Source organism: Chiloscyllium punctatum, chromosome 51 (assembly GCF_047496795.1).
Source record: "Chiloscyllium punctatum isolate Juve2018m chromosome 51, sChiPun1.3, whole genome shotgun sequence".
Classification (NCBI taxonomy): domain Eukaryota; kingdom Metazoa; phylum Chordata; class Chondrichthyes; order Orectolobiformes; family Hemiscylliidae; genus Chiloscyllium; species Chiloscyllium punctatum.
This window is the reverse complement of record NC_092789.1, coordinates 41209642-41281730: the sequence shown is the minus strand read 5'-3', so window position 1 is coordinate 41281730 and position 72089 is coordinate 41209642.

Below are 72089 nucleotides of genomic sequence, written 5' to 3'. Positions count from 1 at the left end.
AAATTTATTTCTCTGGAGATGGTGGAGTATCTGTGTCTTTCAAGTTCTGCAAGGCTGGCCGGGATACTGTTCTGTTAAACAGAGGTGTCAGCAATTACAAGGCAGTTGAGTGGAGCTGAACACGTCAGTCAATATGCTCTTGACTTATGCTGGTGTCTCAACCGTCCAAACAGTTCAATACTGCTCTTCTGCTCAATCCTCTTTCGGAATACAATTGAATCAAGACAATTAATCTTAATTAACATTATATTTTTCTCCAAACCTCTCCAATGCAAATGAATTCGTATTGCTTCACGGAAAACTGGCTCGTTACAATGATGAATTTTATGCATCCAAGCCATAGCACATAGTGGAGCCCAGATGACAAATGACATCTCAGAACACATTAAAAAAAACCTCAAGAAGGAAACTTGGTCAGCATTATGAAGCAAATGCTGTCAGTGTTGAGAGATACAAGAATACCACAGGTCCAAGGTGTTGACACAGTTAAGGAGAAGGCATTTCATCATCTCATTGTGGTTTCGTACCTTATTCATTCACAGGATGAGGGCGTCGCTGGTCAGGTAGCATTTAACGCCCAATACGAATTGCCCAGAGGGCAGGTAAGAGCCAACCGCATCGCTGTGGCCTGGAGTTACATGTAGGCCAGACCTGGTGAGGATGGTCGTTTCCTTCCCTGAAGGGCATTAGTGAACCAGTTCGGTTTTTGCGACAATCGATCACATTCATCATGGGACTCTGTGTTCCAGATATTTTATTCAACTCAATTTTCACCATCGATTTAGGTCAGGATTAGAACTCCGCAGTAAATTATGTGGGTCTGATGGTTAATATTCCAGTGATAATAACAATAGACCATCGCCTCCCTGCTAAACACAACGTCCATCCTGTATACTATGTATCATTGTAGACAGTAGAAAGTTTCCACAGTACTGACTATCTAAATCTCAGTTAACCCACACTATGGATTTAGCAGACTGCAGACAGTTTACACATTGAGTACTGCAGAGTTACCATATTTTAGTTTTCTGAAACTTAGACATGTTGTTTTACTATAGACAACACAAATGCTTTACAACAATGAGTGTTCAAGTATGAGCCTTCCCATACAATCACAATTGCAATACGAGAGACAATCCAGCAGCTGAATCTTGTGACAAAATACGAATTACCTCGCACTGGGTCTCAGTTGTATTTTTATAGATTATGTGTCTTTGTGTTCAAGTGCATTTGTGCAAGTGAGTGTGATAGTGCGTTTTACTCTTGTGTGTCAATTTGATTGTTTGTAAGTATGTGTGTATTTCCGTGTTGGCATTAATATGCGATTATTTACAGACATTATCATGAACTTGTTGTCTGGAACTGCGAATGTAGAGATCGTTCCACGAGTCAAGCATTCAGTCATTATTAATTTGATGAAATATTGCAGGAATTCTCCATGTGTGCGCAATCCACATCAGTTCTGAAATGATTTGTGTTGTTTTCCTTTGCATTGAATAAAAAATTCCAAATGTTCTCTTTTAAAACTATCCCATGGCAATGATGTCAAACAATGACCTCCTCGTGATCAAACAATAATCACAAGTAACTGATCGATCTCCGCCACCTTCTGCCTCCCCACCCTGGTGTTGCCCTGTGTTCTATATTTGCAGTTTTCTCATCAATCAAAGAGGCAAAAGTTGTCTTTACAATTATTGTAATGCTAGGTTGAAGCTTCCCAATGTGACCTATAACGGAATCACCCAAAGGGGAGCATTTCACCCTGTAACTTGTAAGAAGCAGTGTAAATCTTTTGTTGCAGTAAATTTGTGTACTTAAGTAAAATAACTGACTCTCACTTCAAAGTTCGCGAGTGATGCTTTATCTAAATAACTCTAACAATGAACAAATTAACCGAATTTTAACACAGTGACTAATATCCCTCCAGGTTGTATCTATTAATGAATAATACAAACATCTAATGTTATGCTGCTTCAACAAATACAAGTTCAATTTGTGTAGTAAAACAGTGGAATTTAGATTGTCGAAATTACAGCTGATTTTGAGTCTTCTGGATTTTTCGGCGTCTTCTCCGGTGATCCTTCTGTCAGGAAGGCTTTCTCTCTAGATTCTTCGCTCAGGGATCATTTCTCTGTGAATTATTTTGTCGGAACGTCAGATAGTGTCTCACGTTTCGATTATAAATCGCTGGTGGTTTCTAATAGAGCTGAGAGCTAACATCTCTTTGCAGAGGGCAACTGGTTCTCTCACGATTTTCCAAGTATCCTCATCTTCTGTAAGACATTTTGTGATCAGATTGGTCCTTGCTTATCAAATCTATCAGATTTAATTTTAATGAATTTTTGTTCTCTAAGGGCCTGATTAAAATTGTTTGGCTTAATATTATAAAAATATGCATTTATTTTAATAAAAACTGCTGATGGTCCTGTTGTTGCAAAATGTATAAATTAGATCTCTGTCTGCGATGCACACTTGAAAGCAGCTGACAAACTTCCATTCTAACAGTAATTTGGGCCCTTCTTGATTGTGTTCCTTTGCATGGAAGTGACAGAATATGTGTTTAAACACATTAGTAAGCGAATGTTTAGCCCCACCTCTGTCTCAGATCTACAGTCAAATCACCCAAAGGAGAGCACCTCGATTTTCGAAACGTGAAGAAAGCCACTCACTGCATGATTCACATCCTGTGTCATGTGTCGAATTTCAGATTTGAACGGCATGCACCATATTATTATGTGGTGGGGCGAGGCGTGGGCGTGTGTCTGGAATCAGGAGGGCAATGATCAGAAATGGCAGACAGACCGTTACCGTCCAAGGACAGTTAACTTCATAGAATCACAGTTTCTTGTCAATACTAACGGCACTTGCAACACTTCGCTGAAGCACGACCGGAGGGATAATAGACAGCACCTTTCAGCCGCACAGTCACTTAAATGTGGAAGGAGAAGAGGGTCAGATATATGGAGGCACCACTCTCCAGCAAATTCCGTTCCAAGGCACTCACTCCTGACTTGGAACTATATTCGTCATTCCTTCAGTGACACAGGCTCAAAATTTTGTTTTACTCCTCCCTGGTGTGTAATTGTGGGTCTGACTGCAGCAATTCAAGAAGTAGCTCAACTGTATATATTCCCTCCAGCCAACCTTCTCGACCAGGGCACGTGGCGACAAGAGATAAATGCTGAATCAGCTAATGACGCCCACATCCAGTGAATGAACAGGAATGCACGGTTAGTGAACGAAGTGATTCTGAGGTTTCAGCGGCAGCTACCCTGTAGGATATCTTTCTCCTCCTGCCCCGCTTTCTTATCCGCTTACCGTATTCTTGTTGCCTCACACTGAAGCATTTTTCATCGCTCTGCTTTCACCCACTGTCGAGATCCGAATGTGAAATTTCAGTTGTTGTAAGCATTCAGCCAAGAATGTAATTGACAAGGATCCTTATGAAGGAAGAGGACAGGACAATTTTCAACCTCCCTTTCATTGAAAAACATCCAAGTATATTAGTAACAAAACAATCCATTCTAAATCTCGCTCACACCCAGTTTGCTGACCCAAGGAATGATCGTTCTCCAGCGTTCCATCGTTTATATCTTTTTTGGCACATTTCTCTCTCGCGCTCTTTCTTTCTTTCTCTTTCTCACTCTGACTCTCTCTCTATTAGATTTGCAATGCCCGCAATGAACGAGCGAATTTATAAAAATCTAAGATTGTCTGCTCATTGATAATGAAGGCGAATGTGATTGGCTCTTCAGGTCTAATGTATCCACTATTCATGCATAAGGTATTTTAATTAATGCAATTATCCATATTATTTAAACATTATGAATCCAGAAAATGAGTGAACTAATCTGGTGTTTTTGAATCCCGCCCGGCCGGATGGTTGACTTTGATTTCAATAAAACAAATCTCGAATTCAAAGGTCACTGCTAATGGTTTCCTGCTTCTGGTGTCGCAGCTTATTTCAATTTGGCCACTGCCGATTCGGACACACACAAAAACAATCCCCTGCTGCGTTCTGTCAACTGCTCGGCTCTTTCAAATTATTCCAGATAAAAGTCCTGGCATCAGATATGGAAACAGAACATGTCACTTTACTGTGAATAAAGTTGCACAAAGGTCAAAGCAACACAAAACTATCCTCCCTCGCCCCATCATTTGGGGACGGCATGGTATCTCAGTGGTCAGCCTTGCTTCAGCACAGTTGCCAGGGATCCAGGTTCAAATCCAGCCTCCGGCAACTATCTGTGTGGAGTTTCCACATTTTCCCTGTGTCTGCGTGGATTTCCTCCCACAGATCAATAATGAACAGGTTCGGTCAATTGGCCATGCGTAAGGGGCCATAGGAATGTACAAGTGTGGTGGATGAGTCAGGAGCAAATATAGGGCAGGGGGATGTATCTGGGGGGACGACTCTTCGGAGGGTCAGTGTGGACTTGTTGGTTCAAAGAGCATGTTTCCACTCTGTCGGGTTCTATTTCGGAAACCATTTCACCAGCAAAAAAAAGGAAGAATTTCCCCGTCCCTCCAATCACCACCAAGACAGAATCCCACTGGTCCTCACCTACCACACCACCAACCTCCAGATACATTGTATTATCCTTCGTCATTTCTGCCACCTCCAAAGAGACACCACCACCAAGGGTAAATTTCCCTCCACTCCCCGATCAGCGTCCCGGAAAGACCACTCCCTCCGCGAATCCCTTGTCAGGTCCACACCCTCCACAAACCCAACCTTCACTCCCGGCACCTTCCCCTGCAACCGCAAGTGATACAAAACTTGCGCCCACACCTCCCCCCTCACTTCCCTCCAAGGCCCCAAGGGATCCTTCCATATAGGTCACAAATTCACCTGCACCTCCACACACATCATTTACTGCATCCACTGCACACGATTTGGCCTCCTCTATATTGGGGAGACCGGCTCCCTACTTGCGGAACGTTTCAGGGGACACACGCACCAACCAACCCACCGCCCCGTCGCTGAACACATTAACTCCCCCTCCCACTCGGCCAAGGACATGCAGGTCCTTTGCCTCCTCCATCACCAGACCATGAAACACGACGCCTGGAGGAAGAGCGCCTCATCTTCTGCTTAGGAGCCCTCCAACCTCAAGGGATGAATGCAGATTTCTCCAGTTTCCTCATTTCTCCTCCCCCACCTTATCTCAGTCCCAACCCTCGGATTCAGCCCCGCAGAATCGACCTGCAATCTTCTTCCCGACCTCTCCGCCCGCAACCCATCTCCGGCCTATCACTCTTACCTTAACCTCCCTCCACCTATCGCATTCACAAAGCCCCTCCCTACCTTTTATCTTAGCCTGCTTGGCACTCCCTTCTCATTCCTGAAGAAGGGTTTATGCCCGAAACGTCGATTCTCCTGCTCCTTGGATGCTGCCTGGCCTGCTGCGCTTTTCCAGCAACACATATTTCAGTGGGAGATCTGCTTGAATCGCTGCTTTTCACATGCTGTGGGATGACGCACAATGTCAGGAGAGAGGGAATACCAACCCTTTGCCACAATGACTTTGAAGGAATAGCGGTATATTTCCAAGCCAGGATGATAAGTGGCCTGGTGGGGAACTTGTCGGTCGTGTTCTTCCCAATTACCTGCTCCTCTGGACCTTCTAGATGGAAGTGGTTTTGGATTTGTAAGGCGAAGTCTGAGGGACATTCCTGAATTTCCGCAGTGTATCTTACAGTTTGTACACACTGCCACTAATGAGACCCGGTGTTGGAGGGATTTGTTGTTCGTTGATGTGTTGCCAACAAACCAAGCTGTTGGTTTCTTCTTGAGAGGGTCAAGCTTCTTGAGTGATTATAAACTTGTATCCATATAGGCAATTGGGGAGTACTCCACCGCAATTCATCCTCAATTGTGCCTCCTAAATGGTAGATTGACAGTGGTATGTCAGAAAGTGACTTACTCCCCGCAGTATCGCTCCCTCTGACCTGTTGTTACAGTCAATATTTTCGTGTCCTGAATCCAGTTGAGTTTCCGGTCAATAGTAACTCCAATGTTGTTGACTGCTGTGGACTCAGTGATGGTAATACCGCTTAATGTTATGGGACGATGGTAAGAGTCTCTTTTATTAGTAATTTTCATTGTCTAGAATTTGTGTGACACGAAAGGTATTAGCCACTTGTTGACGCAAGTCTAGATATTGTGCATATCTTGTTACGTTTGAGCACGAACTGCTTCAGTGTCTGAGCAGTCGCGAATGTTGCAGAACGTTACACTTTCAGAGGTGAACAGAGGAATGGTCTTTGATAATGTAGCTAATTATAGGATACGACCCTGAGGGACTCTGGCAGAGGTATCTTTGAGCTTGGAAGACTGAGTGTCCACAAACGCAGCCATCTTCCTTTGCACCAGGTATGACTCTAACTAGGGAAGCGTTTACCCCCTGATTCTCATTGATCCCAATTTTGCCAGTGGTCCTTGATATCTAACTCTGTCAAAAGTGATCTTGATATCAAGGGCTGCTACTCTCATTTGTAACTATGTTCATATGTCCATGTTTAAACTAAGGCTGTAAGGAGATCTGGAGCTGAGTGACCCTGACATAACACAAACTGGGCGTCACTGAGCAGGTTGTTTCCGAGCAATTGCTGCTGATATCACTGTTAATGATCCCTTCCATCACTTTTCTCATGATGGACAATAGACTAATTGGGCGGTAAATGGCCGGGTTGGATTTGTCCTGCTTTTTGTGTAAGGACAGAGTTGAGCAATCTTGCACATTGTAGGTAGATGCTGCTGTTGCAGCCAAACTAGAAGAGCTTGGCGAGGGCAGCGGCAAGTTGTGGAGCAGATGTCTTCAGTAAAATTGCCACAACGTTATCAAGGCCTATTGAGTGTGCAGTATTCTGTGACTCCAGCCTTTTCTTGATGTCACGAGGAGTGCAGCGAACTGCATGGAGACTGTTACTTTTGAATCAGTGGACCGCTGAAGTATCCTGTGATGGATTACCCTCTCGGCAGTTCTGATTGAAGGTTGTTACAAATACATCAGCATTAACGTTTGTACTATTGTGTTGGCTGATGAGTAGATGAAGAAGTTAAACCAATGAAAAGTGTAACAAAACAAATAGAAACATTTCTTTGAAACGTACTGCCTATAGAAGGTTACTTACTCCTGTGTGTCCTCATTAACATCTTTGTTAATTACCCAACAAATAGTACAAACTACTGAACGCAGTATGTGTTGCCTAATCACGGTCGTCATGACCCGAATTTCAAGCACCTGGAACTCGAGTAGCACGAGTGTGAAGCCGACACAAGCAGAAATAATCTGACTTGCAATACAATAAAAAAAATCTTACAAAACTGAGAAAATAAAACAGCACTAGTATGACAACATCTGTGGGATGATATTCATGTGCAATGACCCTCCCTCAGCGCAATTGTGATTGGGAACTAATTCGCTCTAAATGCATTAAAGACATTATAAATCTGCCAAAACCTATGTTCGTTATACTTTGGCTCAAATCATTTTTAATTCACTCTGAGAAATACTGTGTTACATAGTATTAATAATCTAGTAGCTCAAATGTGTCAAAGTTTTATCTGAACTCGCTGATCGGCGTATTTCGTCGAGAATTGTCTTTTGTGAATCTGTACAACCATTTAGCATTTACTCAATTAGCCGAGTGAAGACATTATCCCTTTGAACGCTTCCAGAACATTTCACATATTTTTAAAACTTCTTTAACTTGAACCCAGATTTACCCTTTTCTTTGAAGACAGACCCAATCTAAAAAAAATAATACACGGAATGGATGGATTAATCTATGACTACTCAGTGGAATTCGGAATTAATGTGGTTTCCACAGTGCACATTAGTGCTCTGATGAATCCTGAATGAAACTTCGCACTGACAGAATGTGCAAATATCTAATGCATAAACAGAGGCAGGATGTCAGGTTTTATAGGAGAATGTACTCTCTGGAAACGTGATAATTACCTGCCTAGTGTTTACTCCTCATATCCGCTATCCAGTTCATTTCAATTGAGAAACCCAGTGTCAATATTTCAGCAAATGAGCAGAAAAGGTCGTGTTGCATGCTTGCCTTCACTGAAAGGCATGATGTGAACGAACTGGTTTTGGAATACAGTGGACCAAGCTAAAATCATGCAAATTCAGATGATAGTTCAACAGGTCATTTGGAACCACGAGCTTTTGGAGCACTGCTCCTTTGTCAGGCCGTTGTGGAATATAAAGTCAGAAGACACAGGATTTATTCAAAATTTGCTCAAAAGAAGACAGTGCCACGCAACTGAAATGATATCTTGAGCACAGCTGGACTCTTGTTTGGTCTTTCATATGTTAGAATGGGTTGCAGGTTTGAGTTCATAAATATGTAAACTCAAAACTCCTTGTAAGCCACCATCTCGATAACTTAAGGTTATAGAACAAATACCGACATCCCAGTTCAGTCAATGCATTAAAGGTACCGAGGTCGGAGTCTGCCCGTATCCCGATATTCAGTCGGACTGGCTCTATTTCCAAAGTGGAATTTACAAATGATCACATGTATTGACTGCCCACATTGCCTGCAGATTGTGCATTTTTCGAACAAGACAGAATGTATCTGCAAATATAATATGAAATAATTCTGCAAATGAAATGTTACCCAAGGAAATTTGTCTTGCACATGCAGGAAGTGGATGGAGGAACAGAGAGAGAAGACATCTGAATGAATATGTGTGTGCCAGAGTGCTCATCTGAGTTAGTACGTGTGTGTGAGAGTGTCGAGAGAGCATGTGTGTTTTCGTCTGTGAAAGCATGTTAATGTCCGTAGATGGATGCGATGGGGTATTAGCCTGGGAAAGGGTGTGTGCATGGGGGTGAATATGGGGATACATGTGTCTGTGCGTGAAACACAGCGTGTCTATGAGAAAGTGTCTGCCTGACTGTGTGAGTATGGACTTTGGAATGGTTACAGAAAAGGTTTTCGGTATGTTGCCTGATATGATGGAATTGTAGCCATGTAGAAAGCTCACTGAAAAAAAGCGAAAAAAAAATAAAACACCTGGGGTCACTGCCTGATATTTGTGCAACACCTTATGTCAAAGATGAGATTCCAGAAGTCTGTTGTGCCCTTATTCAAAAGAAAGGCAGCAAAAAAATCAATTCTGTGAAATATAGACCCGCAAGCTTAACAGTTATGGCAGACAAGCCACTAGAAAAGAATCTGAGCAATAATATGCACATGCATTTGTATAGAAAATTATTAATTAGAAGTACTCAGTCGGGCTTTTTGCGTGTGTGGTCATGCCTAACAAAGTTTTTAGCGTTCTTTGATCATGTGACAATATGTGTTGATAAGGGCAGCTCAGTAGAGTTGTTCATATGGATTTCAGTCAGGTCTTTAATCACGTTCCACATGGTTTACTGCTCTGGATGGTTAGATGCTATGGAAGTTAGGCGGAGTAGCCAAATTGGATACAGAACTGACTTCATGGCGTGAAGCAGAGTGTAATACTGGGAGAATGCCAGTTGGATTGGGAACCTGTGACTGTTAGAATGCCTGAGGTGTTAGGGTAAGCCCATTGCTGTTTGTTATCTATATCAACGATTAGCTGAGAATGTTCGAGGCATGATTAGAAGGTTTGCAGTTGACATCAAAATAGAATGCACTTTGTACAGTGAGGAATGTTAGCAGATGTTGCAGCAGTACAGGAACGAAAAGGAGACTTGGGCTGAGAAATGGCAATTGGAGTTTAATACAAATAAGTGTGAGTTCTAGCATTTTGGAAAGTTAAATGATGCTCAGAGTTTCATGGTGAATAGTATGGGCCTTAAAGAGTTTCACGGTATATCGTGGCCACAGAGTTTAGGTGCATGGTTCTCAAAGTGGAACTACATGTAGACAGAGAGTGAATGAACTTTTGGCACAATGGCCCTCTTCAGTCAGGGTAATGAGTATCGAAGCTGGAAAGTTATGTCGCTTTTGGTCTGGAGGTTGGTAAGGCTGCACTTGGAAAGTTGTCGTTTTAGTTAGAATGTTATTAAACTGGAACAAGTACAAAAGAAATGCACAAGGATTTTGCCAAACTTAAGGGTCGGACTTAGAGCGAGAGGTTGGATAAGCAAGGACATTTTTCATTACACTGTCAGATGCTGAGGCGGGATCTTATACACATTTATCACGTCATGAAGGAGTAAGTTGCTAGAAGAATAGTTGAACGCTGGTGTGATTGCAAGCATTTAAAAGGCAACTGGATTGGTATATGATCAGGAGGAGTTTAGAGGGATATCGGCCAACTCCTAGCAAATTGGACTAGATTAGGTTAGGATATCTGGTCGGCATGACAAGTTGGTCGAATGATCTGTTCCTGTGCTATACATCTCGGTGCCTCCATGATTCTGTCAGAGGCATGGGTAGATTAATGAACTCAGTCTTCATTGCCGGGATTAGGGAAGAGGGAAGAAAACAGTATTAAGGGCAGGAAGACCAGAAGAAAAGGAAATGTTTGCAGTAACTTTTTATGCAGGTAGTGGGACGCATATGGTCTGAGCAGTACGTGGAAGTCTTTGAGGTACCTTCATTAAGAAGGTTTAAAAGACATTTCGATAAATACGTCAGTCGGAGCGGTTTAGAAACATATGAGCCATGTGAGGGAAATGGGGTCACTGAGAAGGGACACTTTTGTCAGCTTGGAGCAGTTTGAACAGAAGGCCCTGTCTTCATGTGGTAAAATTGTGTTACGCCCTGACGCTGTGGCTCAACAACGCTACAAAATTTTGAATAATCTGCTTGCTTTCACGTTTGTTTTACTTTTCAATAATCTCTCCGCGTATTTAGAAGAGGTGGAATGGAGGTTAAGGCATTTGAATATTTTTTCCTGCAGAATGTGGAAGGGAAGATTCAGCACTGGTGTCTCGGCTGACTTCGTCTGCGGGAAGTGCATTCAATTCCAGCTCTTTAAAATCAGCATTAGAGAAATGGAACTGGGTCTGGATGTACTTGGGATCAATCGAGAGGCTCAGAAAGTAATTGAGAGAATTTAAAGAGAGGTAGTCACAAGTCAAGTAAAAGAAAAAGATAGTTGGGTAATATTCAGGGGATAGAAAGGTAACACGCAGACAGTACAGGACACTCATGTGGCTGTTGCTCTCAATAATAAATATACAGTTTTGGATACTGTTTGGGATGACGTCTTTACAGGTGTAAGCCATGTGATCCAGATGTCTGGCACAGACTCTGTCCTTGTCGCTCAGAAGGGAAAGGGTTGAGGAGAAGAGCTTTAATCAATGGTGATTCCATATTTACGGGACAGATACGAGGTTCTGTGAGAACGAGAGAGACTACTGGTTGGTGCGTTGCCTCCCAGGGGCCAGGGTTCGTGACGTCTCGGATTTGTTTTTGGGATCCTTAAGCGGGAGGGAAAGCAGACCCATGACGTTTTCCACATAGGCACCAACGACATGGGTAGGAAAACTGATGAATGTTTAAAACAGATATTCAGAGAGCTAGTGTAGAAGCTTAGAGCAAGAAAAAACAGAGTTGTTACTTCTGCTTTGTTATCCGGTCCATTTGCTAACGGTTCATGGAAAGGTGAGAGAGGCGATAAACAAATGGCAAAGAGATAGTGCAGGAGTTGGTGGGGGGGGGGGGGGGTGGGCGGGGGAGGGGATAATTGCGGCTCATTCTGGGCTGGTTGCGACTTTTACAAACAGGATGATCTAAAAATCAACTTTAAAAATTTACTAATATCCAGAGAATTGGGGGGAACGAGGTAATCCTTCTGGATCATTCAAACTAATTTAGCCAACAGATGGGAACCCAAATTGAAGCTCCATGCTCAAGAGTGTCAGAGTAGTGAGGTATATTTTCAAAGTCACAAGAGTGCACAGGGAAGCAGAAAGATAGTTTGAAGAGTGCCTACTCCAAAGGCAGGAGCAAACGGAAGAAGGTGGGTGAATTTGCAGCACGGGTTGGCACGTGGGATTTCGATGTTGTGGTCATTTTGGAGACATGGGTAGAGCAGGGACAGGGCATCGTTGCTGGAAGTTTTGGGGTGTCGATGTTTCAATAAGAACGAGAAATATGGTTAAAGATGGTGAGGTATGACATTTTTAGTCAAGGTCAGAAGTACGGAGGCGAAAAGGACATTGAGGACTCGACAACTGAGGTATTATGGGCTGAGGTTATAAACAAGAAAGGGGAGGTCACACTTTTGCGGGTTTCCTCAGGCCTCGAAATGGTTCCAGCAAAGTAGAGGAAAGGTGAGCAAAGGTGGTTCGGAATGGGAGCTAGAGTAACTGGGTAGTTGTTATGGGGGCTTTAACTTTCCCAATATTGACTGGAAATACTCTATTTCCAATACTTTCGACGGGTCTATTTTGTCCAATGCGTGTAGTAGGGCTTCCTGACAGAGTATGCGGACACGCCAAAAATGGGGGAGGCCACTTTGGATTTGGTACTGGCTAATGAACATGGCCAGCTATTTGTTTTGAATGTAGGTGTGGACTTTGTTGGTAATGATCACAAGTCGGTGATGTTTAGTTTAGCAATGAAAAGGCATAGCTGGGTAAAGGCAATTATGATGCGATTCGGCAAAATTTTGAATGCATCTGATGGGGAAGGACACTGCAGACGGTGCCCAAAATTAACCTGGTGATCTTATTTTAGAGCAGCTATACCGTGTCCTTGATAAGTATTCAACTGTCAGGCAAGAATGTATTGTCTTTCGAAGGAGCCGTGGTACTCTAAAGAAATGAATCACTTGTCAAAGCATGGACAAGGAAAATGGAAGAACCAGACATGTAGGCTCAGTTCAGGCGCTTAAGAGTAAGGCATTAGCCAGGAAACACCTAAAGAGTGACCTAAGAAGAACCTGCACAGTCCGTTAGAAATCGTTGGCAGGTTTGATCAAGGACAGCCTTTTGTCAGTCTGTCAGGAAAAAAAAAATGACTGGGTTAAGATTAGGGCCAATCAAGGATACGAGTGGGAAGAGTTGCATGAAGTCCAGAAGAGGGGAGAAGTGATAATTGAATGTCTTTCTTGTGTATTCACACTGGAAAATGACAATGTCATTGTGGACAACACTGAGATATGGGCAACTAGATTAGCCATGTTTGAACTGAACAAAGAGGAGCTCTTATAAATTCTGCCAAGTCTGAAATGGAAAGGTCCACTGGGCTGAATGGACTCTATCCAAGGATTCCCTGCAGAGGAGATTGCACAGCACTTGGCTTTGATCTTTCGGTCGTTATTGTCTTTTGGAAAAGTGCAACAAGATTCGAGGATAGCATATGTTGCCCCGTTGATATAGAAGGGAATTAGAGACCCACTTCGTAATTGGAGGGCAGTGAGCTTTTCTCTGGTTGTAGGTAATGTGTTGGAAAGGCTGAGAATATATAAAGTTTAGAATCACCCAGTAAGGGATACGTTGATTATGGATAGAAGATACGATTTTGTGAAGGGTAGGTGCTGCCTCAAATATCTTTTTCAATTCTTTGAGAAGATGACCAAACAGGTCTATGAGAGTGAAGATGTGTATGTGCTAATAAAGTAAGGCGTTTGATAAGTTTCTCCATGGTAGACTGTTGATTGAGATTCATTTCGCTGTTTGGATCAGAAGTTAGATAGCTGAAAGAAGACAGAGGTTGGTGACTGATGCGAAATTTTCACCCTGGTGTTCAGTGACTAGTGGTGTATCACAAGGATCTGTTCTGGGGACACTGTTGTGCATCATTTGTTAAAATGTCTGTATTATGGCGTAGAAGCATGTATCCGTTAATTTGTAAATGACACTAATATTTCTGCAGTTGTGGATAGGTTACAGAGGGCAGAGATCAGCTGCAGAGCTGGGATGAGAGGTGGCACTGGAAATAATGCTGAAATGTATGAGAAGCTTCACGTTTGAAAAAGCAACACAAATGCAGATGACTGGGTGAATGGTGAAATCCTTGAGCGTGTAGATGAGCAGAAGGATCTCGATGTCCATATATAGACATAGATGTGTCTGTGTATCCCTGTAACTTGTCACCCAGTTTAAAAGGGTTGATATGAAGCCATACAGTACGTGAGCTTTCATTCGCAGAGAGATTGAGTTTCAGAGCTATGAGGTGACCTTGCAATTGCACAAAATCCTGGTGCAGCCGCAGTGGAGAATTGAATAATGTTCTGTTCATTGCATTCTCGAAAGGATGTGATATCTTTGGAAAGCGTTGCCTCACCAGGAAGTAAGGTCTTAAGAGGAAAGGCTGAGGGATTTAAAACTGTTTTCGTTCTAGAGAAGAAAGTTCAGAGGTGACTAAATTGAGAAATATTCAATAATCAGAGGATTAGGTCGGGAGGACAGTGAGAGCCTTCTTTATGATGGCAAGCACGAGGTGAAATAGATTTAAATTGAACAATGGTAGATGTCGGACAGATGTCTGAGGGAGTTTCGTCAATCAGTGTAGTAGGGGCGTGGAAAGCCCTGCAACAGTAGTACACCAGCCAATATTTGATGCATTTAAATGGTCCTTTCAAAAGCATAACAATGAAAATGGACTAATGTAAGTAAGATGGGCTTTAGATTGGATTCACAGGCTATTAATATTGTTGGCAGGCCAAATAATATTGTCATTTCAAGCTCTGTCACCTAACATCCACTATGTTTCTTTCAAGCGATTCAGTTTTTTGAGAGAAGTAAGTAGTTCTCGAGGAAGGTTTTATCATCAATTAGAGATTGACACCTCTCCCTCTGTCAAATAACGCAAAAACACTCAAAAAGAATCTGTAAAAGGTTTTGTAAAAATTGAATATTTTAATTGCAAGTGATTACATAAAATAAATCCGTTACTCTCAATTGATAATAAAGGAGCAACAATTTAGTTATCTAACTGCATCAGTGACAGAATTAACTCAAATATAAACAAAGCATTGAGCTGCTAAGTAGTCCTGAAAAAATAATTTTGGAATGGTATGCTGCTCCAGTAAAAAAAACAGATCCCACTCATATACCAAAAAAGATCAACATTTATTGTCTCAAAATTACCACCAGGTTACGTGTCCTCTGGAACGTTCTTTGTCACCTCTGTCAATCTGTCAGCAATCCAGTTTTCCCCGTCGATTCTTATGTCTTTGTCATTGATGACTGTGAGAGCCAACTTTTCTTTCGTGAGCTGAGGGCTGTTTGTTCTGTCGAATGGCAATTAGTTTTGTGGTATTTGCCCAACTGCTCCTTTTTTCGATACTCGTGATGACATATAAATATTTCTTATAATAGGATTGATCCTATGTAGTCACCCGACCAACATCCATACTTCAGCGCATCATCCTCCGCCATTTCAGCCACCTACGAATGGACCGCTCCACCAGAGACACATTTAACTCCCTACCCCATCCACTTTCTGGAAAGACGATTCCCTAACGACTACGATATCAGGACTATGCCACGCTCCCCGCCCAGCACTTTCCTCGCCACTGCAGGAATCGCACAGCCTGCGCCCACACAGCCCCACTCAGCCCTTCCAAGGCCCTGAAGTTGCCTTTCATATCCATCAAAGCTTCACCTGCAATTGCACACATATCATATACTGTGTCAGTTGCTTCCCATGCGGTCTGCAAAACATTGCGAGATAGGATGCCTACTCGCAGAATGGTTCCGAGAGCATCTTGTGGAAATCTACATCTACCAACCGACTGCCCCCTTGCCGAACACTTCAACTCCCCTCTCCACTCCACCAAAGGCATCGCCACTCCCTTACCACGCGAAGTCCGGTGGAAGTAAGCCTCATCTTCCATCGCGGGAACTTCCAACCCGTTGGTATCCACGTGGATTTCAACAGTTTCCACATTCTCCCTCCCCCACCTTATCTCAGTTACAACCTTCCAGCTCAGCACCGTCCTCATGAGCTCTCCCATCTTTGCATCTTCCTTCGTAACTATCCACTCCACCATTACCTCCGACCGATCACCTGTACTCCCACCTCCGTCCACCTATTGCACTCTCAGCTAACTTGCACCCTCTCATTTATCTCTACATTCCCGAGTTTCTCAGTCGCATGAGGGTCTGAAGGCCGTTTGCCCGAAACGTCAATTTTTCTGCTCCTGGGATGCTACCTGACCTGCTATGTTTTTCCATCACCACACACTTGACTTTAATCTGCAGTCCTCACGTTTTCCTATGTACATTAATTGGATGAGCAATTCATGTATAAAATATACTGCATAGGAATATTAGACACATTATCGAGAAAATAGGAAGAACGTCTATTGCTGTAGATTTTGACATGTCACGAAATCTTGCAATATCTAATTGAACAATTAACACGTTTTCGAAGCAAGAAAATGTCTGCCAGGTCACTTTTTAGTTTTCACTTAGTGGGGCAAATTAGCTGCCGTTTCCACTCTTCGATGATATCTGTTTTTTATCACCTGTCGTGTCGTCAGTTGCAAAGAAATGTTGATAACTTCAGAATCCACCTTGGAAAGAGTGAGTACATTGAAAATTTGAACAACACGTCAACACCTGCAAAGAAGCCAAACCTCTAGTAATAGATTAGATTTTCCTGAAGAAACAGTGAGCCTATAATTTCCAGAAATGCCCATTATGGACTTACTGTCAATGCATAAGGTGTAATTGCAGTTCTACCTGGGAAACATTGCACATGTCAATATCGGATTTGCAAAATTGTTTTTGCTGAGAGAACTTCACTGAAATGCAAACGACAAACTACCTCATTGATGTTCTACTAGATTGAGAATTGAAATCTCATCTACCTGACATGAATGCTACACTAAGAGAACGAATGAATACTCGATTACTCAATGACGCTTAAATGCAACATGTTCCGATGAAAAGCTGTAATGTCCATTTACCGTTATAGTGCGGCTGACTCTTTGACTTCTGCAGACCACAGACATCTGTCACAATGACCAGTTTTCAAGGCGAACTAGACGTACCTACACAGAGATACTGCACATACAGCATGACATTTCACTCTCCAATTTCTCAAAATCACTGAGATCTTCTCATAACTATAACTTTCAATCCTTCAATCATGCAAACGCCGATGTACAATACACAATTACTTACTTCCATAACTCATCCATATCACCAGCACAAGCAGCTAATTGACGTGACCAGATCAAATAGCTTGCACCTGGAAATCACAGGCTACTCATCCACTTTTCAAGATTTCAAGTATAGTATTAAACTTTTTTGACATGAGAATAGCAAGATTTAAAAACGACGCGATGAACAGCATGGTTTACAAAGGGAGAGTTTCCTGTGTGGAATGAAGGTCTGGAGGAAGTGATAGATGCCAATTAACTTGCCAAGTTTAAAATAACATTTGGATTAATACATGAGTTCGAAAGGTTTGAAGGGATATGGGCCAAGCGGAGACAGGTGGGACTAGTTTAGTTTCAGAACGTGCTTGGTTAGATCGAATGAGTTTTTTTCTGTGCTGGATGACTCAATGACTCAAAACGTTCGGACCACTTATTTGTTCACTGACCCATTAATGTTTCAGAAACCAGAGTCTTGACCAAGTAAACCTGTATACCAGATGCTGCCTGATCTGCTGCGCTTTTCCAGCAAAATATTTGTCAACACTAGATACCATGCACAACACAGTGTCTATTACATCTTCGTCTACACTTCATGTTTCAAATGTTCAGGTTGCACTCACTCTAAGATCCTGGAGTGAGAGTTTGAAGGTTTTTCTTTTGAAGAATCGCAAGTCAGTCTCGTCAATTAAATGTTGGTGAGCAGAAAATTATCTGTCATCAGTGACTGAGATTTTTGGGTTAGTTTCAGGGTTCCAGCTCACGTGGGTTAGGGTAACCTGCCAGCTGCGGCGCAGAAAAATTCTGATGTAGAAATACATAGAGGAACACGGTAACAGTGCGCAATTCTGAAGGATCAGTAAAATACCTGATGACGTTTCAAACGATTTTCATCGGAGAAAGTATACCACTCGCAAAAAAAAAATGTGCACCAGTCTTATCCAAGAGGTTAATGAAAGGGTGATATTTGGTGGTGTCGTCGAAATTAAATTGACTCGACTCACCTGCCAGCAAGAGCAGAGGAAAACCTTTATTTTTAATCGCTGTATGCAGGGGACTAATACACTTGACAAAAACGCCTTGTGTAAGGGCCCTGAACAAATTTCACATATCCTTTTTGTACTATTGTTATTACACGGTCAAGGCCAAGAGCTGGGAAACATTCGAGCTCTTAGTTTCCCATCCTCTTGCTGTGTGTATAATTGCTTACTGTCTTTCTGATTTCCTGAGCCTTTTTGCCGAATTCCACTGTTCGCCGAATCAGGTTGAATATTTGCAAAGTTCAGTAAAGCCAAGCTGTATCCTTGACTGCAAGATTCAGCAAAACATTTAATTTATAAAAGCATTCTCTTTCAGGTTTCAGAGTAAATGTTAATTTTGTTAATTTTCCATTACAGTGGGGATTCACAAACCAATGAGAGTCGGAGAGTTAAATTTGAAGAATGCTGTCACAGAATGAACCAATTGAAAACAATTTGGAGAGGAATACAACATAACCATGACATAAATTTCCCTTTCCAAAAGTGTGCACACTGATGTAGTGTCGTAAAACTACCCGGATTAGAAGAAGTGTTTAGGCCCATCGATTCTGCATCGGCATAACAACTCTAAATTGACATTAATTACATTTCCCTTTTGGCACATTGCTTTGAACTTTCCGAAATTTTAAGAAAAGACCAAAATATATTTTATAAATTGCGAATATCGCGCATCACCTAACTCCTCAAATCCCATTTAAACCTCTGACTTTCTCCTTATATGCATGCCCCCGTGTTATTGACCAGACGACTACAGGCAACAGCTGTTTTCGATGTATTCTATCCAGGCTGTTCATCATGTTATACCGCACAAATGTTTTCCCCCTTAAATTTTGTCTATTCACGCAAAAAAAAACAACCCGAGCTTATCCAAACTCCTTTCAAAGCTGAAATTCTCCATCTTCCCCAACATGGAGTGGCAGGCTGACTCCGTCGATAGCATCACTACCTCACAGTGCCAGCTGCATGGTTTCGATTCCAGCATTGATCGACTTTTTGTGTGCAGTTTGTGCATTCGCCCCGTGTTTGCGCCAGTTTCTTCTCACAATCCAAAACAAAGTCTAGATTCAGTGAAATGGCAATGCTAAATTGCCCACAGTGTTAAGGGATATGAAGGCTCCATGCATTAGTCATTGGTAAATATCAGATAATAAAATATGGGAATGGGTGTGTTTCTGTATTTACTCTACAGAGAATAGGTGTGAACTTGTTGGGCTGAAGAGCACTTTTCCATACTGCAGAGATCCCAGAACACCCTGATCAATCTGCACTACATGCCCTGAGTGCAATCACTTCCACCCAGCTGCAAACAGTGCGCCAGCTGTGGCCGAACTAAAGTCCAATTCATTTTCAACGTATGCTGCCTGCTTTTATAATGAATGTCGCAGCTGATAAAAGCAATTGGCTCATGAACCTTCTTAAAGACCTTTTCTATCTGTCGCCTCTAGGGATTTTTGGATATGCACAGTGGACACTTCAGAACAAAATATGAAAGTATTGTTTTTTCTGGAAGACAGTAAGAACTCCAATTTCAGATCAAATCACTTTGTTTATTTACATAGTGTAGCAAGTACATCAATAGAATATTTCAGTCCCTTCTTTGACTCCTCCCTGAATTTTCTCTGGGTCAGTGCATAAATACATGTGTTTGTACAAGAACTCAGAAGTCGCAGCATGAATCCAATTTCTTGAAAGATAAATATTGGATGATTACATGTCTTGTCTTCATAGTTATAATAACATTTTGCCAGCCAAAGAATGTGCTATATTTGTCATCCACAACAACATGAAATTAGCAGATAAAATGAAGAGCAAAATTAAGGATTTTCTCCGGATCACAATTTCAGTATCGATTCTACCGTCTATTTTTGTACGGTCCTGAAGACGCAGGCCGACTCTATTGGTGACTATTACATTCCTGACAGTGAGAACGTTGAACACAAGAATCAATATAATCGTAAGTAAAGGGGCAATAATACTATGTATCTACTCATAGATTGTCCAGACTAATGCAGTATAATATTCTGGTGCTAACATACAAAACCATGGTACATTATTAGTAACAAAAGCAGACAAAATAAAAAGTACCAGGGAATTGAGCTGAAACAGTTGACAACTCTCATCGCTCCAAAAACCGATGTCTGCATTCTCATGTTGCAGTATCTTGACTTCAGTTTCTGAAAACAAATGACTATAAACCGATCAAATGTGGAAAAAACCGTGAACCAAACAGACCAGTCCATGTTTATAAGAAAAAGAACAATTCTAACTGCACACAGAGGAGTGCAGAGGAGTGATGTACAGAAATGTAACTGGAAAATGAATATTTCAGTGGGACATTAAAAATTTCCAGTGATAGATCTGCTGCTGACATTGCCAACAAGTAGAACGTGATGCATTTACAGAGGCCACAATTCCCGCGATACAGAATTACGATCGTCACTATTGTAACTGAAAGAAATATCGTAGAACGTTGCCATTGATTTTGACTGCTGCCACAAAGAAAGCATCATTGAATATGATTACAAAAAACCAACAATCGCTACAGAATAATCAGAACTATGTTTTCACGATATACTCCACAACTGAATTGAATGAGATCAGTCATTAACATCTATCATTACTTGATGTTTTGGATGGAAATTTGTCAGCACTTATTGTTTCACAAATTTGTTTCCCAGATTTTGAGTCATTTCTGAAGTAAAAATAATCTTATGAATAAGGGTTCTCATGTAGGAATGGACGCTGGGAACCAATGGGGGATAAATGGACAGAAAAATGTGAAATACAGGCTTTGAACATAAGCTACATTGCCAAATGCACATAATTTCACAGGACGTGATACAACGAGGAATAATATTGAAGAGGTACAGGTAAAAAGAAACACAATATTTAGGTTCTGTACCGGTTATGACACTGACCAGAATCTGTCAGTCCACTGGTCAACATTGATGCTCATCACATATTTTAAACAATTTCAGAAGTGACAGCCAAAAAATTGGGATAGAAGCATATAAAAAGCATTATGGAACTGGGTATATCTGATAATCCATTTGAAGTGCAGAAGTGTAAAACGCTTTAGTCAACAAAACTAAAAATATTCAACTGGAAGAAACAGGATAGTGCATAAATGAAAATTACTGCAGTAGACTGAATATCACTTGGTTTCCATAATTTATTGAAATAATCATTCTCTGATCTTATTTATGGGAATTGTACTTTCTGAGAAGTTTGATTTGGCAGGAATGGAAAGACCCAAAACTAAATAGCGATGTACCAATGTTCTTGCTGAAGAAATCAACTTTGCTGCACATTTCGTTTTATTCTCTTTTACACGCAGAGGAAAATGAAAATTGTTGAATGCAATTTAACACAAGGAAGAAAACAGAGATGGTGGTGAATAGAAATATGATTGCATTTAATACATTGTTTTAAATCTGAAAGGGTCTAAAGTCAGAGACTTTCTCCAAGGCTCCTGTTCGGTGTCACGTAGCTACGATTACAAAATAATTCTCTGAAGAGAATTAACTTTCATTACTTCTTACTGTCCATTACACAGACGACATATTTACTCTGCTTGCCTACTCAATACTCTTCAGGAATGTCATCTGCACCTTATTTACAGCAGAAGCACTCAGGGAGAGAAAGTCATAGTGAATGAAAATAAAAACAAACTGCATCTTTATGGTTAGCCAATGTTATATGCACAGCCTGCTATTAAACGTGGATAAAGATTAAGGTAAATGCCAGATGCTGTGCACAAACAACCGTAGATATAACATAACACATCTTGCCTAAATCATCGGAAGATTATTCTCCCCTTCATATTGTGCAGCTACATTCTATGTAGAAACAGATATATTACAGAACGAATGCTTGCATCAGTGGAAACGAAATATCAAATCGCTTGCACGATGCATCTGAACTCAACTTGCTCTGTTTCACACGTTCGTATGACAGAATAAAATATTTTTTCAAAGGATATCGATCAGTGTACTAAGATTGCAGACAGCAAAAATTGCGCCAACTACGAACAGGTTCAATGGGCCACCAAAAATCTAAAGTACATTTGTGCATCGTAATCACTCGACATATAAAATAACAGTATCAAAAAAAAAGATAATCCACGATTGGCATTTATTTGTAACCAAAAAAAGGGCAGCCTAAAAGTCATTTATCGTCGAATTTAATTGTTTTCACCAATAGATGCCACTGTATTCGACACAGAGAGGAATTCACAAGAATTTTTTTTATTTTGGATTGCAGACCATTTCCAATGTCTATGAAGCTACTTGATTCATTAAGCAAGAAACCGACTTTCTTTCCAGACTTTGGCAGAAAGGATTAACTTGGAATTAATGCAGTTTGGTAAGTATGTTAAATATTAAACATAAGCATGACCTAACATGTTAAATATTATCTTATGTAATGAACACTGGAGTGAAGTCTGTACCAAGCTCCGGTGCGACTATTATTTAATGTGAGTAACCGAAAAATCAGGCAATAAAATAAACTCACTCCAAATTCTAATAAGCGCTTAGCATTTTTTTTTTATTTTAAGTAGGCAAAAAAACCCAACAAATTACTGATACTTGAGTGACAGACACTGTAAAAGACATAAAAATAAATGTGCTGTATCTTGGAAGCTTAGAAAGCAGGGATATAGGAGCAGGAGTGGGCCATGTAGCCTCCTGGGCGTGCTCTAACAATACAAATTTCCATAGCTGACCAGCCAAATCTGTACTGTGATCCTGCATTATCTGAATATGGTTTGCTATTTTTTGCCGTTAAAGTAGTTACATATATCTTGAATGTATTCAATGTTTCGATCGCAAAAGTTTTCAGTTGTGGATAATTCCATAAGCTCTTCATTCTCTGACTGACATAATTTATTCTCATCTCAGTCCTAAATGACCTACCCCTTATTATTAGAACATAGCATTCGAGCCCTACATTCCCAGGCATATGGAGCATCATATCTGCTGCATTCCAAAGATGCACAAAGCCAAAAAACCATGACAGCCCATCGTATTAGGCAATGGGACCCTGTGTGAGAATCTCTCTGGCAAGGTCGAAGCATCTTGAAACCCACTGTACAGGGGATTCCCTAGCTTCTGTCGTGACACGACAGATTTCTTTCCAAAACTCAGCACCCATGGACCAGTCAAACCGGGAGCATTCCTCTTCATAATTAACGTTTCAGCATTCTACATCAGCGTACCCACAATGGCAACATCATCAGTACTCAATAGCAACAACTGTCACTCTACAAACACCGTCCTACACTCTAGCCTTGATCACAACACTTTAACCCTCGACAACCAGTTCCTCATCCAGACGCACAGAACAGCAATGCGGACCAAATGTGCATCCCAATTTGCCAACATTTTCATGCACAAGTTTGAACAAGACTTCTTCTCTGCGCAGGACCTCCAACCAACATCATGCACCAGGTACATAGATGACATTTTCTTCGTCTGCACACAAAAAGAGAAGTAACTGATAAAGCTACACAGTGATATCAACAAGTCTCATTTCACCATGGACTGTTCACGACATTCATCTCATCTCATTGAAGGATGGGTCTCATTCTTCCGCAAACCCACAGATAAGCTCATAATGCTACACTTCTCCTGCTCCCACCTGAACAGATCAAAACAGCCATCCCCTACGAGCAAGCCCTGTGCAGACACCGGACCTGATCAGAACGCGACAGGCACCTGTATGTTCTCAGGTGGCCCTCATAAGAAAGGGGTATGATGCTCAACTCATCGATTGTCGGTTCTAATATTCGACAACAAGGTATCGCAATTACCTCCACAGGAGACAGACACGTGCGGCAACCGACAGGGCACCCTTCGTTGTAAAGTACATCCCAGGAGCCGTAAAACTCCGCCATGTTTTTCGCGACCTGCAACATATCAGCGGTGAGGATGAGACCTCGCCAATACCTTCCCTTTCCCTGCACTACCCACTTTTAAACAACCCACCAAACCCCAAACACAGCAATGTTCACAGCAAAATGCCTGGATTTTAGCACAACTCCACACAACCCTGGAACAGTGGACATTACATGACGTGTCAGAGTGTGGATATTTTTACCACCATTACACGTGAGGACACCTCCCACTATATACGTGGCAGCTACTCATGCGACTCAGCCATTATTCTCTATCTCATGCACTGCAGGCAAGGATGCGCTGAGGCATGGCACATTGGTGAAACTGAGCGGAGGGTAGAGCAATGGAAGAATGTGCACCAAACAACAATCAACAGACAGGAGTGTTCACTCCCAATTGGAAAACAATTTAGCCGTCCGGGACATTCGACCTCGGACTTTTTGGTGAGCATCCTCCAAGGCGGACTTCAAGACAGGCAGCAGCAAAAGGTGGCCGAGCAGAGGCTGATAGCCAAGTTCACTACTCATAGTGATGTCCTCATTCCGAATCTTGGTTCATGTTATACTACAGGTGACCCCCATTGCACTATATACACACACTGACATTATTACACACACATCGACACACACACACACACACAGAGGGTGAACAACGAACACACTTTCACTCACACATGTACACTCTCACAGACGTGGGGCCCTGTACACTCACACACACACACACACGCATACTCTCTCTCTCACAGATACACAATAACCCCCCCCCCCCCACACCCACACACGCACACCGACACACACACCCGCACACACATGCAAGCATACGTTTGTGGGATGAATTTGTACTTGCAGACCTGTATTGAACTTTGCTCAAAAACTGCATGAATCCTTGTACGATCCTGTGAATTATTTTTTAAGATTAGCAACAGCCTAAACATTATGGCACAGACAGCAGCGCACAGAGCGGCTAACACCTTTAATACATTATCTGGGCTGTCACCAATTGTCAAATTTTACTGGAGAATTTAACTTTAAAAAAAGGTATTGCCATTTTGATATGACACAAATGAAACTAATATGGTCATTGTAACACATGAGAGACTAAACAAACAATCAAGGTATTTTTCAGTGTATAATTTCAGTTACACCACGCTGTCAGCTTTTGCTATAAATTCTGTTTCTTAGAGTCATATACTCCACAGTCACCTGATGAAGGAGCAGCGCTCCGAAACCAAGTGCTTCCAATGAAACATGTTGGACGATAACCTACTGCTGTGTGATTTCTAACTTTGTCACACACCAGTTAAAATCCAGCATCACCAAACCATCGGTAGATTGGATAACCAGACTTTTTCCCAGTGTAGAAATGGTTATTACAAGGAGTCACAGTTCCAAGATAATTGGAGGTTCAGGGAAGACATCACTTTAGTCGGGGGAGGGGAGCATACGTGGAATGTTTGCCAGTACATGAATGGTATTTAAGGTAGTCTGATCTGACAGTGTGACAAAAGGGCGGCACGTTGTCTCCGTAGTTAGCATTAATGCCTCACAGCTCCAGGGATAAGCTGTCTGCCTGGAGATGACACATTCCCCCCGTAGCTGCATGTTTTTTTTCCGGTTTCCTCCCTCAGTCCAAAGATGTGCAGTTTAGTTGAATTGGCAATGCTAAGTTGCCCAGAGTATTCAAGAATGTGCAAGTTAAGTACATTAGTCGGGGTGGGGGGGGGGGGGGGAGGTAATGAAATCGCTCTGGGTTGGCTGATCTTCAGAGGGTCGGTGTGTTCTTGGTCGGTTAAATGGCCTGTTTGAACACTGTAGGGGCTTCAACCAAAAGGCCGACCAAACATCGAGGACAAAATGGCCTTTGCTGGACTGTTCTATAATTCAGAATCCATGTTCAGGAAATTTAACACAATAGACAAGAGATCACGTTGCAACTTGATAAGGCATTGGTCAGGCAACGCGTTCATTTCTGGGCAATACGTTCACAGGAGAAAATTGGAAGCTATAGAAAGAGTGTACAAGAGTTTTACCAGGATGCTACCTGGAGAAGAGGGCACGAGCTATAAAGTGACTCCCGAAAAAAAAACTCTGCAGTGGCGGAGAATAGAATTTGCAAAAATAGATCATGACATGCATAGAAAAGGTTGACGGTCAGAATCATTTTCGCTGAGTTGAAATGTCTAAAACTAGGGAGCATGCATCTAAGATAAAAGCGGGAAATTTCAAAGGAATGTGAGGAGCAAGTTTTTGTTTCCACAGGCGGTGCTATGAGTCTGTAATGCACTATCAGTGGTGATCGTGGATCCAGATATGATCGAGGACTTTCAGGAACATTTCGATAAGCATATGAATATGGAAGGAATGGAGGAAAATGTTCAATAAAGGAGAAGCGTTGAATTTACTTTAATGTCATATTCAGCACAAACTCGTCTTTTGAAGGACCCGTTCCTGTGTCGTATGTTTGTACCTGCTAACAGTGAAACCTAACAGATTCATACGCTTTGATGCCTTCTCAAAAAAGAAACGTGGTTCATGAGCTGTGACGTGGGGTGGCGAGCAGATTGTGGCATTGCATCTCCTTTAAGACGAACGCGAGAGAGAGAGAGAGAGAAAGAGCAAGAGAGAGGCTTTGATCCATACACTCATGGATTTATTTTCAAAAGAGCTAAAATCCCTTGGACCAAAGATGAAGAAAAGAGATGCACACAAACGTGATACACACTAGAATGCACATGAATACATACAAGTGTGCACACACTCAAATATATGCAAATAGAAGCGGACAAAAATGCCCAGAGAACCGCGGAGATAAATGAATACACGACAGTAAACACGTACATCAACAGCCCCAGATGCACGCACACGCACAGGCACAAACACTGACAAGGACACACACAGAAACACTGAGAGACATATAAGTCGCGACAAACACTCAAAAGCAGACACACATGCTAATCTAAAGCGAGAGACATAGACAGGTAAATAACGAGGCACACAGAGATGCACACACGTAGTCTGAGTGGGAAAATGAACAGCAGATTTGGTGTAATTTCGAGAACTATGAGGCCAACGACTTTGGTTGCAATATTAGGAAGGCTAATTACAATTTGAGTGACTTCAGAGTTGGAGATTGGTTTGTGAGAGGGTGGGTCTGTGTGTTCAATTTGGGGTCACTGTGGGGCCTATATGTTTTGATTGGTGTCTGTGCCTTCAGTGTGGAGGCAGCGTATTCAGAGTTGGTTCAGTATGTTAGACGTAGGATCAGCTTGCAATAAATGTGGGTCTGCATGGTCTGTATTGGGTCTGTGTGTTCAGAATAATGTATTTGTGTTCAGTGTGGGTTCTGTGTGCTCAGAGTGGGGTCTGTGTTTTCATTCTGCGGTCCCTGTCTTCTCTTTGGGATCTGTGTTTCCATCGGGGCCAGTGTGCATTGAGAGTCTGGTCTGCATATTCAGTGTGGGAGTGTCTGTGTTCACTGTGGGGCCGTGTGGTCAGTTTGGGCACCGCTGTGTTCAGTCTGGCGTCTGTGTGATCTGTGTGGGATCAGTGTGTGTTCAGTGTGAGATCAGTCTGTGCCCAGTGTGGTATCTGTATTTTCAATGTGACACCTGTGTCAGTATTAGAGAGAGCGAGATAGAGAGACAGAGAGACAGGGAGAGAGAGAGAAAGAAAGCCTTCTGACTTCCGCATAGGCCCAAAAATCCCCTTCCCCTCTAATCCCCTTCTGCCACCAGTGACGGAATACATGTAATCGACCTACATCACTATGGCTGCACCAAAACATGCGCATGAATTTCTACCCAGGCGAGTGATTGACGATGTTTTTCTTAATCAGGGTTCCTGGTGTTGGTATTAGGGATTGGCGTACCTGAGAAGATGTTGTCACAGAAAAGGCTGAAATGAATTCGCCAGCTGTCTGAAGTTGGGACGCCATTGCCTTGGCTAACGTCAACCCATCACGCAATTCGTCTCATCTGGCAACACGTAGAGTGTGGATGTAGCCGTGAGTCGCCGGGATTATCCTGATTAGCACAGAGATCTGGCACAGTTACATCCCAGGATTTGACTCCCCAGTATCATTTCTGAAAAAAAGCAAAAACAAATCTCACTTCTGGCAACTGCCATCTTCCTCTCACCCCCACATTTCACCACTTTGAACAAGGGTTTTATTACTCAAAACCTCTCACAGATTCACATTTAACACCTTTGTCACTTAATCCCCTCCGACAGCCTCCCAAGTTAGCCCCCTGCTCACTCCTTCAGTGACCTTGACCTCTGATGGCATTACCATTACTGAATCATCTCACTGTCAAAATCCGAGATCTCCCACTGAGAGAGAATCTAACAGACGCCCTTGATGTTGAATGGCATCATCATCATAGTGCGACCCCTCAGCCATCATCTATTTTGCTTGTTCAAAATCCTGGACTTCTTACCCTAACAGTTTACCGTGAGTCAGTCTCCTGCATGTGGACTGCGGTGTTTCACGAAAGAGCCCACTCCCAACATCTTCTCAAAGAAGGAAGTCAATCGATGAATGACAAATAATGGGCCTGCCAGGTCCAATCACGTCTGGATAGTGAAAAGAATGAAAGTGCCACTGCGTTTTTAGCGGGCACGAAACCTTTTGATGTTTTTCTACGCTCCCCCTCCTCTTTCAGCACATTCCCCCAACTCATTACCACCTGCTGGCCAATGTAGCGTTATCCATCCTTCGGCTTTGCTCCCCGATCCAGACCTGACTGCAAAACTTCTCAATTATTACAAGCTTACACAACTGAACATTAAAAGCAATGATCCTGTCGAGTATTGCACAATATTTCAGCTGCCGATTACACAGACACGTCACAGCCACAACTGGTACAAACCCAAGCTTTTAGCTGTGAGACATCCCAGCACATACGATATTACCAAAAAAGTCTAACGCGAATCTATGCTGCGTGCACTTGATCTTACTATGTACTTCTGCATGTTTTGAGACTAATTCCTTTGTAAAATACTCCAAAGTGTGGCAATATGTACTTTTCTCTTTCTAAATCACCCTGCAAACAATATGTCTGTGTTTGCAATGATCTGTCTCTACTGCTCACAAAACAAATTTGTTTCCACTGTTCGTAGTCACATTTGACAACAATAAATCAAATCAAATCACATTATTCAAACTATAGCATAAATTTTGTCTCTCTTTATTTTTGAAAAACCTTGATTATTGTTCTTCAATACTCTGGGAGGAAGGATGGTATATTCCTTCAGAATGTACAAAAGAGATGTAAGTGATCATTACAGAAGGATTTTAGATATTAGGAAAGGTAATGGAAATTGTGCTATTCTCCTCCGAACAGAGAGGATTCACAGGTGATCTTATCGACGTGCTCAAAATTATGAACTATTTTCACAGGGTGAAGACGGATTCTGCTTCCACTTATTGATTTGCTAGTAACAAGTGGGTTACCCTCCAAGATTGTGAGCAAGACAGTAAGGGGTGAGGCGAGGAGAAATGTCGTTCCTCAGAAAGTTGTTAGAATTTTGAATACGCTCCTTTGGAGAATGATGGAGGCGGATTCTAGTAGCGGTTTCAAAAGAAAGCGGAATATATATTTGAAATGGACACATTTGAGAGGGTTGTGGAGAGAGAGCTGGAGCTTGGAACTATTTATGAAATTGTTTCCGGATTATATGCAGATTCAATGGGTCTCAATATGTTCTGCAAGTTCGCATGATTCTCTGAAAATCTCGAGTTATGAAATGACAGCAGATCCAATCGTAAGCATTGCCTTTTGCTGCAAACACCCGTCCAACTCACTCATGTTCTTTATGGAAGAAATTCTGTTGCCTTACCCCAGTATGGCATCATATCACTGCAGACCCACAGCGATATGTTTGATTATATTGAAAACTAGAGAACAGCACTAAGTGATGCACCCAGTCAGCGAGTTTCATGGGCCATGAAGAAAAATTGCTTTTTATAGTTCTGAACTTTTCACCTGATTCGCAGCAGGTTATTTTGAACTGTGCTTTCTGCTGGATAAATATTTACCTAGTTCACGGAACAGATTACCATTCTGCTTGTCCGCTTGGAACAAAGTTATCAAGCAATTCACGAATGAGTCACTTTATTGTCCGTTTCAAAGAGAAGCATGTAAACTATGAGGAGGAGCAGGCCATTCTGTTCTTAGACTTTGCTGCAAAATTCAATATGATCACAGCTGGTAATCCAACTCAGTCCCCTGTTCATGCTTTCTCCCCATACATTTTCATTCATTGAACTGCAAGAACCATGTCTAACTCCGTCTTAAAGAATACCGACATTTTGGCCTCGGGTCCTTCTCGTGTCAATTGTTTGCCAAGGTTTCCCAAACTCTTCCTAAAGAAACTTTCCCTGCCTTATGCCAAAATAGCTATCCTTTACCTCTTACCCTATGAGCCTCTCGGTTCTGGATTCATCTGTTCGTGGGGAACATATTTTTGTTTTTTCTGACCAGTCTTGCTGCATCATATAGATTCAGGCCATTGAGCCGCTGACATCCAGTCCACAATTCAATGAGATTCTGGCTGAATTGTGGCCTAATTTTATGAGAATGTTCCACACCAAACTCTTTCCTTTCAACTCCAATGTTTAATATACAAACCGAACACATCAGCGTACATTACTATATTATACTATATCATACTACATTACGCTATGTTAGATTACATTATATTATACTATACTATATTATATTATAGTATATTATATTATATTATATTGTATTATATTATATTATATTATATTATATTATATTATATTATATTATATTATATTATATTATATTATATTATATTATATTATATTATATCATGTCATATCATATCAGCCTCAGGAAGCTTTATCTCATCTCAAAGTCTTTCACGGAGCTGCATGGTGGCTCAAAGTTTAACACACTACCATCGCATTACATAAGGAAATCAGGTTTGACTGCACTCTCGGGACATTGTCGATGTGGACTTTGAAAATTCTCCTGATATCTGTGAACATCTCCATCTGTACCGATTGAGTTCCAACCCCTATCCACATTAGGTTTTCGCTTGCAGTTTGCATTAAACATTTTGAAATGTCTTGATTGAACTCACCACCACATCGCCAATGTTTAAAAATTGCACCAGGAATTGACACTCGTTTACTCACCAGGGGTAATGGAACAGTACACAGATTGTAGAGGGAAAGGAATTCACCTCTGAATACTCTGCTGTTCCGTATACAGTCCAAAGATGTGCAGGTTTGGTGGATTGGTCAAGATACACTGTGCATAGTAACCGGAAAGTTCAGATTGGGTGGATAAATCATGGGAAATACAGAGCTATTGAGGCAGGGTAGTAGTTTAATTTGGCCGGGATGATCTTTGGAGGGTCAGCGTGGACTTATTATATTTGGCATTAAGAGTTTAATAATGACCATAAATCCATTGTGGACACAAATGTCGTTTAGTGAAGGGAACTGCCATCGTTAACTGCTCTGATTTGCATGCGACTTCGGAGAATGGCAATATGGTTGGCTCTCAATTATGGATGGGCAATAAATTCTGGCCCAGCCAGGTGTTGAAATGAATGAGTTGGGTGTGGAGTATTCTCATAAAAGTAGGCCACATTTCATAAAAAATTCATTGAATCGTGGAATGAATACAAATAGAAAATGCCAAATGGCCTGCTCCCACACTGCAGTTTTTGCAGTATTATATTGTGTTTGGTCGCACTCTCCATTCCTATTTGTATCCTGAAGTTTACTATCAGGTCACCTATAAATGTTGAAAATATTAGAGAAAACAGGGCTGATAACTTCAATCTCTCCTCACAACGTAACCACTAAAATCCAGGCATTCATCTTACAAATATACCTTGGAGTTGCTTCAAGGTCAGCATCTCCTTCGAAACATCTGCTGCTCAGATATGCACACAGTATTCTAGGTGAGGTTTAACCAGAGTGATTCAAAATCACAGTGTAACTTCTGCGTCCTCACGTCCCAATCCTCCAGATATGAAAGTGAGCTATCCTTGAGCAGCCTTGATTATTTTCTGCAAATGTCCACCCCTGTTTTATTTCATCTCTTTCCCTCCAAAATTTAGTGTTCTGCTATCCCTGGTGAGCAAGGGATTAAGAATTGTGTGCTGTTTTGGTATTCCTTTCTGTGCAACGATGCTTCTGCTCTCGAGGGAGTACAGCGAAGCTTGAGAAGGCTGATCCGAGGATGGCTCCCAGACGTATGATGGGATATTAGTAAGTTTAGGAGTTCAGACAAAATGAGGGGGCATCTCATAAAGACTTATAAAAAAGCTAACAGGACTACACAGGATAGATTCCGATAGGAAATTCCTGGTAATGGGTATATCGAGAACCATGGATCAGAGTCGGAGGATTCGGATTGACTATTTAGTACAGAGATGAGGAGCTATTTCTTCATACAAAGATTGTTGACCCTGTGGAACTCATCTCCACAGGAAAAGACTGATAGGAAAACATTGAATGTACGCAAGAGGCGATTGGATGAAGTAATTCAGACAAACGGGAACATGTGCAGAAAGCAGGATTAGACTATTGATTTGGACATCCACTCAAGTACGTGATGAACGGTGGACCAGTCTTGACGGGCAGAACGGCCTCCTCCTGTGCCAAACTTCTGTGTTTCTATGTTTAAATTTTGATATCTTCTGTCTCTACATGTGGCTCCATACCGCAGCAATGCAGTTACCACTGACCTTCTCTGTCTCGACATTGAGTCAAGATTCACAGCTTTGTAGTCATGACTCAACTGCTGCCTTCTCCAACTGTGACTTTGGCTAACAGCTTTTTGTTATCATTTTACTCTGGGTCTCTGCATGTGATGCAAGAACAATAGCACAGTGGTTCGCACTAACTGTCTTTGCCTGGTTCCGTGACTCCAGACCCACAGCACTGCATTTGCCGAAGATGTGTTCTGTATCTACATGTAGCTCCTGGACAACAACATTCTGATTATCAGTGCCCTGCTCTGTCTCTGCACGTGACAACAGAACGGCAGCACTGCACCCTTTCAGGTCTAAGTGGGACATCTGACGTAGTGTCCTGAGTGGACTATGACCAGGAGTTCCTATACACTGACTCCAGATCCAAAGTGTTGCGCTCTTCAATGACCTATTCTGTTTCTTCATGTGATTCCACACCCACAGCAGTGTAGTACAAATTTACGTACTCGCACTCTATGTGAGTAACGGATGCACTGTACTGTGTTGATTAGAAATCTGTACTGTCTCTACAGATTACTCCAGACAAACAGGAAGTTGCGTATCATTAACCTGCTCTGACCTCTCATGTCACTCCACCCGCTGCATTGTGATAACCACTAACATGTTACAGACCTACACGTAACGCCAGAATTGAAACACTGCTTTCATTACTGACATAATCTGCCTCTAAATGTGACTCCTGGTCCAATGATTTGTGTTTACCATTAATTGCACTGTCTCTATGTGTGAATCCATATCCACAGCGCTGTTGTCATCATTGACTCGGACTACATATGATCCCAGGCCAACCTCACCGTGGGTTCCATTGACTTGCACAATCTCAATAACTTCCCCCAGACACATGATTTCAGATGAAGGGCTGATGCCCAAAACGTCTATTCTGCTCCTCAGATGCTGCCTGACCTGTTGTGCTTTCTCAGCAACACACTCTCGAATCTTTCATGCCTACTAATGACTTGCTTTGTGTAGGCATAAGACTCCAAGTACAGCACTGTGGTTTTCATTGACCTGCTCTGACGCCTGATGCGTATCTGAAATAAAACAATGTTGCAGTTGCCACTGACATGTTCTGACTCTACACATAACTGCAAATGCACAGCATTGTTGTTCCAACTGACTTGCTCTGGACAGATATAAATGCAGATCTATAGCATTGTGGTTGCTATTGAACTTTTTTGAGTATACATGTGACTCCAGATGCCGCAATCCACGTTGAACACTTTTTTTCTGCACATGAGGTCAGATCCACAGCACTGTGGTTATCACAGGGCTCTCTAATTTTTAGATGTGACTCGAGGTCCACAACACTTTTGTTATCACGTTTTTTTCCATGTCTCTGCATGTGACTCAATGCAAACAACACTGTGTTAACACTAATTTTCGCTGTCTCTGCACGTCACTCCAGACGTACAGCACCGTGTTTACCACAGATGTGTTCTACCTTTACGTGTAACTCTTGGCCAACAGCAATGCAGTTATCACTGACCTATTCTGTCTCTCCGTGTAACTTCAGATCAAATCATTGTGATTACTGATGCCCAGCTCTGGGTCGACATGGAAAGTGAGACAAAAGGTATTATGAAGAAGACCAGCCTGCTGTGTCATTCCGTGTGACGCCAGAACCATAACACTATTCTTATTATTGGTCTTTTCTATCTCTGCATGTCATTCCAGACCCACAGACCTGAGTTCAACATTCACGTTCAATTCTTTGCATGTGGTCTCAGGCCCACAACCCTATGGTTTCCACTGACCTGCTGTCTCGACATGTAAAACTGGTCTTCCAACCCTGTCGGTGTGTCTGACCTACTCTGGACTGACAGATAAGTCCAGGCCTTAACACAGTGCTGACCACTAATCTTCTATGTGTCTGCAAGTGACTCCACATCCGAAGCACTCTGTTTGTCACTGATCTATTCTAATTCTATGCTTGACACGAGACATACAACGCTCTTGTTCCCACTGTGCTATTCTGTTTTTGCATGAAACTCCCGGCCAACAGCACCTTAGTTGTGTCTCACCTTGTCGATGTCTGCATGATTGTCCAGAACCACAGCACTACGGTTAGCACTGATATAATCTCTCTCGAAACCTAACAGCTGAACAGCAGTGGTTATCACTGACCTGTGCTGTCAAAGCACGTGACTCCAGACCAACATCTCCGTGGATTCTACGATCCTGCACTGATCTTAAATGTAACTCCAACTCCAAAGAACTTTGGTTACCACTGACCAGATCTGTGTGAACATGTGAGCCCAGGCATGTAGCATTGTGGCAATCACTGACATATTATGTTGATAAACGTGATACCACACGCAAAGCAATGTGATTACGTTGGACCTGGTTTGGGTTTGCATTTTAATCCAGATCACTGCACTGTGATTCATACTGAACTGTTCTCGCCCATCATGTGACTCCAGATCTTCAGCTCTGTGTCTGATACTGAACTGCTGTGTTTCTCAAAGTAGCTGCAGATCCACAGCACTTTTGGGTATTACAGACCTGCTCCATCTCTGCAGTTATTTCCAGACCAATCACACTGTGGGTCACATTGAATTGCTCTGGACATTAGGTGTGACTCCAGATCTTCAGCACTGTCGTTACCACTGATCTTCTCTGTCTTAAACTGAAAATTCGGAGCTCATAGCACTTTTTGTAACTCTGACTTGTTCTGGATCCAGTTCAGGATGTGACTCCAGATCTTCAGCGTTGTCTTTAGCACTGACCTGTTGTGTCTTTGCACCTGAAACCAGACCACAGAACTGTAGTGACCACTGACAACTCTGTGTGTACACGTTGCTCTAAATCTGTAACACTGAATCCACTGCAACATAGGCTATATTTCCAGATGATGTCAGTCTCACAGAATTGTGTTTGCAAATTATATTTCTTGTGCAACATTTGGCTCCAGCCGCAGCTATGTGTTAGCCATGGACCTGCTCTCGAACTACTCACTATTCCAGACCGACAACACTGTGAATACCATTGATCTGCTTTGTCTTCACATATGACAGTGGACCCACACACGTTGGTTACCCATGTTCAGCTTTGACTCTGCATGTGATTCTAGAAAAAAAACAACTTTTTGGTTGTCACTGACCTGCTGTGCCTCTGCATGTCAGCACAGGCCAACATCACCGAGGTTGCCATTGACTTGGTCTGGATCTGTATTTGACTCCAGACCAAAGTGTCATGGTTACCACTGACATGCTCCATCTCTAAGTCTCCCCGTAGAACTCATGGAATACGTAGTGAAAGGAATGGGGATGTAAGGCAGGAATTCAAAGAGGCAGGTTGGAGGCTTTTCGGAGGCCTACAAAGAAACTCGCAACAGGATATGCCTTGTTTGTTAACCGTGCCCAGTTCTAGCGAGGAGAGGAGTAGGAAGTAAGAGAGGAGCTCAACACGTGTCTAAAAGTACCGTGCAGGAGAGAGGATTCAGATACCTGGATAATTGGAACTCATTCTGGTGTAGGTGGAACCTCTACAAACGGGATGTTCTATACCTGGGAAGGAGGGGATACCAATATCCTGAGGGGGTGGATTGGCTTTGCTAATGGTCTTTGGGAGGGTATAATCTAATTCAACAGGAGATGTGAACCTTAATTGTAGCTGCAGTGCACAGGCCTTTCAAAATGGTGAAATCATAATAAGGTTGCGATGTCACTGGAGTATATCAGCTGGCATGAAATTTCTTTGAAGTATGTCTATTTCAACGTCAGGAGAGTCCAGAAAAGTTGGGTGAACTTGCAGCATGGGTTATTAAATGGAATTTCGATGTTATGACCAATTCGGAGACATGGACAGAGCAGGAAAAGGAAGGTATTGCAGTTCCAGGATTTTGACATTTCAGTAAGAAAAAGGGAAGGTTATAAAAATAAACGGTATGTGTGCTATTGTTTATCAGAAGAGCATTAAGATTTTAGAAAGGATATTTAATGAGGAATCGAAAATTGAGATAGCATGGGCTGAGGTTTGAAACAGGAAAGGGAAGGTCACACTTCTAGGAGACTTCTACAGGCCGCCAAATATTTCCAGAGATCTAGTGGAAATGATTCTGAATGCTGTTCTGGAGAGGAAGGAAAATCACAGGGTATTTGTTATGTGGGCCTTTAACTTTCCAAATATTGACTGAAAACGCGAGAGGTCGTGTACTTCGAGTGGGTGAGTTTTTATCCACTGTGCGCAGGAGGGTCTCCTGACACAGTATGTAGATGGGCAAACAAGAGTCGAGGCCAGCTTGGATTTGACACTTCGTAATGAACCAGGCCAGATGTCAGATTTGGAGGTAAGTGAGTTAGTTGGTGATCGTGACCACAATTCATTTATGTTTACTTTAATCATGGACAGACATCAGTACGGACAGCAGGGCAAGAGTTATCGCTGGGTGAAACGCAATTATTACGCGATTAGGCATGATTTAGGATGCATAGGATCAGGAAGGAAACTGCAGGGATTAGGCACATTTGAAATGCGGAGCTTGTTCAAGGAACAGCTATTGCATGGTCTTGATATGTACGTACATGTCAGACAGAACAGAAGCGGTCGATCAAGGGGCTTTCTGAAATAATTTTAGTCTCTTGTCAAGAGGAAGAAGGAGGCTAATGTAAAAATGAGACGTGACGGCTCAGTCATGGTGCTTGTGAGTTACAAGTTAGTCAGGACGGGACTAAAGGGAGAGATAGGAAGAGCCAGGAGGAGACATGCGAAATGTTTGGGAGATAGAATCATGGAAAGCCCCAAAGCTTTCGACAGGATTGCAAGGAATAAATTAACGATTACAGTAATATTAGGACCAGAAATGACAGAAGTAGGATGTTGTGTGTTGAGCCTGAATAGATAGGAGAGGCGTTAAATGAACATTTTTCGTCAGTATTCGCACAAGAAAAAGTGAATGTTTTCGAAGAGGATAATGCGATTCTGGTTATTGGACTGGACGGGATTGAAATTCATCAGGAGGAGTTGTAAGCAAGTCTGGAAAGTGAGAAAATAAGTACATCCCCTGGGCAAGGTGGGATTTTGTGGTAAGATTCGCCAGAAAGGTAGGGTGGAGAAAGCAGATACTTTGGCTTTAATCTTTCTGTTGTCAGTGTCTGCAGGAATAGTTCTAGAAGACTGGAAAATAGCAAATGTAGGCCCTTGTTCACGACGGAGAGTAGGGAAAGCCCTGGTAATTATTGAGGATTGAACCTTATTTCGGGTGTGGTTTAAAGAAGGGAGAGGATTATAAAGATAGGATTTATCATCATCTGGAAAGGAATAAATTCATTTGGAATACTCAACCCAGTTTCGGAAGGAGAGTTCGTGCCTCACACACCTTATTTAATTATTTCGGAAGGTGGCGACAAAGGTGACTCAGCGTAAAATGCTTGAAGTGGTATATATGGATTTCAGTAAAGCGTTTGACAACGTTTTATATTAGATTAGATTAGTTACAGTGTGGAAACAGGCCCTTCGGCCCAACAAGTCCACAACCATCCGCCGAAGCGCAACCCACCCATTTCCCTACATTTACCCCTTTTACCTAACACATTTTAGTTTTTTGGTGGGTTTGTGGGCTACCATGATGTCAAGGGGTCTGAGTAAAAACACATCAAGTTTGACCCCAGCTATCAGCGCTGGAGACAAAGAACAGGAAACGACCTCACAACAGGAAATTATATCACCACAGGAAATAGCATCACCAACACAAAGAAATCCAAGCATATAAATAGAAAGCAGGACTTATCAGCATTGCTTCACCTGAGGCCCACTGACGATGTGACCTCGTCGGGTGCCGTAACCTCTGGAAATGAATCTTCCCACTCAGCGAGCAAACCTACATCCAGAACCTTAACCTGAGCTACAAATCATTTCAAAACTCAGTAATGGAGTTTAATGCAAAAATGTGTGAGGTTATTCAATTTGGAAGGAGTACCAGGAATAAAGAGTACTGGGCGAATGGCAGTGTTGGTGAACACAGATATTTCGGTTTCCATGGGTATCGATCCCTTGAACGATGACACTCTGGTTGCTAGAATTGTTAAGAAGGTTGACCATGAGTTTGCTAATATGATTTTCAAAGCCATTAGGTCATATTGCAACTGTACAAACTCTGGCACGGCCGCATTTGCAAATTTCATACAGTTCTGATCACAGCCTTATATGAAGGGTGGGGAAGCATTGGAAAAAACTGCACATGCTAAACAGTCGAAGAAAAAAATTCTGGAAAAGCTCAACAGGTCTGGTAGCCTCCGTGGAGAGAAATCCTAATTAAACATTAGCTTTAAGAGAACCTTCCTGATGATGCCAGACATGCCGAGTTTTCCCAGTAATTTCTGTTTTATGTTGTGTTATTGATTTGGGGTTCAGCAGACTCGAAGGGCTGAGTGGTCTACATTTGATTGTGTTTTCTGTGTTTGAACGATTTCATGGAGACCGCCTCTCTTACTGCAGATGGATTATGGTTAATTCATCTCCTGTTGCAAGCCAACCCTGGTGGAAACTTCCCTCCCTTTCGGCACAATGTGGATAGGATTGATACAACAGATGGTTTCTTGGTGTTCTGCATACATGCAGGATAACTTTGTCTCCAGCTCCTTGCAACTGTGGCTCCCAATTTCCATTCCAGGCTTTGTGGTCAGAACCTGAGTAAATGATGATTCTCCGTGTGATGCAACAGGGTGATGCCTAACTCCCCTCTGAATGAAACAGCATGTCTCCCATCCCTTCTCCAAAGGAAGGGTGCACAATTATTCAGTGACTTTACCTGCGGGCTGTGGATGTGTGTGTTCAAACAAAGAATCATAGAATCAGAGAATGGAGGTGAGGCACTTCAGCTCATTGAGTCCACACCGTTAAATGTTACTCAGTCTATACTTGCCACACTTTCCAAAACTTTACGGATAGCCTTTCATGTTTGGAAACCTCATGATGCTCATGCAAGAGATTTTCAAGGATTGTGAGGTTTCCCAACTTAGGTAACTCTCAGTCAAATAAATCCAGACCCCACAATTCTCCCGGTGAAACGTTTTCTCCTCAACTCCCCTTCAAAATTTTTACCTTTCAATTTCAAATTATGCCAGCTAGTTATTGACCTTTCGACAGAGAGGAACAGCTACTTACTGATCACTCTGTCCGTGGCCCGCATCATCATGCACACCTCCAACAGTTCATCCCGCTACCTTCTCTGCTTCAAAGCAAATACCCTAGCAGATCTTGCTTTCCATTGCAGCTAAACTGATCCTTAGAATATAGCAATTTACTGTGCAGGAACGGCTGGTTCTGCCCACAATACTACCATTTTAAACTAAATCTATCTGCCTGCACGTAGCTTGTATCCCTCTTACTCTACTCGTTCATTTGTAAATCTAAACACATTTTAAGCTTTGCTATGATATCCAGTTCAGGCACCTCTCCTGGCAGAGTGGTCCCGTTACCTACATTCCTCACTGTTTAAAAAAGCTTTCCTCATATATTTCCATATGTATTCCCTTCACCTCACATATATGCCTACCTACATTTGACATATCCGCCCTGGGGGTAAAAAAGCTCTGCCTGGATAATCTAACCTCGAATCACTTTTTTTTTGCTTCGGACAATTCCCCCCTCCTACTCCCATAGTCTAGTGATAATGATCCAAGGTTTTGCATTCCCTCCTTGCAGTTAATCCTCTCCTATCCTGCCAACTCCCTTTTGGAGCCTCCCCAAAGCCTCCATATCATTCCTACACTGTGGCGATCCGGTCTGAACATGGTCTTCCGACTGTCATGTAACCAAATGTGCACACTGCAGCTATGCTGCAACAAAAACAATGTCATCGCGGTATCCTGCCTATTCTCTAACCATTGCTTTCGTCCCTGTCATTATGTTAGAACTATGATCTAAATGGGAAATGAAATTTGGACAATTAATGTTTGTTGATTTCGTTTAGTTTTATTCATATGTGTGAGAAAGCAGTGCGTCAGGGCTCATTGCATTGAGACCATGAAATGTCGATTGAATTGGTGAGATGACAGATCTCTCCATTCGGGAACTCAAATGCTTTCCAGTGGTGCAAGTTCCCTTTTCTTCATCGGTGGTAAGAAAGGCATGCAGCACATTTGGAAGTGTGGGCATGCCCCATCAGTCCTTACTGAAATTGTCTCATCACATGGCACTTTACTGCAGTAACTTCTCTCCAAAACACATGGAATGATTGGATCTAGGAGACAGAATAAAAGAGAAAAAATATTCTTCAATGTTAACATTCCACACACAGGGATATCCTCTTTTGGTCTCACTGGGGGACATAAAGCCAGAGAAAGCAGATTGCAGTCTCTCGTTTCGAATGATAATTTGTTGGGGCCGCAGCAGTGCACATTGCTTGAAGTGGTTTCCATTATTGTTTGTGAATACCAGACCTGCATGCAGTGCTGCAGCTGTGACCTGCTATTGATATAGCCGATTGAGAACTGATCAGTTTGTTCACAGTGTGCAAATATTTAGGAAGAGGGACTGCAACGTTTCTGAGCAGTTTGCTTCAGGAAGTGAGAATCGATAGGAAACATCAGCTGGCTTAAAGGTGAACAGATCCCCTGGTCCGTAACTCAGTGACTTCATTATTCAGAGAGTTGTTGGGTATTGAACATCGCTGTCAAGGAGAGAAGTGGAGGTAGATTCGACAGAAGCTTTCAAAAGATAATTAAATATTCATTTGAAGGGGATGAATTGAGAGGGTTTATGGAGACAGGGATGGAAAATTGTGTTAACTTTGCAGCTCTTACTGGAGCCGGGGCAGAAACAATGGATAGAATGGTCGAGCTCTGAACTGGATATTCTATGATTATTATATGATGGACAGTTGATGAAGCCTTGCTCAAAGCGGGGTGATTTCAGATCAATCTTAAAGGTGGAAATGGACGTGGTTAGTGTAAAATAATTTCTTGTGCAACAGACGTCTTGAGGTACGGGCAACATAGATAGTTGTAATAATACAACTTAGATCAAAGAAGACCGGACTTGGCGGAATTCAGATATTGTAAAAGCGTTCAAACTGCAGCCACTGCAGATATCAGACCAACTACACCCACAACTACAATTTCCAGGCTTTTCCCAATACTTCAGCGATTCCCTTACTGCTTGAAAAACCTGTCAGTCTCACCTTTGAACACACAATTCTCTTGGGGAGAGAATTGCCTGCATTTAAAACAATCTGATAGAAGAAACTTCGCACCAAGAATGTTCTAAATTGTCAACACTTCATTTTAAGACGAGGCCCTCTGGTCCTATATTCTCACATAAGATCAATCGACCTCTCACCAGTTAAACTGAAAAGACGTTCAAGAGTCGTTTATTCTTCAATAAGCTCACCTCCTATTCTTCGAAACTCCAACGAGTACTCATCTTATCTACTGAACCTCTCCTGATAAGACTGTGCCTCCATAACTGGCATCAGCCCAATGAACTTTCTGTGGTCTGCCTTTCTTCAGGTACGCTGCCCGAAACTGTTCACAATATTCTATTATGCCGACTCGATTCATGTTTAGCTTCAGTGAAACCTCTTGCATTTCATAATCCAATCATTTGAATTTAAAGTTCGGCAAAGCCATGCATATATTTAAACAAATCTGTTGAACAGTTTGCAAATGCTTCTGCGTCAGAGATAACATTATACAACTTTGGAACATGTAGAATTTGAAACCTCCGTTGCACCACGACATTCCCCCTTTCACTGAGTTTCACATGAATTGCACATCTGTATGGCGATCAATATTTGCAATAAGAATAAATGCAAGCATACGATTTTTTGGACAGACTGGGAATTATGATTGATATCCTTCTGTGTGCAATTTTAGTTTCTTCCAAGATAACAGAGAAAGGAACGAATGAAATATTAACGTGAATGAACACACATGATCAACCCGAACAGAAGCAAAGAGCAAAGTGACCACCATTCAAAGCAGTGCTTCCCTCGTTTGCCCACAAGAAGTTGTGCAAATCCCTGCAAGGAAGATTAACTGGGGTACTTACAAGTTTTCTGGCCTTCCACCAACACCAGCTTTCCAATCAGCAAAAGCAGTGTCAACCACTTCATCACTGTTGTGGCGAGAGGAAAAATGACAAGATGGAAACACAGATCATCATTTTATTGTTTCAAAAATGGCCCTGTTTTTCATCACAGATATAATTATGATTGGCACTAATTTGAATTACGTTGAAAATTATCTCACTAACTGAGACAGGGAGTGAATGGAACGGAAGTTCAAAGCTATCTCCTTAAAGTTTACACGATGTTCCGAACAAAGTTACCAGCCTGAGTAATGAGAGAACTAAAGAAGATCGAAATAATTTATTTATAGGAAATCAGTAACACGATGAACCCGTTTAGTTCCTCGAATCTGCTCAGCTGCTTGGAAGACCATGTATATTCTGTGGGTGATCTCCATATGCCTACCTTGAGACCACATCCCTTGGCATCCTTCCTCAATAAAAATGTGTCTATCTCAGATTTAAATGTAAGAATTGAAATATCATCAGCTGCCATTTGAAGATGGCATTTCCTAACCGACACTACTCTCTGTGTGTAGAAGTGCTTTGTATTACTTCTCCTGAATGACACTGTCAGAATTCTTAAATAACTTGGACATCGCTTCCTGGAACCAGCACTTATTGCCTGTTCTTAGTTGCCCTCTCGAGAAAGTGGTAGTAAGATGCCTTCTTGAACTGGTGCAGTCTGAGTGCTGCAGGTTGACTTACAATACCCGTGCCTCATGGTGTATTGAACAAATATTTAGGATAGTAACAAAACTCCCACTTGACCAGAACAATGGAAGAAATGGAAGATATCGAATATAATTTGGAAATGTATACCTTGATGAATGATAGTCAACGTGTCTTTGTGCGGGGCAGACCATGTTTCTCAAGCCTAATGGAACTATTTGAGTATGTGGCAAAACACATTAATCAGGGCAGAGCACTTGATGCCCTCGAGATGAACTGCAGCATGGCGTTTGCTAATTCAGAAAGTAACAACGCGTGAGATACAGGGTAATTTCGCTGCGTGGATACAGATTTTCCTGGCCCACAGAAGGGGATAATAGTCGTAGATGGAAAGTATTCAGCCTGGATTTCAGTGGTCAGTGGTGTTTCGCAGGGGTCTGTTCTGGAAAATTTGTTCATTGTGATTTTTATAAATGACTCGCATGTGGAAGTGAAAGGATGTTTAGACAAGTATGCTGATGACACAAGGGTTACTGCGGTTCCTGATATGTGGAGTGCTGTTATAGGTTGAAACGGAAGAGTTACAGGATGTACAGCGGGTCTGAGAGGTAGCAGACAGATTCTAACTTGAAAAAGCATAAAGTGGTTCATTGTGGAATTTGAAATTATAATGTAGATTACAGGGGTAAAGGCAGGATTCTTGTCATTGTGGTGGATCAGAGGGATCTTGGGATCCACGCACATAGATTCCTCAAAGTTGCTACACAAGTTGAAAGGGTTGTTCAGAAGGTGTATGATGTGCTGGCTTTTGTTAGCAGCGGAATCAGATTACGAACCTCAAGCTTATGCTGCAGGTGTATGAAGTCCTTTTTGGACCACAGTTGGATTATTGTGTTCAGTTGTTCGAAAAATATGGAAGCTTTAGATAGGTTGCAGTGTACTTTTATCAGGATGCTGCGTGTACAGGAGGGATTGACTTGTGCAGAAAGATTGAGGTAGTTGGGGCATGTCGCATTGGAATGAAGAAGGATAAGACGTGACTGGATAAAGGTGTACAAGATGACGAGAGGCATAATTTGGATGTGCCAGCTTTGGACTGGGGTGTACAAATTTATACAATATACAACACCAGACTGTAGTCCATCATGTTTGGAAGGACTAGCTCTCAGAGCACTGCTGCTTCATCAGGTGGTTGTGGAGTATAAGATAATAAGATATAGAATTTAGAGTAAAAGTTAAAATGTAATGTAACTGAAATGACATTTGAAAATTATCTGTTATTTTTAGTTAAGTCTCTCAATTTTGGAAGAATCGTATTGGTTTCAGTTCTTTCATATGTAAATCTCAGAACATTTTTTTAAAAGTTGCATTCTCAACAGGTGCCATGTCAGCTCACATAATGCATTGTAGTTGTAAGATAGAAATCTGTCTGTCTTTGTCACAATGTTCAAACTGACTCCGTTTCCTTAAGAAAATACAGAAGCTTGCATGGATTCATGCAGTTTTTGCAGAAAATAAAATGCAATTCTTCAAGTAAACATTCACTGCGCAAACCTTTATGCATGTGCATACATGTTGGTGTGTGTCTGTGTTGGGAGTGTGAATGTCAGTGAGAGAGTGTTTATGTGTATGTGCTTGTGGGGGTATGAGTGTTGGTGTGTGTATGTGAGAGGCTTAGGTATAGTGGATAGCCAGAGACCTTTTCCCAGGCTATCACGTGGGGACATAACTTAAAGAAGATTGGAGGAAAGTTTTGGGGAAAGATGTCAGAGTGAGGTTCTTTAGACTGGAAATTGTGAGTGCATGAAATGCCCTAAGAACGTTGGTAGTGGAGTTGGATACTTAAGTTACTCTTGGATAGCTGCATTGTTGATAGTAAAAGATTAGAAATGCATATTAATTTGATCTTCAAGAGGATAAACTTTCGGCACATTATCGAGAGTAGAAGAGCCTGTAATGTATTGTAATGTTCTGTTCGATGTTCTTTGTATATCGTTAAATGAAAGTGATACATGGCTGAAGGCTGAATAGTATCCTTTGGTGTCTGTTTATTTCTGAAAAGGCAGGCACAAATGTAATGTTTCCTACTTCAGTTATTTCTCTCTGTATCTCTCTCTCTTTTCTGTTTGTTTCTCCCTTCATGAGTTAAAATCAATAAGACTGTGTGAATAAGACTGCGTTTCCATTCTGCTGCCCTTGCTTAATGATGTGCCAACTTGATACGCACATGATGCAGACAATCACTTTTATTGATGTCATTATTACTGACAGATACGTCCTGAACGTAAAAAGATAAAGCTTGAGGACGAATTTCGGCCACGAGATGTCAGATACTCAGTGGAGAATGTTGATGGCACGACTCTTCGCACTCGGTTTCCTGATGCTCTTTCGGTCCTTTGCTTCTGACGCACTTGTCTTACTTCCCAAAATCGAAGATCCGTATTATTTTTCTCCCACTGCATCATTCACAGGTATATGAGAAGGCCATTCAATCCTTCTATTCCGACATCGCTGAAAACTCCTTCAGAAGTGGGACAGGTCCTAAATTCATTTATTTCGTTAAAAATCATTCACTTTCACCAAATAAAACCAGTGTTTGCCTGTTGAATGATTGTAAGTTTTGCAATTTATACATTAATATTCCTCCACTGGTGAGCACTTCTGTCAGTCGTCCGCACACCAATCATTGCCTACTTTTGACATCATCCATCTGCTCTTCTGTGTGATTATCTGGGCCACCCCGTTACTTTGAAATCAGTTTTTTCAATCTTCCAACTGAATACCACTTCCATCAGAAATCGGACAATTGAATCGAACAGATAAACGAATTGTTCCAGGACAGAATGTAGCCACTTAGCTTTGGATCTAACACTCGTTCAAATGTTGATAGCACCTCGGAGCAAGGAATAAATCGGTATTTTCAATTTATTCTTAAATGAATCGACTATCAAAGAAGTGAGTGTTTCTGCAACTGTAGAAGGAATCAGTGACTGCCGATGGAATATTGCGGAGAGTTTAGGTCACCTTAATTGAGAAGGTATACAGTTATATTAGAAGCAATTCAGAGGAGTTTCAATCAATTGAGTCAATTAGTGAACATTTGTCTTATGAAGAAAATTTAAGCAGTCTAATCGTAGTCTGCAAAATGATGAGTACGATTGTACAAGTATACGCAGAACGGATGATTCCTCAGGTCGGGATTTGTAGAAGGATAGGTCCAAGTTTTAAAATAAAGGGTAAGAATTCAAAACATAGATGAATTATTTTTCTGAAAGAGTCATCGATTTGTTGTACTCACTGACGCGGGATGCAGTGAATATCGGGAGACTAGTAAACATAAAAGGGAGGTTAACAGATTTTAACTGACTTCGGCTGAAGAGTTGGGACTGGAATGTGAAGTTGGCGGTTGAGAAAAGATCAGCCATGATTGCATTAAATGATCGCTGGCTTGAGGGATTGCCTATCCTTTTCATTTTCCTTGTTCTTCTCCACTCACACAACACGGTTAACGCGGGGCTCGATTATTATAATGAGACACTGGCATGTTCCCTGCACCCTTCCCTCCAGCAAACCAACTCTGTTACCTCCACTATACCTAAATGATTCGAAATGCTCCATGTGTACTGACTGTAATTGGCTCGCCTTTGCCAAGCAATAGTCACAGATATGATGATGTTGTTCTGTATGTATATTCAAGCAATCCCTCAATTTGAATAGCATTTGTCATTTTGAATTATTTAAAGGCAACCTACCCTCCCCCTCCCTTTCGACACCACAAGATTTCCAAATGTCCCATGTCTCTGTTTTTCACCAATTGCAGCTGTTTTGGACTCACCGAGTTAGATAAAACTTTGTCTCAATGAAAATATTGTTAGGAATTTGTAACAGAGCATTTGGATGATTTCAAAGGCAATCAGAGTGAAACCAACACGGTTCGTTTAAAGATCGTGGTTTGAGGAAGCTTTTTGAGTTCATTGACAACGCGCAATATAGAAAAAAGGTAACCCTTGAAAGTTGTGAAAGTAAATTTCATGAAGGCTGAATGTAATGTGCTCCTGCGCAGATATAGAATGTTCAGTGTGCAAGCCTGGTATACAGGCATGGATAGAAGAATGACTGCTCTGGCCGGAGGTAAACAGGAGTTTGGCATCTTGCACGTTTAACATTTGCAAGTCATGAGACAGAGAGTAACCGGCAGAACCCTCAAATGTTTGCTGTTTTTCCACACAGTTCACACAAAGGGACGTGAGATACTGTTTCCAAATTTGTGGAATGCAGAAAGATAGGCTGTAAGAAAAATTACTCAATAAGACAGTTCTGAACATGAGTGCAGAATTGGATTTAACATTGATAAGTTTTGGAAACGCTCTAGGGAAGAAGAATCAAGGTAGGAGAGTACTCATGATTCCTTGGTCATGAGGAGGCTCAAAGGAATAGAGAAATCTTCGGGGCGTGTCCACATGTTAATGGTAGAATTAAGAAGGGCCGTGTTGTCTTTACCATTCACGACATCGATTATAAAAGCAGGAGGTTATGTTGGATCTGTACAGAACTTCAGTTTGGGCACTGGTGAAATATTGTGTCTACTTATGGTCATCACGCTACGGGAACGATATCTTATACTGGAGGGAGAAAAGAGGAGTTGGCAAATTTAATTGAGTCACAAGCTTGCAGAGAAGCAATCTCTACACAGTTGTCTTCATTCTGAAGCCCCTTATTCTCAAACAATAGCCTGCCGTTCCCGATACCCCGACGCGAGGAAAAATCAGCTAGACTATAAATTTGTCTTCCTTTTTAGGAAGATCACAGAGACTCACAGATTCATACAGTCTGGAGAATATTGTTTTGTTAACATAGAAAAATAATGCAAGAAGAGGAAGCCTATACTTCAGTAATACAGCACATTGGTGATACTGCATCTGGAGAACTGGTCAGTGAACAATTTCAACGCATGCAGATGACTCGAAACCTGGGAGAACTGTAAACTGTGGGAAGAACAGTACAGAGATTCAATAGAACATAGAAGAATACAGCACAGTACACGCCCTTTGGCACTCGATGTTGCGCTGATCCAAGCCCACCTAACCTACACTAGCCCACTATCCTCCATATGACTATCCAATGCCCGTTTAATTGCCCATAAAGATGGAGAGTCCACCACTGCTACTGGCAGGGAATTCCATGAACTCACGACTCGCTGAGTAAAGAATCTACCCCTAACATCTGTCGTATACCTACCACCTCTTAATTTAAAGCTATGCCCCCTCGTAATAGCTGACTTCATACGTGAAAAAAGGTTCTCATGGTCAACCCTATGTAAAACCCTAATCATCTTGTACACCTCTGCCAAGTCACCCCTAAACCTTCTTTTCTCCAATGAAAACAGCCCCAAGTGCCTCATCCTTTCCTCATACGATCTTCCTACCATACCAGGCAACATCCTGGTAAACCTTCTCTGCATCCGTTCCAGTGCCTCCACATCCTTCCTATCGTATGGCGACCACAACTGCACACAATACGCCAGATGCGGCCGCACCAGAGTCTTATTCAAGTGCAACATGACCTCAGGACTCCGGAACTCAATTCCTCTACCAATAAAAGCCACTACGCCATATGCCTTCTTCACCGCACTATTTACCTGGGTGGCAACTTTCAGAGATCTGTGTCCATGGACACCAAGATCCCTCTGCTCATCCACACTACTAAGTGTCCGACCATTAGCCCAGTACCCCATATTTTTGTTACTCATACCAAAGTGAATCACCTCACACTTACCTACATTGAACTCCATTTGCCACCTTTCTGCCCAGCTCTGCAGCTTATCTATATGCTGCTGTAACCTGACACATCCTTCCTCACTGTCAACAACTCTACCGACCTTCGTATCATCCGCAAACTTGCTCACCAAACCTTCTAGCCCCTTCTTCAGGTCATTTATAAAAATGACAAACAGCAATGGTCCCAAAACAGATCCTTGCGGAATACCGCTAATAACTGCACTCCAAGATGAAACTCTACCATCAACTACGACCCTCTGTCTTCTTCCAACCAGCCAATTCCTAATCCAAACCTCCAACTCATCCTCAATGCCATACCTCCGTGTTTTTTGCAGTAGCCTACCATAGGGAACCTTATCAAACGCCTTACTAAAATCCATATACACCACATCTACCACTTTAACCTCGTACCCCTCCTTAGTCACGTTCTCAAATAATTCAATAAGGTTTGTGAGGAACGACCTGCCCTTCACAAAAACCATGCTGGATATCCTTGATCATATTATTCCAATCCAGAAATTCATAAATCCAATCCCTTACTATTCTCTCTTAGACTTTGCCCACAACAGAAGTGAGACTCACCGGCCTATAGTTACTCGGGTTATCTCTACTGCCCTTCTTCAACAAGGGAACCACATTTGCTATCCTCCAGTCATCTGGCACTATTCTTGTAGCCAACGAGGACATAAAAATCAAGGCCAATGTCTCGGCAATCTACTCCCTTGCTTCCCAGACAATCCTAGGATAAATGCCATCAGGCCCAGGGAACTTATCTATTTTCACCCTTTCCAGAATTTCCAATACCTCTACCCTACATACCTCAAAGTCATCCATTCTTTGACTCAATATTCACATCGGCAAAAATGTCCTGTTCCTGAGTGAATACTTACGAAAAGTGTTCATAAAGTGTCTTCCCAATCTTTTCAGCATCTACACGCAACTTCCCACTGCTGTCCTTGACTGGACCTCAGTCATTCTTTTATTCCTGAGATACCTGTAGAAAGCCTTTGAGTTTTCCCTAATCCTACCAACCAAGGACTTTTCATGTCCCCTCCTTGTTGCTCTTAGCTCTCTCTTTAGATCCTTCCAGGCTACCTTATAACTCTCAATCGCCCCAACAGAACCTCCTCGCCTCATTTTTACATTGGCTGCCCTCTTCCCTTTAACAAGGGATTCCAATTCTTCATTAAACCACGGCTCCCTCACACGACCCTTTCCTCCCTGCCTGACAGGTACATACTTATCAAGAACACTCAATAATTGCTCCTTGAACAAGCTCCACATATCGATTTCGCCCTTGCCTTGAAGCCTACTTTTCCAAGCCAGGCATCCTAAGTCATGCCTCGCCGCATTATAATTTCCCTGCCCCCAGCTATAACTCTTGCCCTGCGGTGCAAACTTATCGAATTGTGGTCACTGTCCCCAAAGTGCTCACCTACCTCCAATTCTAACACATGGCCTGGTTCATTACCCAGAACCAAATCCAGTATGACTTCACCTCTTGTTGGCCTGTCTACATATTGTGTCAGGAAACCCTCCTGCACACATTGGACAAACACCGACCCATTGGTGTATCCCAAATTGCAAAACGTACTAATGGGATTTGTATACTGCAATAATGCAAGTACTTTAAGCATAAGAGCATGAATTTGGAATTTAATGTTTGATACTACTGTATTAATGTTCCCTGCGATGCTGGATGTTATGCAACGGAGTTAATTTTTTATATTCCTCGGCTATATACAACTTTCCTGAATAATTATGTTGTGAAATTTGACATTTCATCTGCTTGTATCGTTGTGGTAGTTCATATCTCGTGAACGATTTCAGTGACTGTTAAACTTGTTTAACCTGTGATCCTACATCATGGAATGCCCTCTGAAAATCAGGTGGACACATCCATTACAGTCAACGAATACTGGTTACCTCTTTTCCGTTTCAGGTAGGGGCCCTATGCACTCAATTAAGACCTTTGTAAAAAGTTATTCAAATGCTCTAAAGGAAATTGAAGGTTTTACTTTTATAACTGTCGGAGGTTTTCTAATTTCTGAAACGTTTGCCATGCCTGGGAAAATTCTACAACATCCTTATCCAGTCATAGCTTATAAAAAAAAACATATTTTTAAAACATATTTTGCATTGACCTTCTGCACTCACAAATAACCTACTGTTTGTGATTCATGTGCTCCCCACAACAGCTCTTTTCTATTACCCACTGTTAATAAATCTTGCTGAACGTTTGCCCATTTGCCTTCCGAATGAAAATGTGATGGTCTCCATTTCTTTGTACCGATATCATTTTCAGAAAGTTACGTTTTGTTACATGTGAAAATTCTTCATATGTGCATGCGTTTGGATACAATTGTGGGTAAGCTACGATGGACGAATGGACAAAATAATAAGTCATCCATCTGGTGAGGTTTCTTTTTTCACTTTTTTTGGTAGTTCACTTACACTCTTTAAAATAATTAAAGTTTTAAAAGCACTATTCTTGGAACTGTGGGGGAAATATCAAAGCAAATTTTTTTTTAAAGCGGGAAGGATTGAGAGAGCAGGTGCGATACTGCAAGGTGAAACAAAATAGCAGTGAACTCGCCCATCCGAATGACCAGGTAATGAATATTCACAGTCAAGACTGGAGTCGGGCTGGAAATGCACAGCAGGTCAGGTTGCACCTGATGAGCAGGAATATCGATGTTTTTGGTAAAATGAGAGGCTTTGTACAGAAACGTCGATTTTCCTGATCCTCGGATGCTGCCTGACCTGCTATTTGTTTCCAGCGCCGCTCTAATCTTGACTCTAATCTCCAGCACCTGCAGAACTCACTTTCGTCTCATGAATATTCATAACTGTGGGCGGCATGTTGGCACACTGGTTCGCACCGCTGCCTCACAGTGCCAGACACTCCGGGTTCAATTCCCGCCTCAGGCGACTGTCTTTGTGGAGTTTGCACGTTCTCTCCGTGTCTGCGTGGATTTCCTCCAGGTGCTCCGGTTTCCTCCCACAGTCCAAAAATGTGCAGGTTAGGTGAATTGGCCAAGCTAAATTGCCCGTGGTGTTCGGCGAATGGGTGAATACAGGAGAAGGGGTCTGGGTGTGTGGTGGATCGGTGTGGGCTTGTTAGGCTGAAGGGCCTGTTTCCACACTATAACTAATCTAATCTAACTATCTACACCTTGGAAATTATGACATTCATCCCCTTGCTCCTATTCCTGAGTTTTCTGCTGGCTCTATTTACCGTTAAGATATGTCTGAAATATACTGCATTGAAGAGCACAGTCAAAAGAGTTGTCAAACAAAGGGTTCGAAGGTGATTTCGACTGATTTTGACTCTTCCCCAAATTAGAAGTAAATTAAGAGCTCATTTCACCTCACAAAATTAAGGACAGTTCTTTAATTGATACTGATTTGAAACATAAAATACGAAAATGTATTCTTTAAACAGCTCAGTGTCGTCATTATTCCCAATTCCACAGATGCAATTTTCTTATTACAGTATTCATGTGCCATTTTATGTCAACGGTTGGTTACAAATTGATGAAAAGCGAAAACAAAAATGAACCAGACAGAACAGTTTGTGGCTGCATGGACAAGGATAGCATGGGTATTGCACACAGGGAGGAACTTCACAAACTGAAAGTCTGAGATCTAAACAATTGGAATGCGTGTCAGTTGTGGGGTCAAGGATTTTGGCCAGTAGATCCGCCACTGCCATGTTCGTTAGACGCCAGGTTGCATGTTTGGATAGACCGCATTTAGCCTGAGAAACGATTCCAATTGCCTGCGTGTTTCATCAGAAAAAGGGCAATAAATCCTGAAAAGTGCGCATCAATGGGAGACAACACGTTCGAATGACAACAGACAGAGAACCCTTAATTTCAGAATTAAGGGCCAGTCTTTTAAGATGAAGATGAGGATACATTGTTTCTCTTGGAGTCTTGAATCCACTGAACTTCTTGTGGGATCAAGAGTCCTTTTGTATATTTACGTCATAATCAGGACAAAACTTTAAGCCTCTTCCTATCTTCACGATGCTGTTCTGAAGAAGATCAGGTCTGAATTTGAAATAGGACCCGTCAGGGAAAACGCAACAAGGTTTTTCTAGTGATTGGTAGAGTGCGGAACTGCAGGTGTGGGGTGGAGAGAACAATATGACGTACGACAGATGAAACGTGTACTTTGTTTCTCGCGCTCCATCCACAGACAATGGTAGAGGTTCATGAGGCTCACGAAGTATTTTTTTGAGGCTGGTTGTCTCATTGGCGGAATGGAAACGTGAACTGGGGCTCAGTGATCATGTAGTTGATATCAACATGGCCAAACCTAGCTTATGATCGAAAGCAGGTTGACGGAATAAGGTAACACAGGGACATACAACAGTCTTCCTATTGTTCTGAAACGGCACATTTATTGATGCAGCTAGTTCCTTCAGTATGTGTATTCATTCCCAATATATGATAGAATCTTGAACTGAGTCCAAGCAAAAAAGGCACGAGACAGTTCTGACTGAATAAGTGTATGAGTAGTTCAGATTGTTTCTTGGAATATGTGTGTGGCTGCATAAGATGGTGCTATTTATCAAGACCTGTTCTTCAGTTCCTGGTTTAATTCCATTGTTTGATTTATGTAGGATGTGGGTGAAATTCCTCGAATTGAAAATCTGTCATCCACTGCCATTGTTCCCTCCCCACACTTGAGCTGGCACTCCAATCTTATCTTACATACTAGAACGCTAATTTTCTGTCCGTCTGTGTGACAAATTACCACTCTCCCGTTCATCTCTCATTTTTGAGACTGCGTACATCGTGTGTTTCTCAAAATCATAAATCCGTGCCTTCACCCCTTCCGTTCTTTTTGAGGGAGCTTTACTCATGAAGATGAAGAGTATTTGTGGAGATCAGGAACTAATTCCTTATCCAGCCCCTGCCTTGGCTGTGCATTCTCCTGCAGCTCCTAGATTTTGGTGCGGTTTCCTTTAAAGCATTCAATAATGATAGTGGCTTAGCCTTTTTCTTAACCACGCCTGTTCCCACTCTGCCTTTCTTGAACGATAAGCACTGTGATTTTACGTGTCCCACTTTACCACAGGGGAAACACCTGACGCCTCCTTTCCACCCTTTTGGGCTTATTTTCTTTTAATCTGTGTTAAATACTTACCAATGTTCTCTAAGTTTTGTTTCGTAATGTAGTATCACCCCGACTCTCAACCCATATTCCTCACAACATGAAATTCTTTCTGGAAACATGTGACATGCGCCATCGTGTTTTCACCTGCGTACTCCACTGCTCTTCTCAATTCCTGAACTCTCTGCTCATCCACGTGAATTCTTAACCTTCTCTAGATGAATTTTTCAACTCAGCCAATAGAACAATCTCCATTAGTGCCTCAGTGTTCTTATCCTTCTTGAAGGCCTGCATCCATCTATCAAAAGGGCTATGCTTAATTCTTTCAAACTCAACATACGTCTGACCTGGTTCCTTCTTTATGTTTCTGACCCTACTGTCTGTACGCTTCCGGTGCCAATTCATCAGCACCTATGATAGTCTATATGGCCGCTCATCTGACTCGATGCAAATAACTCAAGAGCTCTGGCTGCCAGTTTCGTAAGAACCTGTAATTCCTTGGACAACTCCACCTGCCTCGCCAATGTGTCAAATGAAATAAAGAAGGCTTCAACACCTTTCTTATCAAAATGTGGTCGCGCTTTGAAGAATTTGTATACATCCCTGAGTCGTCTTTCAATCACCATCCTGTCAGCTTGACTTTGCTGACTAAGTCATAACTTTTCAAATTTCAAATTATGTCTCTTTATTCTGTCCCCCTTTATTCTCTCTCTCTCTTTTTCTCTGTCCATTTGCCCAGCTGAGAAACTCGTCTCTTTGTTTTTCCTCTGTCTGCCTCTCTTCGCTCTCTTTTTTCTCTGTCTTTCTCCCTTTTCTGTCTCCCTTTCTCTCTCCCTTTTATCCTCTTTCTCTCTTTGTTTATCTTCTAACTCCATTTCCTCAATTGTAATTTAAGTTTTTCTAACTTCACTGCACTGGTCTGTTTCTCTGACACACCTAACTGTTTGAGGAATTCCCTTACAATTTCAGCTTTATGTTTGTCCTAGGTTAAACGCAATTCTAATCTCTTTGCTGATTCTAGAAATAAGATACTTTCCTTTCCTTCAAAGACGTCATGACAAATTTATACATCAGCTTTATGCCCCAGAACCTCCTTCGCAGATTTAAAAGCCATTTTTCTCATTTAAATTTAAACAACCACAAGGAACCGAATATTTTTTTATATAAAAGTCTCATCCATATTTCACGCAATGATCTAGTGCACTGTCCAGCAAGTGTTCAATCTACTGAGCTTTTCGTTACACAAATCTATTCCAATTTGTCCAAATATCAGACTGGCTCCGTCGATAATGTTCAAATCCCAGACTAAGCACTGAAGCTGATATGACATGGGGTAAACACTTTTGCTAATTTAAACCAGACACACAGAAAATCTCACCTCATCTCGTAATCTGTTAAATATTTGTTACAAAAGAACGAACAAATCCCATTATTTTAAAAAACTTTATTATTTAACTCCAAGTTTAAAAAAATACAACAGCTATCTACACTGTAAACCTCCTTTGTCTGATCAATTTATCTTCCTCCCACTCTACAACAACATATTATTCCAGTAAAACCGCGCGGATGAAGTGATACAAAATATTCAAATTTCAAACCCAGTCAGCTGTGTAGATTATCTTAAATCTTTGTGCCTTCTTTCCTTCGGTCTTTTGTGCCACAAATTTCATATAAAAATATACCTTTCAGAGAGCGCCAAAGCAGGTCCAGTGTCTTGGTGTTCTTTGCTGCTCTGGCTAACTATTTAAGATAACCGATTTTTATACCCCAAAACAACGGACCGTCTCATATGTTTGATGTCATCAAAACATTAAAATTAAAATTTGATTGGACTTTGGTATCTAAGGGCACAATTTAAACTGATTTGCCGATTTCGAATGTGTTGTGTACCAATGCAACTCAGTTAAAGCCATTTGTTTGACATCCAAGCGTTGCGTTTTTGAATAGTTCAGCACACTATGCGTTTACCGTCAGTCCTTTTCAGTTTTCACTCTCTCTGAAAAATACAGTGCATGCTTACACCTTCATGACATCCCCTAAGAGTTTTCTTTCTGCCTCTGTGTCTCGCCAATTGCCATTTATATGTTGTCACTGTATCTGCATCGACGAATTTTTCTGACTGCTTATTCTCTTCACGCACCTCCATCTGTGTGAATAAAATGCTGCTTACACTTTCGAAAATTTTCCCCTCTCATTAAAACGGTTGCACTCTATTTTTGAAGTCCTTTCCGACAGGTGGAAGACATTGGGTGTTCACTTTATCTATGACACACGTGGTATTTTGAAACTCGATGACGTCATCTCTCATCCTTCTCTGCTTGTGGTGAAAAATTATCCTAATTTTTCCAAAATGTTCTTAAACCTATGTATACGTCTTTTCAATCCTTTTTAAACACGTCAAGTTCAATAACATGTTTTGTGTAGTGATGCAAACAGAAGTTTACATGGTACTCCAGATGCCGCCTAACCATTGCCTTGTTCAGTTGTATTATAAGGTCACATCACTGAACTGAAATCACGACTGAGTGAAGGCAGGTGTGCCAAATGTTTTTTTTTTTCACTACAATGTGTGCCTGTGAAGCCACTCGCCAGGAACAAAATGCCAGCACCCCTCGTTCGACATGTTCGACAGCAATCACAGAGCTCCTATTATCAGTGATGTTAGTCCTACCCTGATTTGTCATAACAAAATGCAACACCTCGCATTGCACAAAGTTACCCTCAGTCTGTCACTCCTTGCCACAATGACCCATTTACTTAAGTCACATTGTATTCTGAGATCGTTTTTTCACTGTCCACCATGACAAATGTGTTGGTGTCAGCTACTAACCATAACTCCTATATTCTTATTATTTACATAAATGGTGAACAACAGTGGATCCAGCTCAGATTCTTCTGGAACATCGCTGGTCAAGTATGTCCAATCTGTATAACAGCCCTCCACAAACATTCACTTTCTCCTACCGTGAAGATAATTCTGTGTCCAACTAGCTATCTCCAGCTGGATCCAATGACATCTTACCTTCCTAACCAGTTTACTCTGTTGAACCTTGTCGAACGCATTTGTGAAGTTCACGTAGACAGCCGCTGAAATTTTGCCTGAACGTATCTTCTTTATCAGTTCTTCCAACAGGTCAATCAAATTTCGAACACAATGTTTCGTCCAAAAAGAACGACAATGGAGACAATAGGCTTCCTTAAATATCATCAAGGCTATCAGTGTGTGGAGCCACAGGAGATAGGTGAGATCCTAAACGAATTATTCTCATCTGTGTTTCCCACGGAGAAGCATATGAATACCATTTTAATTGGAGAGATACAGTGAAATCTTGAAAATAGTCATATTATGGAAAAGCAATCACTGGAGGATTTGAAATGGATGCATGCAAAAGACAGTCTGACCACACATAATCAGTCCTTGCCTTCTCAAATGCATGTTTGCGCAGTCCAACTGAATTTGATTCAGCAATGTATCTACCACTGATATCAGGCTGAACGTTGTATAGCTCCCTGACGTTTTCTTCCAGTCTTTCTTAAATTAACATCCCTGCAGTGAACAGACTCCCATGCATAGATATTCTTGATGCAAATGGCTGGCCAATGGTTCCACAAACCTGTCCAGAGCTTTCCCACAATGTCCTGGGATGCAGCCGACCAGCCCTCAGTGATTTCTTTACATTTGTCCATTTGATATCCACCAGGAAGTCCTTTGCTGTGATTTGCACGATTTCCAAGACATCATTGTTTATTTCTCCAATTGCCATAGCTTGAATGTGTTTCTCCACGGTAAATATTCGTTAATGATCTCACATATCTCCTGCATCCACACAATGATTGCCTTGTTGATCTTGAAGGAGGCTTATTCTTTCGCTCGTCGTGCCTTTGCACTTAGTGCACTTGTCGAGTCTCTTTGGAATGTCCTGAGCCTTATCTGCCAAAGCGATCTCCGAACCTTTGTTGCTGTCATGATTTTCCTCTCACATGTACTCCTACATTCTCAATACAGTTAAAGCGGTATACTTGATTCCAGCTTCATAGAACAGCCAATCATGACCTGTCTTTTATTTTTGACAAGAGATTCAATTTTTCTTTTAATTTTCAAAATCTCCTACTCCTGCCAGCCATGGCTTTCATACTAATAGGAACATGCTGACCATAAATTCGCGTTATTTTGCTGTTAGAGCCACGCAATTGACAGGCGTCTATTTACCTGCAAACACCTTCCCAAACAACGTGTAAAACTTCGTACCTAAAACCATGACGATTGGCCTTGCCTACTCCAGCCCATTGATTTAATTATATTGTAAGTAATAGATTTAATGTCACTTGTCGCAAACAGCAGCTGCACAACCACCTCAGTCATTTGTCATACCTGATTCCTCAAGAGAAGTTCGCATTTTGCTTTCTCGAGTATTGTTGATTGTTTAATTTTCTTGAACACACTTAAGGATTTCCTTCCCAATCAAGATCTTTACACGGTGGAAACTACAATCTATGTTTCAAAAGTTGAAATGTCCCACAATTTCAACCGTATTATTCTTTTAGCTGTCTGCTATCTTCCTTCCTCGATCGTCTGCTGACTATTGAAGGGCCTGAATTGTTATCTCCTAAAAGTAATCACATCCTTCTAATTTCAAAGTTGCATTTAGATGTGCACACTAGCCGATCCATAAGGAATATCCATTGTAAGGACTGCAGTGAAGTTTTCCCATATGAAAAAGCTACTCTTCCTGCTCATTACCCATCCCTTCTATTCTTCTTGCACCATTTCCATCCTGGAACATTGAGCTTACAGTCTTATCCCTTCCACAAACATGTTTCTGTAATATCCTGACATTCCAGTCCTATATTACCATCAAAGCCCTGAGTATATCTGCGCTACTTGTTAAGCCCCTTGCGTTTAATAACGAAATGCAATGAAATAAATACAGTTTAATTGATCACTCTTCGCCGTTACCCGCCAGTCTCTTGCCTGCTTTGTCTATTTAGCTTGCTCTATTTCAGTGCTGTACCAACATCAACGTTATCTTTGTCTGTCGACTTAGATGTTACTCGACATCAGGTCATCATCAAATAACAAAGAACAATGAAAATTACAGCACGGAAGCAGTCCCGTCACTATCACCGACACCCCCCAACCATACCAGCATCGATCGAGTTGCTCTCTTGAAACCTTCCGCTTAATTTTAATGATCTGTATCGCTCTGCTCCCTGGCCATTCCAGTTTCTGTTAATATACATCAAAAATGACGTTATCGTGCAGCCCTCTACCACCTCTGCTTGCAACGCATTCCAGGCACCCATCACGCTCTGCATAAAGAACTATTTTCACATATCTCCCAAAAACCTTACCCCCTCACCTTAAATTATGACTGCTTGCAATAGGGTAAAAAAATGTTTATGCTATTCACCGTTTCTCGAGTTAAAATTGACACAACACCAGGTTATCATTTAACAGGTTTATTTGGGGGCACTAGCTTTCAGCACACTGCTTTTTCATCCGCTTATTGATCACTTGATGATGGAGCAGCGCTCCGAAAACTCGTGTTTCCAAAAAAACCCGCTGCACTATAACTTGGTGTGTGATTTTTAAAATCTATACACCCCAGTCAAACATGGCATCTGCAAATCACCCTGTCGATACCTCTTATAATTTTGCAGACCTCAATCAGGACCCCCCTCAACCTCCGTCTTTCTCATGAAAACTATCTTAATGTATTAAACCTCTGTTCATAGATAGCGCCCTTCTTAGCAGGCAACATCATGCTGAACCTCCTCTGCACCCTCAAGAAGCATCCATATTCTTTTCATAATGTCGCGACCAGAAATCTTCGCAGTTTTCCAAATGTGGCCCGAACCAAACGCTTATACAAGTCTAACATGACCTACAAACTCCTTCACTCAATATCCCATCTGATGAACGTAAGCATGTCGTATGCCTTCTTGATCTTTGTATCAAACTGCGTTTCTGTCTGAAGGGCACAATGGATATGAACATACAGATATCTCTGAACGGGGAGAAAATGAGGACTGCAGATGCTGGAGATCAGAGCTGAAAATGTGTTTCTGGAAAAACGCAGCTGAAGAAGGGCTTATGCCCGAAACGTCGATTCTCCTGTTCCTTGGATGCTGCCTGACCTGCTGCGCTATTCCAGCAACACATTTTCATCTCAGATCTCTCTGAACTTCACCATTTACTGTAGAGTTCGATCTTGAATTAAATGTTCCAAAATGCATCACCTTGCATTTGCCCGAATTGGACTCCATCTGCCACGTCTCCAGTCAACTCTCCAATATATATTCTGCTGCATTCCCTGACAGTCCCCTTCACCATCTGCTACTCCAAAAACCTCACATTTACTTGCAAAATTGTTAATCCAACCACCTACACCTCCCTCCAACTCATGTACGTAGTTCACAATCAACAGTGATTCCCAGTGTGGATCTCAGTGGAACACTACTGGTCATAATTCTCAATTCTGACAAACTCCATTCCGCTACGACTGCGAACCAACCAATTCTTTATTCATCCAGCCAGTACACACTGGACCAGATACATCTTCATTTTCAGCATCAGCCTGCCAATAGGAAGATTATAAAAGGCCTGACGAGAGTCCATTTATATGACCCATCCTTCATAAATCAACTTTGTCACTTCAAAGTATTCTATGAAGTTGGTAAGACTTGACCTTGCCTGCACAAAACCATGTTGCCTATCCCTCAAAAGTCTATTTTCTTCCAAATATAATGAGATCTTATTCCTCAATACCATCTCCAGCAGCTTCCCCACCACTGACGCCAGGCTAAGGTGTCTGTAATTACCTGGATTGTGTTTGCTCCCCTGCTAAAACATCACGACAGTATTAGCAATTCTGTCGTCCTCTGGCAGCTCATCAGTGTTCAAGGATGTTGTTAAGACATCTGTGAAGTTCCAGCCACTTCCTCTATTGCTTCCTTTATGAACCTGGGATCGATCGCATTCGGACCTGTGAACGTGTCCATCTTAACCCCTTTTAGAATACACATCACTTTATCCCTATGCAAGCTACCTTCATCTCGAGAAATCGATCATGTTTCCTTAAACTCAACAACCGTAATGTTCCCCTCCTCGGAGAAATCTGATGTAATCACTTAGAATCTCATCCATTTTCACTGACTCTCCGCATACCTACCCTGCTTTGTCCATGAGTGGGCCAACCCTTTCTTTTGTTGACGTCTTGGTCCTCTTGTACGAATAAAAGGCTTTGGGATTTTCCTTCGCACCGTTTGCTAAAGATATTTCATGAATCCCTTATATGCCTCTTTATTCTTTGTTTCTGATTGGTCCTACTTGCTTGATATTCTTCCAAAGCTTCGTGTGTTTTCAGTCGATGACACCTTCTGTAAACTTTCTTTTTCCTGTTCGCGAGGCTCACAATTTCACTAGTAATCCATGATTCCGTAATCTTGCCATTTTCGCAGTGAAGTGTCCGTAGTGTACTCTAATAAGTCTCTCTTTAAAAGCCTGCCATATATCAAATGTGGATGTACCTTCAAACAGATTTTCTGAAACCACATTCCCCAGCTCCCGCAAAATTTTGCTATAATTGGCATTCCCCAATATTGCACTCTTCTTCATTGTCGATGAGTATTCTAAATTTAAAGAACAGTGATCACTGTTCACAAAGTAACCTCCTGCTGAAACATCAACCATTTTGTCGGGCTCTCTCCCCAACACTAGGTCCAGTATGGCCCATTCTGAGTTGACCTATTTACATACTGTTGGCATGAAACCGTTCTGGATGCTCCTTCCAAACTCTGCTCCATCTCGACCTGCAACACTTAAGGGAATCCCATTCAATGGTGCGAAAATTAACATCTCCCATCACCACCACCCTCGTGCTCCCACATCTTTCCATAATCTGTTTACATATTTGTACTTCTATCTTACGCTCACTATTGGGAGGCATGTAATGAAGTCCCAACATAGTTCCCGAACCGTTCTTATTTCTGAGGTCTGCCCATATTGCCACGGTCCTCGAGTCCTTTATTGTACCATGAGTCCAACAGCTTTATTTGAATGTAAAAGCATTCTAAGTGCTACCTCTCCGTGAGGTGACTTCATAAGCTTGTCGATTCAAAAAAAACCATTTCGACTATAACCTGGTATCGTGTTAAAATCTGACATTGTCGACCCTCGTCCATCACTAGCAATTCCACATCATGTGTGTCCACTGATTTCGGTCCCACCCTCCTGATAACTAGCGTAAACACTTCAAAATCGCTCCGGGCAATCTTCACATTGATACCCCTCTCATTCAGGTGCAACCTTTCCCTCTTGTACAGGTTAGCTGTGCTTCAGAGGAGGTGCATCAGATATATGCCCGCCCTCTGCATCAGCGACGCATTCATTCTGCTCCACTGTCATGAGCATTGTCATAAGAGATTGCTATACTTGTGGTCAATCTTTATGGACTCTGCCGGACATAATACCATTCTTGCCTACGTTTTTGACACCCATGTGTACAACACATCCTTACAGTGCAGGATACACTTTGAAAATTTGCTCAATCACTTTGAGAAAGCCTTGATCCTGGCGCCATTAGGCTCACATCTCCTGGACTCTCGATCGTACCGCAGAAAGGTTTGTCTGATCAGTGGGTGCCATACCACATTTGGCAATTTGACCACGCCAAACACCGCTTTACAGCAGAGCTAGTCATGGTTCCAAAGACTTGGATGCTGCTGCTATTTCACCCCAATATATATTCCACCGCAGCAACGCACAACAATGTGTACTTGTTTGAAATGTGGAACATGAGAATTCGGTTCCACCTGACAATCAGTCCTCGTGGACACCCATCTATCTGAGTACATCTGCAGTGTGACTAGCTCCCTGAAGGTACTATCCATCAAATTATGTGCCTTCTCTCTGTTCCTCAGTCCATCCAACTATTCCTCCAAATTATCCATGCAGTCTGAGAGGAGCGGGAGCCAGACACGCAGTGGTTGAACAAAAACATGCTGAACGCTGCAGTACATATTGGCACGTGTGTCCTCGACCATGAATCACCGAATGTTGGCATTTCCTTGCAACATTCGACTGCTTTTAGCACATTGGTAGTGTTATTGCCCTAAGACCAAAAGACTTCGGTTCACGCCTCACATGCGCTGACGTGGTTGACAGTGCACCTGAAGATAATGAATCAAAAGACTTCCAACTTCTCCTCTGCATAACTGACTTCTTCCACTTCCTTCATCTTGGAAGATCTCTTGAGGTGCAGTGGAAATGTCAGGCATGCAAAACCCAGATGCAGGCGCCTCGAGGTGTGTCATAATGCTCTGATGTGACCGTGTTTGCAAATACCGTCAAACGCAGAAACAAATGAATGGAAAGGCAATTTTGGTGTTTCTTACGAGAGAGAGAATACATTTGGAAACTCTCAGAAAAATGTTACTAAGAGGACTCTGTACACATTTGGAGAGAATCACGTCAAAAGCAATAGACCCATTGTTTTAATTCCTGATCAAAGGTTTTGGCTGATGAGAAATTCTATATATGCTGAGGTCTACACTCAGTGCAATTCCGGAGATTCAGATCTTGTCTCATTCAAACATTGATAAGACAGTCAGAAAGTTAAAGGCAAATGTAAGAACGGCAGATGCTGGAGATTCGAGTCGAGAGTGTGGTACTGGAAAATCACGATAGATCTGGCAGCATCCGAGGAGCAGGAGAGTCGACATTTCAGGAAAATGATTTACTGCTCAGTAAAATGTGCTTGAACGTGGGATGGTTGAGCAGTAAGATAAGCAGAAATGGACGACATGTGGTTCGTATGCTGTGGAGGAACTCGACTACTGCCCAGATCAGAGAGAGCTAAATATTTTCCATTACAACACAAACCATGGAACGTTCATTCGCTGATACTGACTTGTTAATGCAAAGTACCAGAATATGTTCCACATGCTGCTCAACGCAGTGACTGATCCCGGACCACGGCCGTCGTTTTCTCTCTGTAATATTTACATTTCTGCTTCTGGTAACAAATGGCCACATATCGATTAAAGTTGAGTGTGACCGCAAACGAGATAGCACAGTCAGTTCCTGCAGAAAGCAGAACAGCGTGGATGTTACATATGGGCAGATCCAACAGGGAATGGAACGTTACTTGAGAAAGCATCAGCAGCTGCCTCAAAATAAGATTGAGAATAATGACCAGTAGATCAGAAACTGACGTAGCCATAAGACAACAGGTGATGCAAATCGAGAGACCACACCTTCTGCGAGAGAGGATATTAATTGTGAGAAGCTTAGATATGAGGAAGGAAAATAAACATGGTAAGAATCACACCGCTTGATAATATAATAGTCAGCAAAATTAAGATTTACGGAATTGTGTCTAGTATTCACACAGTGCAACCATATTAATAAAGAACACGTGCATAATAAGAGGCTTATGCTATTCATGCTATTGTTCAGGACTCAGGACATGTCAATCCGGAACAACAGGACATGGAACTTCTGTTCAGAGGGGAGCAACATAATCGAATGGTGTACGTGATTTGATGTTCACACTTTGAAGTGAAGAAGCATAACTATAGTTGGTCGTATGTAGTGGCATTCAGCCCAAACAATTCAGCATTTCAACAGTACACAGTGCCTCCATTCTACCTCCTTCAAGTGCAGAAGCTTTCATTTCCCTGCATTTTATTTTGTTGAACAGTGTTTTCTTTATTTGCTCACTCTCAGAACCAGTCTTTGTGTCATCCACAATTCTTGCTTTCCTATAGGTTTTGCTGTGAATGACGCCGTGGCTGACCTGATCATCCACAACACCAGTTTCACTCCTTTTACCCATGTTTCCTCGCAGAATACCAGCCTGCAATACAGCCCATGATACACTGCACGTGTAGTGTCTCAAAAATTCCCGCCTCTTCTAACCTAAAAAAATGGATTCCGTCGGCTGAACAGGTAAGCTACTTAGTGTTCTTGTTTTGGAGACTAATGTGTAGAGTTATGGCAGAGCAGGCAGTGGAATGATCCTCCTGGAGGATGTTTGAGGTAGGGGTGACCACCGATGCTCCTGCCAACTTCACGTCGCCAGCTCCAGCTCCAGCTCCACACAGACCACGTCAGGGAACTGGAGCTGGAGTTGGATGAACTGAGGATTATTCGAGAGTCTGAGAGGGTGATAGATCGAAGCGACAGGAACATAGTTACGCCAGAGAGCAGAGGTATCAAGGTAACAGTTAGAGGTGGGAAGGGGAGGAAGCAGGCAGTGCAGGGACACCCTGTGGTCGTTCCCCTCAACAATATGTATACCGCTTTGGATACAGTTGGGGGCGACGGTAAGCTGCAGTGACCTGGTCTCTGGCACGAGGTCCGGCTCTGAGGCCCAGAAGGGAAAAGGGGAGAGGAGGAGAGCGCTAGTTATAGGAGACTCTAGTTAGAGGGACAGTCAGCCGGTTCTGTGGACATGCGCGAGACTCTCGGATGGTTTGTTGTCTCCCGGGTGCCAGGGTCCGAGACGTCTTGGACCGTGTCTTCAGAATCTTTAAGGGGAGGGTGTGCAGCCAAAAGTCGTGGTGCAGGTTGGCACCAATGACATAGGTCGGAAGAGGGGTGTGGAGGTCATTTAGGAGCTCAGCGAGTTAGGCAGGAAGCTGAAAGCTAGGACGGACAGAGTCGTCATCTCTGTGTTGTTGCTGGTGCCACGTGACAGTGAAGCAAGAAATAGGGAGAAAGTGCAGTTGAGCACGTGACTGCAAGGATGGTGTAGGAGGGAGGCTTTCAGGTATTTGGACAATTGGACTACATTCTGGGGGAGGTGGGTCGTGTACAAGCAGGACGGGTTGCACCTGTACTAGAAGGGCACCAATATCGTGGGAGGTAGGTTTTGCTAGCACTCTTCGGGGGGGTGGAGTTTTAAACTGATTTGGCAGGGCGATGGGATCCGGACTTGTCGTCCAGCAAGTAGGTTAGCTGTTTTTCAGGATGTCCAAGAATACAGTGAGGCTGTGGAGAAGGTAGCACAGACAGGGAATACTTATGGACACAGAGATGGGTTCAAGTGTGTATACTTCAACGCAAGGAGTATCAGAAATAAGGTGGTGGAACTTAAGGCGTGGATAGGTACTTGGGACTACGATGTTGTGGCCATCACATGGATACAAGAGGGACAGGAATGGTTGTTGGAGGTTCCTGGTTACAGATGTTTCAATAAGATTGGGGGTGTTGGTAAAAAAGGAGGGGGGTGGCGTTGCTAATTAATAATTGTATAATGGCTGCCAAAAGATAGTTCGAGGGGGATCTGCCTTTGGAGGTACTATGGGCTGAAGTCAGAAATAGGAAAGGAGCAGTCACCTTGTTGAGTATTTACTATAGGCCCCCCAGAAGCAGCACAGATGTGGCGAAACATTTTGGGAAACAGATTTTGGAAAGGTGCAGAAGCCACAGGGTAGTAGTCATGGGCGATTTCAACTCCCCAAATATTGATTGGAAGCTCTTTAGATCAAGTAGATTGGACGGGGCGGTTTTTGTGCAGTGTGTCCAGGAAGTTTTTCTAACTCAGTATGTCGATTGTCCGACCAGAGGGGAGGCCATATTGGATTTGGTGCATGGTAACGAACGGGGACAAGTGATGGGCTTGTCAGTGGTGAGCATTTTGGTGATGGTAACCACAATTCTGTGACTTTCACCTTGATTATGGAGAGAGATAGGTGTGTGCAACAGGGCAGGCTTTACAATTGGGGGAAGGGTAAATACGATGCTGCAAGACAGGATCTGAGGAGCATAAATTGGGAGCACAGATTATCAGGGAAGGATGTCGCTGAAATGTGGAACTTTTTCAAGGAACAGATACGACGTGTCCTTGATATGTATGTACCGATCAGGCAGGAAAGAGATGGTTGTGTGAATGAACCTTGGTTGACGAGGCAGGTTGAATGTCTTGTGAGGAGGAAGAAGGAGGCTTACATAAGGTTGAGGAAACAAGGTTCAGACAGAGCGTTGGAAGGATACAGGAAAACCCGGAGGGAGCTGAAGAAAGGGATTAGGAGACCTAAGAGAGGGCATGAAAAATCTTTGGCGATGAGGATAAATGATAACCCCAACGCATTTTATGCGTATGTGAGAAACATGAGAATGACGAGAACCAGGGTAGGTGCGATCAAGGACAGTAGTGGGAGATTGTGTATGGAATTGGAAGAGAAGGAAAGGTCCTGGATGAGTACTTTTCTTCAGTATTTACAAATGAAAGGGGCTGTGTTGTTGAAGAGGATAGAATGAAACGGACTGGTAAGCTAGAAGAGATACTTGTTAGGAACGAAGATGTGTTGGGCATTTTGAAAAACTTCAGGATAGACAAGTCCCCCGGGGCTGTCAGGATATATCCTAGGATTATGTGGGAAGCAAGAGAGGAAATTGCAGAACCATCGGCAATAATCTTTTCGTCTTCACTGTCAATGGGGATGGTGCCAGGGGACTGGAGAGTGGTGAATGTTGTGCCCCTGTTCAAAAAAAGGGAATAGAGATAACGCCAGCAATTACAGACCCGTTAGTCTTACTTTGGTGGTAGGCAAAGTAATGGAAAGGGTACTGAGGGATAGGATTTATGAGTATCTGGAAAGACACTGCTTGATTATGGACAGCCAGCACGGATTTGTGAGGGGTAGGTCTTGCCTTGCAAATCTTTTTGAATTCTTTGAGGAGGTGACCAAGGATGTGGATGAGCGTCGAGCAGTGAATGGCGTGTGCATGGATTTTAGTCAGGCATTTGATAAGGTTCCCCATGGTAGGATTATGAGGAAAGTCAGGAGGCATATGATAGTGGGAAATTTGGACAGTTGGAGAGAGAACTGGCTCACAGGTTGAAGTCAGAGAGTGGTGGTATATGGTTAATATTCAGCCAGGATCCCATTTACAAGTGGAGTTCCGCAGCGATCAGTTCTGGGTTCTCTGCTGTTTGTAATGTTTATTAATGACTTGGAAGAGGGAGTTGAAGGATGGGTCAGTAAATTTGCAGACAATACGAAGATTGATGGAGTTGTGGATAGTGAGGAGGGCTGTTGTCGGCTGCAAAGGGAATTAGATATGATGCAGAGCTAGGCTGAGGAGTGACAGATGGAGATCAACCCTGTCAAGTGTGATGTTCTCCATTTTGGAATGACAAATAAGAATGCGGAATACAGGGTTAACGGTAGGGTTCTTAGAAATGTGGAGGAGTAGAGGCATCTTGGGGTCTATGCCCATAGATCTTTGAAAGTTGCCTCTCGGTGTATAGAGCTTGATTAGATTAGATTACTTACAGTGTGGAAACAGGCCCTTCGGCCCAACAAGTCCACACCGCCCCGCCGAAGCGTAAACCACCCTTACCCCTACATCTACATCTACCCCTTACCTAACACTACGGGCAATTTAGCATGGCCAATTCACCTGACCTGCACATCTTTGGAGTGTGGGAGGAAACCGGAGCACCCGGAGGAAATCCACGCAGACACCGGGTGAACGTGCAAACTCCACACAGTCAGTCGCCTGAGGCGGGAATTGAACCCGGGTCTCTGGCGCTGTGAGGCAGCAGTGCTAACCACTGTGCCACCGTGCCGCCCACGAAAGCTTGTAAGAAGGCCTATGGTGGATTAGTGTTCATTAGCAGAGTCATTGAATTCAAGAGTCGTGAGGCGATATTGCAGTTGTATAGGACCTTGGTAAGGACATATTTGGAATACTGTGTGCAGTTCTGGTCGCCTCACTTTAGGAAAGATGTGGAAGCTTTGGACAAGGAGATTTACCAGGATGTTGCCTGGAATGGAGAATAGGTCGCACGAGCATAGGTTGAGAGTGCGAGGCCTTTTCTCATTGGAATGGCGAGGGAGGGGGGGGGGGGGGGTGACTTGATAGAGGTTTGTAAGATGATCAGGGGAATAGATAGAGTAGACAGTCAGAGACTTTTTCCCCGGGTATATCAGAGTGTTACAAGGGGACATAAATTAAGGTGAAGGGTGGAAGGTATAGGGGGATGTCAGGGGTAGGTTCTTTACCCAGAGAGTGGTGGGGGCATGGAATGTGCTGCCCGTGCGAGTGGCAGAGTCAGAGTCATTGGTGACGTTAAGCGGCAATTGGATAGGTACATGGATAGGTGCTTAGCTAGGACAAATGTTCGGCACAACTTCGTGAGCCGAATGGCCTGTTCTGTGCTATATTGTTCTATGTTCTATGTTCTAATGATATTGACTTGGCAGTACCGCGTAGTGAAGAATTCCACAGCAATCACTGTCGAGGAATGCTGCAGAGATTACGTCCCTTACTGAATCCTTGCCAAAGCATGACCACCATTTTCAAAATTCAAGTCAAAGTGATGATGGAATACTCTTCACTTGCCTGAACGGGTGCAGCTCCAAAAACACGAGAGAACCTCGACAGCGTGCAGGACAAAGCAGTCCCCTTGATTGGCACCACATCCACGAAATCCTTTCCCTCAATGCTCTGGCATTGGGGCAGCAGCGATCTAATGTATGCAGGGCACATTGTAGAAATTCAGAACGGGCATAATTCGATTACACAAAAGAAACCCATGACTACTGATATCGAAAACGACAAGGGCAGCAGATAGATGGAAGCACCAAACTTTCCAAGTTCCTGTCTAAGTCACTCAACATACTGGCTTGGAAGTATATCAGCTCACCTTCACTGTGTTTGAGTGAAAATGCTGGAATGCCCTTCCTGGGGACTTGCAGATATAACAACGGGAAAGGCATCTAACGGACGAACTGTATCTCTCAACAGGACATGAATCTGGGAAATTCACTATCACAGAAAATGTAAAATATCGCAAAACTGATAAAATGTAAAGATCGATAGATATATATGTCAGAAGCAATTAGTCACGGCAATGGACAGGCAAATGGAACTGTGACCGAGGTGAGGTCAGTCGTAAAAGTGGTAAATGTCGAAGGACCCTCGAGATTTAAATGGCTTACTGCTGCTCGTAGTCATCTTGATTATTGTGAGTTTGGGTCTGGAACATTCGGTAGGGTTTTGGATTATGAGAAAGTGGGGACTGCAGATGCTGGAGATCAGAGCTGAAAAATGTGTTACTGGAAAAGCGCAGCAGGTCCAGCAGCATCCAAGGAGCAGGAGAATCGACGCTTCGGGCATAAGCCCTTCTTCTTTTCCAGCAATATATTTTTCACCTAGTGTTTTGGATTACTCTATGTGTGTCATTTCCACTTTATCATCGAATCAGCAAGTGGGAAAAACATTAAATAGAGTTAATAACACAAATAACGTTTATAGGAACAATGGTTTTGACAAAAGGTACTAGAAAGTTGAAAATGGACAGCAGATTGGAATTATGGTTTTGTAACAATTCGAAAGGAATGAGAAAAGGGCGCTAGCATTGTGGTGCTGTTACTTTGGGAATGGATGTAGTCGAGTGAACATCGCACTAATCAGGTGGGGCATGACATTTTATTGCTGAGATTTTCTGATGCATCGTTGTAACTGCAGAGTGGACATTTGAGATTCTAATCTTTGTATTTTGACTTTTCAAACGTGTAGGTTTTGTGCAGTTATTCAACCAAGGAGGCCGCTGACAATTTGGAGATGGTAATGCAGATGTTCTGAGATAAATGCACGACAGTAATTGCTGAGATGAATGGAAGGTATTCAGCAGAGTCTGTGAAAATGGTGGGGGGGAGGAGGGAAAAGGGTAATAATGTTTTTCAAATCCCAAAAATACCAACACGACTTGAAAGGGAAACAGAGGAATCCTGGGGGAAAATCACGGAGTCCAGGTTGTCAAAGGCAAAGCTTACATTGACAAGGATCACATATTCGACTGGGACATCTCAACGATCATAGGGCACGTCAAACAAAGGGATTAGACACAATTTCTAAAAGCATGGCACTCATCCACGGACTCCATCCACAGATATAGATACCTAAACCCAATGCACAGGGCACTACAATGAACTACTGGAATCGGCAACCCGAAGCATCAGGAAAAGAACCGAATAAAATTTAGAAAACACAGTACAGCAGCGCCTTCCATGAGGCTGCAAAGCAATGAAAACCTCACCTAATCAGCGGATGAAACAACTTCCCAGCTCGATAAACATGCCAACAAATATGACAAACGACATCAGAGTAAAAAAATCGTTATGCAAGATTTAATCTCCTTGATTATTGTACGATCTTAAGTAAAACTCATATGAAACAGATTGATTTAATGTTTAAAGAGAGGTTCACAAATTGATTGTTCTTATCTATGTCTTTTGCCTGAACACACAGCAGTTGCTCATTCTGTTATCTTGTGTTCACACAGCAACAATTGTTTAAACATGCACAGGTTAACTTAAGCAAATATCTTCCAAAGCTCTTTAACTACTGTCAGCTATGTTCTGCTGCAAAGGCCATGACATGCGGAGATTATTTTGTGCTGCTCAATCAAGGGCAAGTTTTCAAGAAAATCTTGAAATATGATGAATGCATGGAGAGAGAGCAGTGTTCCATTACGAAAATAGAAGTGAGATTGCAAAGTCCAATAAAATGTTTTGAAGTGGTGTGAGGTAATTTCGATAAATTCTCTGTTCTGGAAATTTTGTTTGTGTTTGTTAATGGTATAGATAGATCACAGATGGGTTTTTTCATTCTGTAGTTCAAATGTCAGAGGAACATCAGACAATTCCGATGTTACAGGCAATTTATCCCGAGATTCTTCGTAACTCACTTGTAACAAATTCACAAAGCCACATGAGGAAACAGAAGGACAAATGAAAGCGTAGAATTAAAGCATTTGACATTCAGTTATCAGAAGTTA